Source organism: Lethenteron reissneri, chromosome 9 (genome assembly GCF_015708825.2).
Source record: "Lethenteron reissneri isolate LAM-NWPU_2019-01 chromosome 9, ASM1570882v1, whole genome shotgun sequence".
NCBI lineage: Eukaryota > Metazoa > Chordata > Hyperoartia > Petromyzontiformes > Petromyzontidae > Lethenteron > Lethenteron reissneri.
The window spans coordinates 11,230,445-11,301,260 of NC_083787.1; the positions used below are offsets into that span (position 1 = coordinate 11,230,445).

General features: G+C 50.0%; 4 protein-coding genes and 1 long non-coding RNA gene across 6 annotated transcripts; 1 reads left to right on the forward strand and 4 right to left on the reverse strand.

Moving 5' to 3' along the window:
• Positions 1-4,845: 4,845 nt before the first annotated feature.
• On the reverse strand, positions 4,846-9,109 carry LOC133340366 (uncharacterized). The gene is made up of 5 exons (XM_061548509.1): positions 9,018-9,109; positions 8,078-8,231; positions 7,237-7,404; positions 6,058-6,210; positions 4,846-5,605 (listed from the first exon to the last, which is right to left on the reverse strand). Exons 1-5 carry the CDS (start codon positions 9,107-9,109, stop codon positions 5,486-5,488), a joined length of 687 nt encoding a protein of 228 aa, XP_061404493.1. The 3' UTR covers positions 4,846-5,485.
• A 5,228-nt stretch (positions 9,110-14,337) lies between these two features.
• On the forward strand, positions 14,338-22,602 carry LOC133340341 (protein-glutamine gamma-glutamyltransferase K-like). 2 transcript variants are annotated; one of them, XM_061548485.1, is made up of 5 exons: positions 14,338-14,577; positions 19,227-19,410; positions 19,766-19,911; positions 20,427-20,563; positions 21,163-22,602. In XM_061548485.1, the coding sequence occupies exons 3-5, from the start codon at positions 19,864-19,866 to the stop codon at positions 21,296-21,298; spliced, it is 321 nt and encodes a 106-aa protein (XP_061404469.1). In that variant the 5' UTR covers positions 14,338-14,577; positions 19,227-19,410; positions 19,766-19,863; the 3' UTR covers positions 21,299-22,602. The 2 variants fall into 2 exon arrangements, with proteins under 2 accessions (XP_061404469.1, XP_061404470.1); XM_061548486.1 differs by lacking the exon at positions 14,338-14,577 and adding an exon at positions 18,183-18,208.
• Positions 22,603-34,688: 12,086 nt separating this feature from the next.
• Positions 34,689-38,440, reverse strand: LOC133340342 (uncharacterized). Its single transcript, XR_009754888.1, has 3 exons — positions 37,621-38,440; positions 36,385-36,537; positions 34,689-35,932 (listed from the first exon to the last, which is right to left on the reverse strand). It is a non-coding gene; the product is annotated as an uncharacterized LOC133340342 (long non-coding RNA).
• Positions 38,441-43,814: 5,374 nt separating this feature from the next.
• On the reverse strand, positions 43,815-45,989 carry LOC133340367 (spindle assembly abnormal protein 6 homolog). The gene is made up of 3 exons (XM_061548511.1): positions 45,945-45,989; positions 44,962-45,246; positions 43,815-44,544 (listed from the first exon to the last, which is right to left on the reverse strand). Exons 1-3 carry the CDS (start codon positions 45,987-45,989, stop codon positions 44,248-44,250), a joined length of 627 nt encoding a protein of 208 aa, XP_061404495.1. The 3' UTR covers positions 43,815-44,247.
• Positions 45,990-62,550: 16,561 nt separating this feature from the next.
• LOC133340238 (uncharacterized) lies at positions 62,551-67,606 on the reverse strand. Its single transcript, XM_061548270.1, has 2 exons — positions 66,542-67,606; positions 62,551-62,735 (listed from the first exon to the last, which is right to left on the reverse strand). Exons 1-2 carry the CDS (start codon positions 67,400-67,402, stop codon positions 62,721-62,723), a joined length of 876 nt encoding a protein of 291 aa, XP_061404254.1. The 5' UTR covers positions 67,403-67,606; the 3' UTR covers positions 62,551-62,720.
• Between the last annotated feature and the right edge of the window lie 3,210 nt (positions 67,607-70,816).

The window sequence follows — 70,816 nt, forward strand, 5'->3', positions numbered from 1 at the left end:
TGGGAGCTGGTGAGGAGGAAGCAGCGTCGCCCTCGCTGCTCGGGGCGGCGAGATCGTAGGTGGGGGCACCCGCCGATCGACTCCGTAGTGGTGGCATCACAGTAGCTTCCCGACTGTACACAATGAAAAAATATTAAAATAGACTTTTGTAATTTTTTTTTTGGGGGGGGGGGGCCGCAATAATGGATATATTTTGCACGGCAAGTCAGCGGTGACGTCACATCTGTGATGTCACCCACATGCGAAAACGTTACACAGTGTGACTGCTGACGTCATGCATCCCCGTCCCCCAACCCTCCGCGTAGGCCGTGTATTAATCCAAGACAAGAATCCAAGTCTCGGGCGATGCTGGGTAGTAAAGCTTGTACTGGTAGGAACCTCCTTGTTACACCAGCCCACAAGGGATGATTGTGTCCGTCCGTCCAAAAATGGTAGGGGTGGGGCTGGGTGGAGAGGGGAGGGTGGGGAGGGGCTGGGTGGAACTGGGTGGGGGTTGGGCCAAATTTACGGAATACACCACGCCGCCGTTGACCCTGGCCATTGACTGAGCAACCCAACGTTCTTACCAGCTCCCTCCACAGGAATGTGTTTATTAAACCGCAACGCCCTGTTAGGAAGAAGAGGAGGTGCTGGTGAGGGTGGGTTGTGATATCTACAAATATTTTAGTTTGTATGCTGACAACTAATATTTCGAAAATTGGTCAGTCTTAATATATTTATTATTGTGTCTAAGTTCTTGTCTGTGTGTGAGTCCATGTGCGTGTCTGCCCCCATGTGTGTGTGTCTCAGTCGATGTGTGTGCGAGTCGATGTGTGTGTGCATGAGTTGATATGTCTGTGTGCAAGTCGATGTGTGTGTGTTAAATCTCGATTTGAAGTTTGTGACTGCAGGGATCTTTGGTTATTTCGGTAAAGTCACGTAGGTATAAAATAAATAAAATCATGACGTTTCGGGCGCAAGACAAGCGTCCGTCATCAGGTGGGACAACCACAGCAAGAAACAATTGCTGAAGTGGGCAAAAGGGCTGTCGTGACAAGAGGCTGGTGCTCTGGTCCCGTTCGCTCAAGAAGGTCTTCATCATTGAGCTCACAGTACCCTGGGAGGACTCAGTAGATGAGGCTTATGAGCGAAAACATCTGCGCTATGCCGATCTAGCTGCCGAAGCACGGCATCATGGCTGGAACACAGAAGTCCGACCAGTGGAGGTGGGCTGCAGAGGTTTTGTGGCAACATCTACAACCAGACTGCTTAGAGACCTGGGAATTAAGGGCCAGAGCCAGCGTTCGGCAATCAGAGCTGTATCGGAGGCGGCAGAAGGCAGCAGTCAGTGGTTCTGGATGAAGAGGAAAGACCCCAGCTGGGCCCCAAAGTGAGAGGGCCAGGAGGTATGCAGTCAACAATGCTTGACTCAGGGAGGAGGACGCCCCTGCCATGCATTGTCCCATGGGATGTTGGCTATCAACAACAAGGCAACTCCTATGACTAATTGGGAATGGGACGCAAGCGTAGGATTGATCACCCTGTCGCTGGCCGCCTTTGGGGAGGGTGTATAGTATGAAAGGCCGAAACACCCTAGGAACCAAAGGGTCACTACTGACGATGCGCTCCCCAAATTTCACCAGGCTCACTGTTCATGAACTCTTGGAAGTGCTTGCACAAAGGATAGTAACATCTCATCCTGTGTTCTTTGGAATCAGGTAAGAGAGTGGGGAGGAGCCAGGGAGGAGAGATAGAGAGGGGGTGTGGGGTAGGGGAAGTGGAGCGCTGCTAGAGGGATTAGGAGCAAGGAAAAAAATGCCAGGGTTGGGAGGGGAAGTGGGCGGGGCTCGGAGTGGGAGGATTAGAAAACTGGAGATGCGGATATGAAGGCAGGCCAAAAGCAGTTATGGTTTTACCTGGTTAATAACATCCTTCCAATGATTGCTCAATCTGTATCCATCTTCCTGGTTGAAGTTATGTCTATGTTTATATATCTGGATGGCTTCATGAACAACCCTTTGATAGTTGCCCGAGGGTTTGCAGAGCACCTTGGTCTCGGAAAAAACAATATCATGAGAGCCCACAGCGTTATAGCAATGGTCAGCCACGGCGGAGGTATTAGTTGGTGTTTCAGATCTGCCTTGTGCTCGCGAACATGGTCCGAGACATGACGTTTCGTTTCCCCATCACCACAGGTACAACTTAGTTTGTAGACTCCAGGATATTGCATGTCAGGAATGACATCCTTCACAGAATTTTGTGTACTGTCCTGAATCGGACCTGGATCTTGTGTTTTTTAAGATTTTGGAAATCGTTTTGGTAACGCCTGCTATGTATGGTAACGTGATAGTTTTGATCGGCGTCTCAGGGGGTTGTTTCTCCATGGTTGGAGAAACAGCTTTGCAGAAAATGCGGTCCGAATATCCATTCATCTTAAGGACCTGGTGTACGTGTTCCAGTTCACTGGCTAGGTGGTGTTGGTCAGAAATGCAGTGGGCCCTATGGTGTAGTGTTTTGATGAGGGAATTCTAATGTGCCAGATGGTGGTGGAAATCAGGTTTCAGATAGGAATCACACAGATTTCACTCGTCGGGACAAGGGGGCTCTCTAGTCGGGGGCAACGATCGATTGGTCAATGCAGGGGTGGCCAAACTCGCGCACGCAATGGCGACAGCTGGCACGCAGAGTGGCACGTCGGTTATCGTCGGGTGTGTACAAGGGGTGTACGTTCGGGTTCTGGTTGACACGGGCGCCTCGGCTACTATCATATCGGAGGTTGTTTTCGAAACGTTGCCTTTTTCAAATCGTCGTGCGGCGCCGGTGGTTGACGTGTGCGTGGTGGCGTACGGGAGAAGTATGGGTGTTGTAGGTCAAATAGATGCTCACATTTCATTGGGGGAGATTGAGATACCAGGGCCAGTATTAATTTAGAAAACATTAGCGGTTCCCTGCCTTTTGGGCACGGATTTCTTTTAGTAGGATGCCCCTACTGATTTTCACCGAACAGGTTTGTGTTCAGATGCCGTCAGGGCGGCGGTTTTTTTTGTATTCCCCACATAGACGCGAAATACAGGGGTTGTCGGTCCAGGCTCTGGTTAAGGAAACTTTGGAGAGTCCGCCCAGTACTCAAGATTTGGTCTCGCTGCGTTACCGTAGACGGTTGGACCTGTCTGACCTGGAGGCAGGTGTCCTCCTTACCCCATCTAAGGCGGGGTATCCCGGGGGCTTAGATTGGTGGGTGCGTTGACGCTGTTGCGAGGCGGTTAGGAGCCGTTCTTACAAGTCCTTAATGTTGGGGTGGAACCGGTGGTGGTTCAGGCGGGAACGGTGTTAGCCCATGCGACGTTGACGCAGGCAACAGTACAGGCCTTACCTGCACGGTAGGGAATTCGTGGTCCACACGGACCACGCGGCCCTTCAATACTCCTTGCGTGTGGATCGACCTTCGGGCCAACTGTCACGTTGGTTGGAGATATTACAGGAATTTTAATTTTAGGTGATTTAACGAAAAGGGTTGCGGCATAGTAATGCGGACACATTATCCCGAATGCCGACGGGGGAGGGCTGTGCTTGTTCAACGGGCGCAGGACGATGTAAGCCACTGGGCGCAAAGCCATCCGGGGTAGTGACGTCAGTGGAGAGCGCAGCAGCCATTGGTAACTTTGCGCCGGTAGATGGAACGCTGGGCCTCACGCTTGCCGAATGGGGTCGGTTGCAAACGGATGACGCGTCCTTGTTGCGACTCCGGGGGCGTGCGGAGCAGAAACGAACGAACCCTAGCTCGGCGATGTCCTCAAAGATTGTGCTGAGGGACGGGATGCTTATGAGATGGAATGAGGGGTTTCAACACTACGGCCTGGTAGTTCTTACGGTTTTACGGGGTGCGTTGACTCGAGAGGTACACGAAACCAAATTATTACATCTCGGCGTTCGGAAGCCGTTATTGACGTTGCAAAGGGGGGGTGTTGTAATGACAGTGCGGGGCGATAGCAGACGGTGGGGCTCCCCGGGACCATAGTTACTAATGGAAGGGTTACCGGGACCATGGTTGCTAATGAGTTCATGAGCATTCACGCGACGGGAGCCAATGGTAGGGAAGGACGAGTTAATAAGCATTCCTTAGATGGGAACCAATTGGATTAAGGCATAGGGTGTGGTCGGGCCCGGTGAGGATAAGTAGCAGTGTGAGTGAAGGTTCAGGGCACTGCTTGGTGTGGGGAACTGCGTCGTCGTGATCTGGGTCCAGGCCATCTTCATCGTCCGCGAGTTGTCTGACAAGAAGAGGTTATGTTATCTCAGAATCGTGTCGTGTGAAACACCCATGTGTATATAGTCACTCGCAGTTGCACATTGAGTTATTGGTTGATATTTATTTGATAATAAACAAACAGAAGAGAGACGCCGTCTCTGCGAGCTATATTACATGTGTCAGTCGATATGTGTGTACGTCGATGTGTATGTGTGTGTGATGAGTCCATATGTGTGCGAGTCGATGTGTGTGTACGTTTACGTGTGTGTGAGTGTGTGTGTGTGGGGAGCGGTAGCGTAGTGGTTAGCGCGCTGCGCTGTGAACCCGGCGACCCGAGTTCGATTTCCGCTGACGGCCAACACCGGTGACGGTTATCAGAACCGGTCCTTGGCCTCCCCTAGGTCGACTCAGCCTAAAATGAGTACCTGGTGCGGTGTGTAAACATCGCCACTAGGGAGACAAAGGCGGCCAGGCGTGGTGTTGGCCACCCAACCCCTCGTGTGCCATGCCTGCCTTCATAGGTGCTCGCTAACAGCACTTGCCCCTACAGTCTTTTAAGGCGACACGGGGGATATTTGTCTATTTGTGTGGGGAGCGGTAGTGTAGCAGTTAGCTCGCTCGCTGCGCTATGAATCTGGCGACCCGCGTTCGATTCCCGCTCACGGCCAACACCAGTGACGATTATCTGAACCAGTCCTGGGCCTCCCCTAGGTCGACTCAGCCTGAAATGAGTACCTGGTGTGGTGCATAAACATCGCCACTGGGGAGACAAAGGTGGTCGGGCGTGGTGATGGCCACCCACCCCCTCGTGTGCCGTTCCGGCCTTTATAGGTGCTCGCTAACAGCACTTGCCCCTACAGTCTGTTAAGGCTATACGGGGGATCTTTGTCTTTGTGTGTATCTAAAGTCGATGTCTGTGTGTGTGAGTCCATGTGTATGTGTGTGTAGGGCAGTGTGTGTGTGAGTCGATGTGTGTGTGTCAGTCTGTGTGTCAGTCGATGTGTGTGCGGGGGTCCATGTGTGTGTATAGTCCACGTGTGTGTGTCTTAGTCGATATGTGTGTGTATAAGTCCGTATAAAATTGTGTGTGTAAGTCCATGTGTGTGTGTGAGTCGGTGTGTGTGTGTAAGTCCAATGTGTGTGTGTGTGCATCGATGTGTGTGTGTGTAAGTCCATGTGTGTTTAGGTCCATGCATGTGTGTGAGTCGATGTGTATTTGTAAGTCGATATGTGTGTGTGTCAGTCGATATGTGTGTGTTAGTCAATGTGAGAGGCGCGGAGGGTGTTGGAGGCCTTGGGGGGCAGGTCTTGGGAGGCTTCTTGAACGCCGGGCTCCAGTGAGCAGATTGAGATGTCCTCTTCCTCAACCGTAGGAAGCTGTGGACAAACCGACCCATTATACACTACACACAACTAAGTACATATACCAGCTCAACTGGGATTACACACAACAATCAGCACCCCCTACTGGCAGACAAATGCCAATTTCACGCCAGGTGCTGAGTCACCTTGTGCCCACAGGGACATCTGTAATTGAGGGGTTCCCTTCAAACGTGTTGAGATGAGATGTGATGTAAAGCACTCTGAGATGCCCCGGTGTACAGAAAGGTGCTAAATCATTCTTATCGTTATTATTGTTTACAGCAATAATGGAATTGTGTCTATAGATAGATAATCTGTATTTGTAAACGGGGACTATGACGACTTAACGAGATGGTTAGACCAGCTCATTATCATCATACACTGAATCGTGTGTATGAATATATTATTTACGTTTAACGCAAATTATATACTTGTGTGTGTGCGACGCACGAGTGCTGTGCGCTCACCTCCACCTCGCTCTGCAGACGCTGCTGCTCTGAGTGTGCGCTCTGGCTGTTGTCGCGGTAGGGCGCCAACTCGGCGTGCAGCTCCACCACCACACGTTCATACCACTGAATCTCTGCCTGCAGAGATTCCAGCTGCCAATTCCTGTCAATGAGCTGTGTGGGCCATGGGCAAACGGCGGCAAAGAAACAGAAAAGCATTTTAACGATTGCGTGCGGTTATTGCATAACATACAGATGCAACAACAGACACATAGAATCGGAATCTTTATTTATAATTGAGCAATGTAATGAGCTATGAAGTTCTTTTACACAGATGAAGAAAAGCATGGCTGAACTTCCATAGTGCTTGGATGGACTACCACCATCCATACAACCCAAGAGAACACCTATAAAAGCCTACATATATGAATTAACCCAAAAGCTGCATTACAATCTCAGATTAAGATGGCTTTCCAACCAAAAACAGGGAGTGAGATGCACGTAGCAGAGGGAAGCAGATGGTCTCGTAGTAGTAGTAGGTACTTCTACTAGAGGTGGGATGGTGGATCGTAACGTGGTACAGTCCCAAAACAGAGGATGCTCAGTAACCCAGTGCGTATCCATACTGTACAATCAGTATGAAAAAGAAGTGTATACAGGCAGTCATCAACTTACGGATATCCGACTGACGAACCTGTTTCCATGAAATGTGTTAATTTTCGGTTACCATTGACTTAAAATGCAAACTCGCATTTGCAAACTGAACCGTGGAACTATTTTGTTCATTGCAGCGATCCTCCATGAGATGTCATGAGTCAGCCTCTTGCTGGAAGTGAAAGTGGGTGTGCACACACAAGTGTGTGTATGTGAAATTGAGTGCGTGGGGAGCGGCACTTTAGCAGTTTGCGCGCTGCGCTACGAACCCAGCGACCCGAGTTAAATTCTCACTCATGGCCAACACTAGTGACAATTTTCTGAATAGTTCCTAGGCCTCCCCTAGGTCGATTCAGCCTCAAATGAGCACCTAGATGGTGTGTAAACATCACCACTTGGGATACACAGGCAGATGGGTATGGTGCTGGTCACACATCCTCTCGCATGCCGTGCCGGCCTTCATAGGTGCTCGCTAACAGCACTTGCCCCAATAGTCTATTAAGGCTATACGGGGGATCTTTGTGACGCCGAATGCTGTGCGCTCACCTTCGCCTCGCTCTGCTGGTGCAGCACTTGCAGATCCTGGAGCTGTACGTGCAAGCTCTGCAAGTTTTCGTGGGATGGCGCCAGCGCAGCATGCAGCTCCGCCACCACGCGCTGGTAGCCCAGAATCCCCGCCTGCAGGGATCCCAGCTGATTGTTGTTCTCAATGAGCTGTGTGGGCCACGGCCATAAAGCAGCAGAGGGATACGGCAAAGCATTTTAATGACTGCGTGCAGTTACTATAGAACATTCAGATACAACGCAGACATACAGAACCAGTATCTTTATTTTAAATATAGGAATCTGAACAGCTATGAAACTCTCTTTCACATATGTCCATACACCACACCACCCATGACCAAATGACCCAAAATACACCCAATATTATATTTTAGAAGAAAAGCACGGTTTAACTTTGATGGTGCTTGGATGGGCGACCACCATCCATACAACCCAAAATAACACCTATAAAAGCTCATATATATTAATGAATTAACCCAAAAGGTGCATTAAAAGGTAAAATTAAGGGATGGGATCGAGATGCACGTAGCAACAGGGAGATTGTCTAGTCGTAGTAGGTACTTCTACTAGAGGTGGGATGATGGATTGCAATGTGGTACAGTCCCTAAACGGAGGATGTTCAGTAACCCAGCGCGCATCTATACATCAGTGTGAAAAATAAGTGTATATAGGCAGTCCTCGGCTTACGAACACTGGACTTACGAACATTCGTACTTAAGAACCTGCTTCCATGAAATATATATCTTTTTTAAGATTGACTTTAAACGCGAACTCATGTGCACACAAATAGAGGTGTGGGACTGCAGCTTAAGCCTCTGGTTACCTGGTGCTGCAGCCCGTCGATCTGGCCGCGCATGAAATTCATCTCAGCATCCGCGTGATGAACTGTGCACTGCAGCCGCACCACTTCCTGTGCCGTCGTGGCCTCCTCTGCCCTGGAGACTCCCAGCTCGGCCTTGATGAACTCCATCTTGCCCCTGTACAACACCACAAGGAGGCAGCACGGCGTCAAGCACGGGCACTCCCACGCTCACTAACTTGCTCGCTCACTCGCACTGAGAATCCAACACCGAACCGTGGAAGATCTCACACTGCACTATCCTATATATCTAATCTAATTGTATATTCATAGAGCGACTTAATTCAAAGCGTTTGACATATTTTAAAAAAAGTGACAGAATTTAATCATTTAGATGGTAGGGGCATACAAGGGTTAAAGAATGAGAGACCGTGAAATAGGGTACTTCGGGATCACGAATGGGTCGGGGAGGTAAAGGAAAGAGCGGGGCAAGGGGAGTGAAGAGGAAGAGAATGAGCATTCGAGAAGCGGTAAGCTGAAGGCCACGGTGCATATGTGCAGATCACTAAATCTCAGTAAAAGAAATTGCATGGCCATGGTACGACTGGTGCTACAAGGAGAGCAGCCTGGGAACTTTTTCAAACGTGGATTGTATTACAAATTGTTCCTTGATTTTCTACTTTCCCGTATGTCCATCACTCAACCTCAGTTACCCTGTGTTCTGCTCTTCGGAAGCACACGCTCGCACATGCGTGATCTGAACACCTTGGACGTTGCACGTATTTGTCCTTCTCGTGCCATGATTCCTTGATGTGACTCTACCGCCATTCCACCACCACTCACCTCTGCCACCTCGCTACGGACCGCCATTCCATCACTCCCACACCCACCGAGCACCCTCCTAAACACGCCCCCCCATGTCTCCAATCTCACCGTCGCTGCCACCGGTGCCTGCGCTACGCACCTGGTGTTGTCGAGCTCTTCCTGGGCACGGCGCTTCTCATTCTGCAGCATCCGCTCGCTCTCCACCTTGTGCTCGCCTAGCCGTGCCTGCATCGCCACCAGATCTGCCTGAGACAGCTCCGCACGCTCATGCTGTTGCTTCAGAGAATTGGCTGTCGAAAGGGACACAAAACCACGGCGATGAAGACAGTATAGCCACCAGCGGCAGCAGGTGGAGAAAGAGCAGCAAGCATCAGGAGGAAGAGTAACAGCAGCGGGAGTAGTAGCAGAGACTCAGGGCTAAGAGGGATTAGGTACCTCAAACTTATTCACCAGCTTGCATTCAAACAGGGTCCAAAATAATAATACATGCACAGGAAGGACTTAGTGAGAGAGCATTTAGTAAACCCAGTGCAGTCCTACTATGTTAGACAATGGAAGTGGTCCACGTGTGAAATGTTTCTAGGACTTAGACTCGTTTAAACTCGTGAAAATAAGTTATTGGTGCATAGTGGTCTACAAAAATGAGTGTTCAATGGGTCCGTGGATTTAGAAAGATTGGGAGCACAGGCCCCGACCCACCGGTCTCCTCGAAGCAAGTGTTGGTCTCCTGCAGCCGTTGCTGCAACTCCAGCGCTTGATCCCGCAGGGTGTCCACCTTAGTTTGCTGCACCTCTTGGTTGGCATAGAGGTCACGCACGGTCACACTCAGCTCCGCGGCCTCGGCGCCCAGCCGCTCGGCTTCAGTGCCACGCTCTCGTGCCACTTCCTGTGCCACCACCAGGTCGGCCTCAGAGCGCCGCAGCAGCTCGTCACGCTCCTTCAGCTCCTGTGGGCGGAGGACGGGCAGTATCTATATTACACATAATTACATGTAATTTTAATACATTCATAATTCTTTTCATCGCTCACCCAAAATATTGAGAAAATTAAGTGGGCTTGGGCAGGACACATTGCTCAAGGGGATGACGGATGGTCAGCCTGGGAATGGAGCGATGGAATCTGATTGTGTGCAGGTACTAAGTGGATTGTTATCATTGCAAGATCGTGAGAGGTGGTGGTGGCTTAAGGGAGACCTTCATCCAGCAATGGATGAACCTTGGCCAATTATGAAAAGAGCTCTAAGTGATTATGTGGCTTATCAAGTATTTTCCAGGACACCAATCAATGGCCCCGAATGACAAGGGAGCTAGAGTGTGGGTAGGGGGGGGGGTAGGGGGTGGCTGTAGCGAGAGTGGAGGCCTCACCTTCTGCAGGACCGCGATGTGCACGACGTGAGCGTCGTACTCTGAGTCGGCGTGCGTGTGCGATGCACGATATTCGGCCATCTCCATGCGTGCCAGATTCAGAGTCTCCTCGTGCTCATTTCTCAGCTGCTCCTGAAGCCGCTCAGTCCTAAGCGTGAACTCTGCCAGCTCCGATGACGCGGCTTTGGCGTCGTGCACGGAACGCTCCTCGGCCTCCCGCTCACCCCGCCGCGCTGCCTCCAACTCCGCCTGCAGGCTGTCGATGGCCTGTGAGTGCGCCCGTAGCTGCTCACGGACAGATGGGCACAGTGGCACAGGCACGTGTATGCATAGGTGGGCAGCCCCTTATCACAGACACGTGCAGCGTGCAGATGAGGACAGGTAGAGACATACTGACACACGCAGTATGTAGTTGTACAGAGAAATAGAGACAGAGACACAGGCAGGAGACACACGAAAAGAAACAGAGAAATGACAAACATACAGAGACATATACACGTAATGACACAAGCAAGTCACATGTAAAAAATTGGACACATGTACGGAAAGTCACAGTGCATATGGAGAGACATGTACATAGCCACAGGCATTACATGTACAGGGAGACAACGTATACATGCAGAGACACGGGGATCGAGTACAGAGACGCACATGTGCCCATATAGGTGGCACTCACGCAGATGGGTACACACACATGCAATGGATGCTTTTCAAAATGAAAAGAGAAGAAGTTTAGATTATATTGTGAACAATACGACCACGGGTAAACACCCATGGCTGTAATGAACATACCCAAATCACGTTTAAAGAGAATATAAAATATTTCGAATACTAAAAGAAATTCCAAAAATATAACCATGATATATCAACCATTGGTAAGCATGCATACAACATGGAAACGCTCTTCATCATAAGATTATGAAGAAATTCCGAGCACCCAAATGATCGTCTTCAAATGGAGTCTATATTCAGAACAACTCAATGCCATGTCGGTCATGGGGATGTGTTTTACTATACTTCCCCATGCTGGTCAGCCCCATACAGGTGTATTAATCAGTAAAATATACTACATGCACATTCTGTGGGGAGATGCTATGATACAAAAATGGTGTTTGATCTGCTTTTTTTCCATTTTCAACAGTATTAGGATTCAAATTTAGCCAAATTAAGTACAGAACCAAAATATTATTCGTTGGGTTTATTTGTGCACTCATTGGTGGCCAGGCTGAGACCACCAACTCATTACGCTTGGGAACCCGGTTAAATCACTGCGGTTGGGTGGCTGTAATCTGGATTTGATCCTGGCATCTCAGCAGTGCTGGCACAGCATCTCTGACCCCTGGGGCACCCAGCCACCTCCCAGAATGCACTTATTTAATGGCCCATTTCCTTGACGTTTAGATCGCACTCTGAATAAAAACTCAACACATTCATCAAAAACGAAATGGTGACGTTTCAGGCAATGGCCCTTTTTTAGAGCAGAGAACTCAAAGCAATATTCATTGCAGTCTTATTGACGAATATGTTGAGGTTTTGTTATCCCTGCTTGTGCACCACGCAGGTTCACAACGAGAACACGTTTAATTTTAGCCGCGCTCCGTGCAACAAGGGGACGGGGGAGGGGTTGGCGGCGGCCACGGTACCTCCTCAGCACGGTGGTTCTCTAGTTGGTGCAGCATCTCGTGAAGGCTCTTATCCTTCTGGCTCAGTGCACGACGCAGGGTGTTGAAATGCGCTCGTGCCCTGCCCAGGTTGGCCCGCAGGTTCGACACCTCCTGAGACAGCTGGAGCATTTCGTTCTCCGGCATTGGCAACTGCGACTGGAGCAAGGGCACATGGCATGGGCACGTTAGCTCCTCCCTGTAAATCCTGCCTTCATTCGCATCGTGACGGACGCCATTTGACTTCGGATGGTGGAGACAACACCATGGCACATGGCAAGTGAAGTAGACAGATACGCTGATACCCACACACCCACGCAAGACAACACTATTCCCCACACAGCCTAAACACCGTGGTAGAACGTGCAGCAGCGTTGGTCTCAGAAACGCACCCACCGCCATCTCTGTTTACATTCGCTCAGCCAGTGAGAGTGACTAACGCTCTGGGGCAACCAGCAACTAACCCCCACGATTCAATTATGACGATGTATGGTCACGAGTACATTAAAAAAATTTGTTCTAATTTTGTCAATGTTGTTACAATATTTGTTATTCAGTTTAATCACAGTACGCTTTGAGCCACGCAGTGCTCGCCAGTTTTTAAAAGACACCCTGGTCCGCCGACGTGTTTGCTCTTCCTTGGTCTCTCTTTGCCTTGTTTTCATATTTTTAGTGAGCATCTTAACCCCAAAATGTCTGGAAAGAGGCCTGCAAATGTTAGTGCTGGAAATGAGACCAACAGGTCAAGGAAAAGTATCACTTAGAATGGTAACATGCAAGTGATAAGGCCGGTCGAGGTGGGTGAGCATCAGGCGAGTACATTACATAATACTTATTGATAATAAAAAATGTATATTTGTTTTGATATAATGTTTACCATCTGTTTTATTACTGTAATTAAATTGCGCTGATACTGACACCCCAATGAAGCCCTCGTTTATTGTTCATAAGAGACAACGCTGTAGGGAAGGCATCCCCATATGTACAATGGTATAACCCTTCAAGCGCTGATTCGATGAATGCCTTTATTATGATGAATGCTCACTTCTCCACCTACGCATCTTGAGCGCTAAGCGAGGACTGCCTGTATTAATTCCATACAGATTTCCAGCGGTGGCCTCCACTCCAGCCTAGCTTTGTCTCCCCTCTCTTGCCAAGTACAACTCTGCCATCAAAACATTCTGTGAAATGAATATGGGATTGTTATAATTGTACTCTCCATTTTGCTTCGTTCTACTGCACAGTTTCAAGTAATTTTTTAGTCATAATTACTTTTAAAATTTTATAATCCTAAGAGAATTTCAATATAATATTCTGAACATCTGCAGTTTTAGTTGGACGTTGAATATTTTCAAGTGAATTTTATGCTAAATTTCAGCTTTCCAACAACTTTTTTAATACATACTTTCTCCTACAACATCAGAGTGTAGCGCCACATTAAATGCGCACTACAATGACGATAGTTTAAAGTGATTTAAAGCATGTTTTATTTTCAAAATGGAAATATGGTTTGGGGGGGGGGCAGAGCTATGTGACGTCATATTTGAGGGGGTCTGACTTTTGGTGACGCCGTGTGACGAGGGGGGGGGGGTTAAAAATCGCCTAAAATTGCGTGACGTCATTTATGGACGGCCCCTAAGTCAAGATTAGTAATGTAATTACCAGCGAAACGTCGTACTCAAATTCTAAATGTTGTGGATTCACTCTTCAAACACACCGGTGGGCTGAAGAAGTAACTAATTGGCGTTTTGTTAACGTGACACATTTTTTACTGATTGGCCGTGTCGGGTGGTGGAGGGTTGCGACACATTTATAATAACACGATCTCACCCAAAAACCGATATGAATGACGTAACAGACATTACAGTGGTGACGTCATTGGCTCCACCCTATGTGGGCGGAGCCAACCCTATATGGGCGGAGCCAACCCTATATGGGCGGAGCCTACGGCTCGTCCTTATCGCGTCACCAAATGCCACGTGACCCCCAGGCACAGCTGCTGGACAACGGCAGTTGGTCCGAGATGCTGTCACCATGGCAACGCAAACAAGGACCACCTTGCCCAGAGAAAGCTCCTTCCGACTAAAATCCTTGATGAAACTCTCAATCTGTGATATTAAACTATGAACCTCCTTACCTACGTATCAAGCGTTCAATTTTAAAGTTTAACTTAAATAACAGAAAAAAAATCGATATTTTTTTTCTCGATGTGATCACGGTATTTATTTCGTATAACTCCGATGCCGCTGAAAGGCAACAGGTGGCGCCACTCACCTCCACTGTTGACGAATTCGGAGTCTCCAGCGTCGCTTGCAACTGCTGCGCTCTCTTGAAGAACCTCATAGTTCCTGTTGGGGGCGCAAGAGATAGAAGCAGCCGCTCAGCTCGCTCGCCCTGTCGGAGTGACGTCAAAGCCGGAGGTGACGTCATTGGCCCCGCCTACTGTGGGCGGAGCCAAAGCCCGTGAACCCCGCCCCCTCAGACACCCAATGGGGGCAGAGGAAGCTCCCTGCGACTTGAGACTCGGAGCCTCCTCGCCACGTGTCGAGAGTTCAATGTCGCAGTGAAATTCACTGACGAGGCGACTGTCTCTGGTCTTGGTGTGCTCCTTTGACTGTCGGTGTTTTGCCGTCTTGCCCAAGCTTGGATATGGTGTTGACAAATCTACAGGAAGGTATGTGCTGCACAGTTTGTTTTTTAACGACATTTATTTATGTCTTGATTACATTTTATCAATCCTTACTCTAGTATCCTTTATTGCATTTTGTTGTTGTTGATGCAACTGGCTGACCCGCCCCTTCTGGACGTGTGTGAATGAGAACGCCAAACTCATGAGATCCCTCTGGGATAAATACGCGCACGCGTGCAGATAGATGTAGCAGATACGAATAATTGACGATTATTCCAGATGTATGAAGTATTTTATTCAATGTTTTGTCACAAATCAAACGTGGAGCATAAGCAACAAATATAACACTCCTGAGACGGGCACCTCCCTTACTGACCTCCTCACCCCTCGTCCTCCTCACCCATCTGCTCGTTATCTTCACTCCTCACTTCGTCCTCCTCACCTCGTCCTCACCCCTCACCTCGTTCTCCTCACCTCATCCTCCCACCCTCTTCGTAGCAGACACGTATAATCTGTTTTTACCTATATAAATGTCATTTTGTGTCTCTGTCTGTCTGTGAGTGTTGACGCGCTTGCGAGGGATTTGGCTCTCAAACGGTGGGGTTCGCGTAAACCAGGCATGTCCAAAGTCCGGCCCGCGGTCAGATTTCATACGGCCCGCAGCTTCGGTCTTATAATGTGCAATTTATAATGTGTAATTTATAATGTGTAATTTATAATGTGTAATTTATGGCTCGCTAGCTCTGTCAGAATAAATAGATTCCTCTTTTCACCACACGGTGGCAGCACCATTCTAATGCTATCTGGCTCTTGAATAACTTCTACGGTGACGTAATACATCACAACGATGTGAGGTGGCTGTTCCTTGATCAATCTGAAATTTAGTGTTTTGAACGGGAACATCTGTCACTATTAACAGTGAAAAGCCTAAAGCACACTAATGCACTTGGACTTATGGCACTTGTTTTATTAAACTCTTGAATAAGATTTGGTTATAACTGTTGATGTTATGTACCTGTAGATGTGACACAAACTCTTTCTGAAAGATCTTGTAAAAGACAAGGGCAAAATTCACTTGTTTTAAAGTTTAATGATAACAGACCACTTTGCATTACTTATAACTCCTGTTTAAAATGTTCATGAGGCTAAGATATTTAACTCAAGGTATGCTATACAGTTTGTTCAATGTTATCTGACTGAATGAAAGGCAGAATTGCGTTTTTAGAGTTGTCCACGTCTGCCTGAGTGGCTTATATTTGGTTGCATTGTCATTTGAAAAATTAAGGTAATTGTGACAATGAATTTTTTTTATAATAGTGTGTGTTTTCATGTAACTTTTGTGGTAAAAAAAATGTCAGAAGGAACTATTGGCCCCCGGGCATCTTCACTTTATGAAATTTGGCCCTCTTTGCAAAAAGTTTGGACACCCCTGGCGTAAACAAAAATTAACCAGGTACCACGCCGGAAGCCCCGTGCTTGGCATAGGCGATTCCTTTTTCACGCCCGTCACCTTAAAATTAGTTAAATTCGCGTCTTTTGCCGATTTTTCTTTATTTTTAGAGAAAGTTTCGCGATTATTTATTGATTTCGCTTCGCCGCGCGCGGGCTGACAACGCAGCCAGCGGCACTTGCGCACAACGCGCACGAGGTGACCCCCCAGCAGCAATCCGCACGCGCCGTCGCCAAAGGTCAGGCGCACACTTTTGTATTATGTGCATTTAAACAAGACGTAAGTCGCACACATTAGTACTATAAGCATTTGTGTAATTACACTTGGCACTGCTCACATGGGTTGCCCCTAGCAACGCACACGATCGGCACGAATTTTAATTCGCCTCAAACATGCAGCAAAAACACACGGAACACGTAAATTATTCACAGTGAGATGTCCTCTTCACCCCACACCACCCCAATGATACCCCAATGCGTCCTGAAACTACTATAGAGCCCCTACATATTCTTCTAGCGCTTACATGCCATTATTTTAGCGCGGCCAGGTGGAGCGGCCAGCCCCCAGCCTGCCAAGGTCGCACCTCGGCCGGCTGGGAAATCTAGGCGAGGCTGGGGGCTCTGCACGGGACTAGGCCTCACTACGGCACTCTGTCTGCTTACTACTTTGTGCTATAGATTCGATATATACTGCTATAAAGTCAGCATGTACTACTGTAGTGCTAGCAGGTAACCACCACAGTCACTATACACTGCTGTAATCATAGCAGGTACCACCACAGTCAGTATACACAGCTGTAATCATAGCAGGTACCACCACAGTCACTATACATATCTGTAATAATAGCAGGTACCACCACTGTCACTATACACTGCTGTAATCATAGCAGGTACCACCACAGTCACTATACACTGCTGTAATCATAGCAGGTACCACCACAGTCACTATACACTGCTGTAATCATAGCAGGTACCACCACAGTCAGTATACACAGCTGTAATCATAGCAGGTACCACCACAGTCACTATACACAGCTGTAATAATAGCAGGTACCACCACTGTCACTATACACTGCTGTAATCATAGCAGGTACCACCACAGTCACTATACACTGCTGTAATCATAGCAGGTACCACCACAGTCACTATGTACTGCTGTAATCATAGCAGGTACCACCACAGTCACTTTGCACTGCTGTAATCATAGCAGGTACCACCACAGTCACTATACACTGCTGTAATCATAGCAGGTACCACCACAGTCACTTTGCACTGCTGTAATCATAGCAGGTACCACCACAGTCACTATACACAGCTGTAATCATAGCAGGTACCACCACTGTCGCTTGCCCTGCTGTAATCATAGCAGGTTACACCACAGTATCCACTGCTGTAGTTAAAGCAGCTACCACCACAGTATGCTCTGCTGTAATCATAGCAGGTACCACCGCATTAAGTATGCACTGCTGTTGTGAAACAATGTACCACCACAGTATGCACTGCTGTTATCATAGTAGGTACCTTGTGGATTGACAGATGCACAGATTAATATGATAGCGCATGAATGAATGAGTGTACAGCTGGACAGCAAATGAATGAACAATATTTTCTATCGCCATTGAAAAAAAACTAACACTGTAATCAATCACCCGATACACCTGCTGAACCAACGTATCCTACAGGAGCATATGAGTGTGTTTCATACATTACCTGGGTGTTTGTTTCTTATGTATGATCGGTATGCGTTCTACGCACGATCCATATGTGATATTAAACAAGATATTTGCCAGCTTTCCGAATGATCTGCACGTGTTTCTCGCATGATGTCTGTTTCACACCTGTTCTGTGTGGGTGGCCGGGACAATCCTCGGCCGCCTTTGTCTCTCGAGTTGCGATGTGTACACATTGCACCGGATACTCATTTAAAGCCGACCTCTAGAGATCCAGGACCGGTTCAGATTATCGCCACTGGTGATGGTGGCCGTAAGCGGGAATCGGTACATTGGATTCATCATAACGCAGCTTTCTAAACCCACACGCTCACAAACAGGACTGCAACTCATCCACCTCGCGCATCTGTGCCAGAAACTTCCAATCGTGGAGCAACGCATGAATGAAGAGACCCGACTTGCCATCGGGATATGATGGCTGGCAGGCGGTTGTTGCTATCCCGCAGGAAGCGGGCGCATGTAACGCTCACCTGAGCGTCGCGAGGCGTGCCCCGCAGGTGGTATCACATGGGATGATGCATGTGCGTCCACGTCATGGCCCTTTCACGAGTCCGCTGCTGTATGGGGACCTCCCCACCACCACGACCTAGTGGATCGTTGACCATACTTCACCACGCTGGTCGGTGCGGGTTGGTTGCAGGTGTGGGAAGCGGGGCACTATGCAAGGGTTCATGTTGCTGTACTGCCCCTTTGCTGACCACGTGGCAATTTCCAGATTCATTCAGCAAGTGCGCAATCGCCGAGCCATGCGACAGCGCCCCCGGTTTGCCACGTGCAGCTCTCGTAGACGATGACAACAAACACGCACCCTGCTCTACGAAGCCTGACAGTGGTCATGATGATGGCGGTGGTCGTGGTTCGTGTGGTACCCATCAGATTAACAAAAACTTAACATTTTTTTATTTTACCCGGTAAAGCTCAATGAGCTATATAGGTGTTTCTCAGAAGCTACCTGGCAATCATAAATTATAGCTCAACGAAGTGGCTTATCACGTGGATATGTATTGCAGCCTCGATATCACAGCCAAATACAAACCCTCTGCGGGTAACCATGAGCCCGGGCAGCAGGGGGGAAGTGGGCAGATGGTCAGGGGCCAAGGAGCAAGGGGAGGATGGAGAAGGGCAGCGGGGAGTGGGTCAGTGGCGCGGAATGTTCTTGTGATGCAAATGTTGACTGATATTTATTGAATACAACTAGAACAATTTACAAGTGTGCAATCATCGATATGATGTTGATTATAATGTTTAGCGATAATTATATTAAGATTAGGATATGCAGGAGATAGTGATGGTAATGCTAATGTCTTTACGCATGGTGATGGTAGGGAACTATTAATCTGGTGATGGCTGGGGAAGTTGAAGATGGTGATGAGAGTGCTCCTGCTAAGTAGTGGTACTTTAGATGATGATTACGATGCTGCGACTATTGCTGTAGCTGCTGAAATAATAATGATGCTGCATCTGCTGCTGACAATGATGATGCCCCTCTCCACCCACCTTCGTCCACCCCCACAGGTTCCGAGGAGGAGCGCCGCGTGGTGGTGTAAGCACTCAGCCTGCTGAAGCGCGGGAGTGCAGAGAGGCGAACCCACGAGGTGGAGACAGGAGGGCCAGGGTCCTCCTGGGGGAACAAAGCGAGCGGCGTCCTGGCGGGGTCGAGAGGGCAGGAGACGCAGCGGATATTGGCAGGGCTCTGGATGTACGCTCCATTGTAAACTCCGATGAGCACCTGATTGTATCCCCCGACGGGGACCCTATTGGGGCCCCAATGGGCAGGGACCCAGGTGGGGACCCACTACCCCCCGAGGTGACAGTGCCAGTTCTTGAGGAGACTGCACTGGGCTGGGAATTATCGGCCGAGGTGCGCGTGGCGAAAACAAGCACGTGACACCGCGTGAGTGTGCGGGCCACGAGGCCACTTACACGGGCGTCAACCTGGGCAGGTTTGAGGAGGAGGAGGCCCATCCTGGAGCTGGGACCGCACGAGGGTGAGACGGAAGGATGGAGATGGGGAGGCTCTACGAGGGAATGTTTGTCTTTGTTGTCCGGCACAGAGCGGCGCGTGCTGGTGTGCGAGCCCCCGAGCGCGTACCTGCACCTGGCCGTGGACCACTTCGCACTCGTGCTGGTGGCGTGTGCGCCGGTGCTCGACATGGCGCCGAGATTGCACGTGACCCGTGTGCGCTCCCCACGCTTGCACGTGAGTGGCACATTACAACAGCATCAACAATAACAACAGCAGCAACAACTATACGTCTCAAAATTTATTTTGGGTATCATAAATCCTCCTCCACCCGACACAGTGGTGCGATGGTAGGTGATGGTGTGTTTATAATGGCATGATGATGGTATAATGTTAGATGATGCTGTGATGTTAGATGTATGTTGAACTTATTTCGCAATGTACGTAGACACCAGTGCTTAACGGAGGTGTGTTTGCAATGGCATGATGGTTTAATGATGGTGTGATGATGATGGCATGATAATGGTGTGGTGGTAATTGATGGTGTGATGATGAAAATGCGAAGTTACATGAAAGTGTGATCATGATGATGGTGGTAATGTGATGTTCGAAGCTGTTTTTGTGTGATGGTGTGATAATAGTACGATATTCGATGATAGTGTCAAGATGATGATAGTGGTTTCATGCTAGAAGCTGTGCTTGTGATTGCCTGATAATGGTGCAGTGGTAGATGGTGTGATATCCCCCCACAGGTGATGGAGGGGACCCACGTGGGTCGCGATCTCTTCTCCGAGCTCTGCTTCACGAACCCCGTGGCACGCCCCCTGCACCGCGTGCGCGTCCGCGTGGAGGGAGCCGGCGTGCACACGCCGAGCAACATACTCGTCGGGTATGGTGCCGTCGTCACAAGTTCACGATCATAACAAGATCAAATAGAAATAGACGATGTTTCGGGCAACTACCCTTGTTCATAACACACGTGTTATCGATTGAACCAAACACATTTGCTATGAAGACGGATCATCGCCCGAAACGTCCGTTATTATATAATTTTCTTTTTAAGTCCAGGATGTTATTGACGATTGAGAGTTAAAATTTTTGCGTGCATATGCACCACTGCTAATGCAATCTCACAATACTGTTCATGTGTTTAGTGACAATTATACCTGATGCTCACACTTTTGCTGATGATGATGATGACACGTGCCTGTATGTGTCTCTCGCTTCACGATAGTGTAGCGGTGAGTGTAATTTGTTATGCACCCGCGACCCAGTTCTGGGCCTCCCCTAGGTCGATTCAGCCTCAAATGACTCTGAGGCGGTGTATGCAAGCTTCAGCACTGGGGGTACAATAGGCGGTCAGACGTGCTGCCCACACCACCCGCTCGTGTGCCTGTCCCGGCCTTAACAGTTGCTCGCAGTACTTGCCCCAACAGTTTGCTGTAGACTATACAGGGGACCTTTGTCTTTGTGTCTGTCTCGGCGCAGCAACGTGGAGGGGCACGGCTGCACGCGCGTGCCCGTGGTTCCCAAGCGCCGCGGGGAGCTCACGCTGATCGCGAGCCTCGACTGCACGGAGCTGCCGCAGGTGCACGGGGGAGCCACCTTCCAGTGCGAGCCCTGAGACTTCAGCATCACCACCATCATCAACATCATGAGTCAACCACCATCATCAGCATCGAGAGTGGTACCACCATGATCGTGATCGAGTGAACTATCATGAACGTGTTCATCATCATCATTATCATCAAGGTTGCACTCATGACACACAAAGTGCTTGCCACAAATATATCACAAATTCCTTGCTGATCTCGTCAAGGAGCGTACACCATCACGAGAACGCCGCTCATCCTCGCAGTGGCTTTTGGATAGCCATCAAACAAAGACGGTCACTGCATCGCGCACTTTCAGATCCGCTTGTGTGGCCGTCTGGAGCACTCTTTATTCCGATATCAGGAAGCCGCTGAAGCTCTTCACTGTTAAATGTAGATTGAACACTCATTTAGAAATGCGTTTTGTGTTTAGTTTGTTGTCCTTCCCCGCACCTCCGACTCGCGCAGTTGGCTGCGCACGTTGCGAAAGAAGTTCAACGTACATTTCAACCACCAGGATCGTGTTCATCATCATAAGATGATCGTTATCAGAATCATCAAATTGAATGGGGACCAAAAATCGTGACGGGGTGTGGGGGGTGGAGAATAATCATTACAGAGCCGATGTTATGCACAGACTTCAGGCGCGATAGACAAGAACGCTACCGCCGTGATGTCACTGGAATGCGGTTACTCATGAAGAAGGGGAATGACATTTGTTGATGTCGCCAGTGGCGTTTATTTAACCACGCGCATCGCCATCGCTTCCTTCTTCCAGTTCCTGCAGTTGTTGGAGACGACACCGCACCTTCGAGGTCTTTTGATGGTAACAGTCTGGCTCAAGGTCTTCCAATTGATCCTATTATATATAGATTTATATTTTGGCTTATTACAAAGTGCTTTACAACAATTATAACATAAGATGATGGGTTAATAAAGGGGCTGTTGTAGTTATGGTAGGACAGGTGTGAGTGGTTAAGAAGGGGTAGCTACAGGAGTTAATATAGGGGTTGGGGTAGTGATAGGGGTTGGGTTAGTTATAGGTGTTGGGGTAATTTATTATTTTATATTAATGGTATCGTTCAGTTACGTTCACTTTGGCATGTAAGCTGAAGGATTTTGCTTCTTCTTCAGTCATTTTCAAATTAAATTTCCTAACAAGGTAATTGTTCCAATGCGACTATGAAGACCTCGTACTTGCCAGCATGATACCGAATTTAATAATAATACAGTAATGTATTGTATTAATATCGATTTAAGTTTACTCATTCTGAAGTAGGCCATCCAGTCAAAACGTCGAGACATTATCAGGGACGGAATAAAGTGATGTATTTACCCCTTTTAATTTAGTCTAGTGTATGAGCAATTTGTTTTTGACACATGAACCTGAAATACAGTTCTAAAAAGTATAAAGAGTAGCACCTAACTCAAGTCACGTACGTAACTTTACCGAAATAACCAACGGGTATGGATTACTGTTGTCACGAAAGCTTCAAATTAAGATTAGTAGCACCTAAGTCTACCTCTTATCATGACGTACTACATTAATAGTAGTACTTCTTCTCCCTAGCGTTCTTCCCGCTGTGGCACAGGGTCCGCTTTTCGACATTGTCTTCTCCATTTGGCTCGGTCCAGGGCATCTTCGGGGGATGCGTTGACCGTCTTAATGTCTTCCTTTATTCGATCCATCAATCGCTTCTTCGGACGTCCGCGTGGACGGCGTCCCTCTGGCTCAATACGCATGGCAGTCTTGGCCACTGATGACTCTTCACTTCGCATCACATGGCCATACCACCGAAGCCTTGCCTCAAGCATCTTGTCCGCAATGGGGGCCACACCAAGTCGCTTCCGAACGTCTTCGTTCATGACACGATCCCATCGAGTCAGTCCAAGCCTCCATCTGAACATCCTCATCTCCATGGTATGGAGGGCTTGTTCGTGTACAGTTGTGGCTGGCCAGCACTCGGATCCATAGAGTGCCACCGGTCGGACGATGGTCTTGTAAATTTTTCCCTTCAGCCTATCCGGCATTTTCCGATCACAGAGGACTCCGGTGACTTGCTTCCACTTCATCCATGCCGCATTGACTCGTGACCTCACATCAGTCGTGATGCTTCCATCTGAGCTGATGGTGGTGCCCAGGTACTTAAAGTCCGTCACTTTCTTCAGATCTTCTCCGTCAATGCTGATGGTGCCGTCGGTTTGGGGGCCACACTCCATATACTCTGTCTTTTTGATGTTGAACCTCATTCCATTTTCGTCCAAACGTTCCTTCCACAGGCGCGTTTGTCTTTCCACATCTCCTCTCTCTTCATCTGAGAGTAGGACGTCATCCGCATATAGAATTGACCATGGCAGGGGCGTGTGCAGGTCAGCAGTGATCGTGTCCATGCACAGGATAAACAGGAGTGGTGACAGGGCCGATCTTTGGTGCACTCCAACGCTGATGGGAAATGGCGGTGATATGCCCACTGCGCACCTGACTGCACTGGTGACGTTCTTGTATAGGAGTTGCACCCAATGCACGTAGGTTTCAGGGACTCTATGGGATCGAAGCGAGTGCCAGATGAGGTCGTGGGGGACCCTGTCAGATGCCTTTTCAAGGTCTAGGAACGACACGTGCACAGCTTTGTTCTTCTCTTTGTGCCTCTCCAGCAGGAGCATAGCCGCAAATATGGCGTCCGTAGTGCCACATCCTTTGACGAAGCCGCATTGGTTGGGTGATGGGGTGATGATGTTTCTAATCCTCGTGTCCAAAACTCGCTCAAAGATCTTCATCGCATGACACAGGAGCCGGATTGGCCTGTAATTCGAGCATTCTGCCACGTCCCCTTTACCCTTCCAAATTGGAACCGTCGTGCTGGTCGACCAGGCTTCTGGGACCTCACCGGTGCTCGTGATGGTGCTGAAGAGCTGGGTAAGGAGGGCAGCACCCTGCCTGCCAAGGATCTTCCAGGCCTCAGCAGGGATATCGTCCGGGCCAGTCGCTTTCTCATTCTTCATTCTATTGATAGCTTGTTCCACTTCGATGATGGTGATAAGCAAAACGGGACCGAGGACGTGTTCAGCACTAATAATTGGTGGGTGGGGAAATTCCTGGTTGCAGATTCCAGAGAAGTAGTCGCTCCAGCGTTGAAGGATGGCGGGCGGGTCTCTGAGAGCGCTGTAATTCTCATCCTTTATGCATTTAACCTGACCATTATCCTGAGTCGAACGATGGCGCGCCTCTGCCAGTCGATAGATCTTATTGGCACCTTCTGGGGTGTCCAGTTCGACATACAGTTGGTCGTATTGAGCTAATTTCACCGCTGCTACTACTCGCTTCGCTGCCGATTTGCAGTTTCTGTAGTGTTGGTTATCCAGATATGCTAGCGTTTGGCACCACTTCTTGAAAGCTAGCTTCTTCTCTTTCACTGCTAGCTGCACTTCTTCGTTCCACCACAATATTTGCTTGTCAATGAAGCGTTTTCCCGGCTTCGTTAGCCCCAGTGCTTCCGTTGCTGCTGTGCACAGTTGGCCGGCGAGATCTTCCCAAATCGCATTCGCTGGTCGGTTGGTGTTCACGTCAATCTGATTGAGGGCGACTCTCAGCTGATCCTTGCATTCCTTCATCCGCCACCACTTAATTCGCTGCTGTCCCGTTGTTGGTGGGCGATGTCGCTGGCCAAAGTCCATTTTCATGTCTATGACCAGGATGCGATGTTGTGGGGCGATGTTGTCCGATGGTATGACTTTAGTGTTTGTCACCGTTTTCAGCTTATCCCGCTTTACAAGCCAGTAATCAATTTGAGTTGATCTCCCACCACTGGCGTACGTAATGAGATGGGACAGTCTCTTCTTGAAGAAGTTGTTGGCGAGGACAAGATCATGGGCTTCCGCAAAGTCCAGGGCTCGGTTTCCCTCATCGTTCCGGGTACCATATCCTTGGCCATCATGGTTTCGAGGGTATCCATCCCGGGCGTTTCCAACGTGTCCATTTAGGTCTCCACCAATTATTAACTGCTCTTCTCCGTTTATCGATTTCATGTGTCCATCAAATTGTTCCCAAAATTCCTCCTTGGTGTCTGCTGGGCAGCCAGACTGCGGCGCATAACAAGATACCACCCAGAGGCGTAGGTCGTTTGAGTCGATTTCGATGGACATGAGGCGGTCGGAAACACGGTGGACGGCCACAACGTTGTCTCGTAGATTTTGGCTGACTGCGATTCCAACGCCGTTCTTGGTGTTTCTTTCACCGTTGTAGAACAGTTTGTATCCTTCTCCAATCTCCCTGGCCTTTGCTCCACTCCACTTCGTTTCTTGGATGCATACGATGTCGATACGACGGGCCTTTAGGGCAGCTGACAATTCTCGACTTCTCTCTGTCAATGTTTCGATGTTGAGTGTTCCCAGCCGTAGTCGGACTAACTTCTTTAGCCTGCCCCGTCCATGAGCAGGTAGCCCTCGTCCATTTCTCGCGTCGTTTGGGCGAGGGCGGCGTGCGTTTCCCCCGGGGGGCGCCCTAGCTTGTTCCAAGTTGATTTGACGTTGCCATAGATGCGACACAGAAATACTTTGGCCGGTGGGTCGCTCCATCTGACGCCAAAATAGTAGTACTGTAGACCCTAATAAAAACCAAGAGGCCATTGAGATGGGGGCTTTTTAAATGTAAAGCTAATTTTTAATAAGTACAACTTAAAGCTTTCGTGACTGCAGGAATTCATATTCTTTGGGTCTTTCCGTAAAGTCGTGTAGATAGAAATAACAATAAAATAATAAAAATGAAAATAAAGTTACTAAAAAATAATAAAAATGTCACGACGTTTCGATCGCAACACAAGCAATCGTCATCGGGAGGAAAAAAAACGTCAACGTGATATTTTTTTTATTCACTTTATTTTTATTATTGCATTATTATTTTTCTATCTACGTGACTTTACCGAAAGACCCAAAGGATAGGGGTAGTGATAGGGGTAGTGATAGCGGTTGGGGTAATGATAGGGGTAGTGATAGGGGTTGGGGTAATGATAGAGGTAGTGATAGGGGTTGGGGTAGTGATAGGGGTAGAGACAGGGGCGATTTCTTCATTAGAGCGATTGGGCGAGGCACCACCAATGTCATTCAACCACAGAGTCACGCTAGCCGTCACTGCAGCCTCTGGATATAGTCCAATCAGCGTCATGTCACGTTCTGTGGAGTACCGCCTCTTTTTGGGCGATTTCACTCCGGCTGAGAATCGCCCCGAGTGGCCCCATAGACTTACATTCAAAGATGTTTTTTTTTTAGAACGGGGGCGCTGCAATGCATTCTCTATGGCTTCCGGGAGGGCTCGCCCTAACGTGCTTACGTCATCATACGTAAGCACGTTTCATCCAACAATATAATTTGTGGCCACCTAGTGGAATCTTTAATAAAATAAACTTGAGTGGTTTGTTTTAATAGTGAGTATAGAAACAAACAAGATGTATTGTAAGAGTCACTTTATTTTTCATTAATATTAATGAAGTGAAGTTGCCTTTACATGCTTAAGCTGTTAATTTATCCATTGCATGGGTGGACCTTATCCTTATCAATCATCCAGACATTTGCCCCCCCTGAGAGATTTTGCAGGAGCCGCCACTGGGTAGAGATAGGGGTTGGGGTAGTTATAGGGGTAATGATAGGGGTAGATATAGAGGTTGGGGTAATGATAGGGGTAGTGATAGGCGTTGGGGTAATGATAGGGGTAGTGATAGGGGTTGGGGTAGTCATAGGGGTTGGGGTAGTGATAGGGGTAGAGATAGGGGTAGGGTTAGTGATAGCGGTTGGGGTAATGATAGGGGTAGTGATAGGGGTAGTGATAGGGGTTGGGGTAGTGATAGGATTTGGGGTAATGATAGGGGTAGTGATAATTTCATACTTATTATTTGGTTTGTGTTTATTCAAGATTTGTGACTTAGCCTGTTATTACCACTATTTCATAGGGTTTTACTAATCTTCGTTCCACTGCCTATATTGTGGGTTCTCTGGCTGTTTGTTCTTGAGTTATTATTTTTTTCTGATATCACGGGGCTAGGGAATTTGTTTTGGCTTAAGAGCGACCCTGACTGCCATAATTATTCTTTGATGCTTCGGTCAGGTCGCGTAGAAACTTATTAAAGGTAAATAATATCAGTATTGAATTAACAATTGAGGACTCGCGACCCCCTGGTGCAGACTGTAGTTTGGTTTTCAATTGGAGTGAGGATGAGGATAGATAATGTTGGCTTAATCTTCGTGGCTAAGTTGGTAACTTTGTTTAACTAATATGGCTCAAAACCCGTCTGTTTGCTTTCCCTGTTGGCAATATTAGAACTTTTAACCGTTACAATTTTTTTTATTATATATGTCTCGTGGCGTCTACTGCCTGTATTGTGTGGGGGCCTTTTGAAGTGTAGGTGACTGTTTTAACCCCATTTGCGATTTCCCCCCATCTCTCTCTGCGGGTAAACGGGGAGGGGTTTATGACCATTTATGATTCATCTCCTGCCCTCTGGCTTTTTGTTGCGAGCGTGTCTGAGCAGTTGCTCGCGGAGGTGGGGAAATGGGTGTTTGCGCTTCCGAGTGACTATGTGAACCAAAAAAAATTGTTGGCCGAATTATTCGTAATATTATTTTTTGGAAAAAGGGGCATATACACAACAGTGCTGTGAAAAAGATTGCTGCAGCCAATCACAGTTGGTTTTGAGGGATCACGTTGGGGGGGGGTGGGATGGCTGGTGATGGGAGGAGACAAGGGGCGCTATGTGACCGTCCGTGTACGAGGGTCAGGATCGCCACCTCTGACATTCACAACCTGGGACACATCTTGGGAAGAAGGATCTATCAAAACCCGATGAGGGGAGAACTACATGGAAAAGCATTGTCTTGAGCAATGCGACCTCCAATAAAACTAGGACAGATGGACATTTGAATTTGCATAAGGGGACAAACAGGGGTTGGAGTCATGTTCTTCATATGGCTGACATTGATGTAGAGCAAAAACTATATTGCATTGAGGTAGTTGAGCCAGATAATTGCATAAGGAGTAGAAGAGTGGTGCATCGCTGTGATGATGCCTCCTTCGAATTTGTGAATCGGACATTGAATTGTCATATGTTCCATAGTCTGTTCAGGCTTTGAGTTGGGGATAGGGCTACAGATTCGCTGCAGAAATATTTTTCAGAGCGTCAGTGTTTGGTACTACATGTAGGGCAGTTCCACATATTAGGCAAACATCACAATTTTAGCATCATCCTAATTTTATATATTTATATGGGATATTATTATGATAGTAATTTTTGCTTTATAAATTAATTCGATCTAAATCTCTTGGTTGAAATACTTTTTCCAAGGTGAAGTAACTGTTCGATTATGGGAATGAGTATCCACATCTGCCTGAGATCTTGGAATTGCTCTCCAGCGCCGCCGCTCACATCAGGGGACGCAGGAACGACGATGGTTCCTGGTTCCACTGTGGCCAACTAGTTTATTCATGGACATCTCCTCCTCCTCGCCGTCCTAAATTGCCACAACCATCACCACCTCCACAACCTTGTCCTTGTCGCCCCCTACGCAAGCTGTGCAAACTCCTTGGAGGGCTGGCATTTCCGAAGGAACACAGAACTCTGCCTCACATGTGGTTTCTAGAAGCTCCGCAACAGCCACACTGTGGACTTAGCCCTTAGCATGGGAAATGTGAGCCGTTCGCGTGTCCCAGACATTCAAAAGCATTGAGACGAGGCGATACTATTAAATACAAACTTTTATTATGTAAACGCAACGCCCTGTAAGGAAGAAGGGGAGGTGCTGGTGGGGGTGGGTGGTGATAATCTATCTACATATATATAAAAAAGGGAAATTTGTGAATACGTGTGTCTGTTCGAAATGTTTAGCATACTTCCCAATATGCAAAACTTGAAATTTGGCACGTGGGTAGTGTGGGGGCCGTTGGCCCCCGGGGTCTCCCCCTCCTCCATCTCCGGGCTTGTTTGCGTTACTGCACCGCCCTGCCCTTCACCGAGAAAAGAGAACTCTCCCCGGGGTCCCCGCCAGCATCTCCGGGCTCATTTGCATTACCGCACCGCCCTGCGCAGCACTCACACGCTGCGAGCGCACGTACGCCCAGCACCGCGCGCGTTCACACTTCTCGTCGAAACCACACGAGGCTACGATTAGTTGTTAATTATTTATTATCCGATACCTGTGATTTGCTGTTAAATCAGTGTTGATCGACAAGGCTGACCTATGCTAACGCCCAAGGGTCTATTCCCGGTTTACCTAATTCGATACGCTCTAAGCGGATTTGGATACTCTTTCACATCTTTACTCACGGTTGGATGCGCTCGGCGTTCCGTTGGTCTCCTCGCCGCTCACCTCGACGCTTCGCACGGACGTTCGGGTGGCCGAGCTGGTAGCCGTCTCGAGCGCTGACTTTTTGGAGTAAGAGCACGTTTACCTCTCTGCGTCCCCTTTTTATCCCCCATCTACATCAAAGAATGCCGACCCGAGCGCCTTCTCGGCCAATCAGGTCGTCATGCTCATTCAGCCCCATTCCCGATTGCTCTAACAATGAGCCCGTCCACGCCCGCGGCGCCTTTTGTTATGCCAATCAGCCGCGGCTTCCGTAACAAAGGTTCGGTGTGGACGGCTTCGCGCCGGTGGTTCCCGAGCACATCGTACCCGCTAATCAGCCGCACTCCAAGGTTTCCCTAACAATGGGTTTGCTGGCTTGACTGCGGCGCTGGCGGCGGTCCATGGCGCCTTTGTTCTGCCAATCAGCCGCCCCCCACCTCCCCCCTGGCTTCTCCCTTCTTTCATGGCTGCGCGCCCCTGTCTGCCTTGTCGATATGTGTGTGTGGGGGGTGCGTTTCAACCATGGTGGCGGGACAGCCCCGTCGTGACCATGTAATTTCCACTCGAGTCACGACACCGCGGTGTGCGTTAGCGTCGGAGGAGACCGTCTAATTCCCTGGCCGCAGGAAACCGTGAAGATTATCCCTATACGAGGGCTTCCGGGTTAAAACCTGTCAGCCAGGGGATCTCTTCTCGCGCTCTATGTGTGGGGGGAATGCGTGAGTGTGTGTTTAGGTGGGAGGTGGTGAGGAGGAAGCAGCGTCGCCCTCGCTGCTCGGGGCGGCGAGATCGTAGGTGGGGGCACCCGCCGATCGACTCCGTAGTGGTGGCATCACAGTAGCTTCCCGACTGTACACAATGAAAAAATATTAAAATAGACTTTTGTAATTTTTTTTTTGGGGGGGGGGGGGCCGCAATAATGGATATATTTTGCACGGCAAGTCAGCGGTGACGTCACATCTGTGATGTCACCCACATGCGAAAACGTTACACAGTGTGACTGCTGACGTCATGCATCCCCGTCCCCCAACCCTCCGCGTAGGCCGTGTATTAATCCAAGACAAGAATCCAAGTCTCGGGCGATGCTGGGTAGTAAAGCTTGTACTGGTAGGAACCTCCTTGTTACACCAGCCCACAAGGGATTATTGTGTCCGTCCGTCCAAAAATGGTAGGGGTGGGGCTGGGTGGAGAGGGGAGGGTGGGGAGGGGCTGGGTGGAACTGGGTGGGGGGTGGGCCAAATTTACGGAATACACCACGCCGCCGTTGACCCTGGCCATTGACTGAGCAACCCAACGTTCTTACCAGCTCCCTCCACAGGAATGTGTTTATTAAACCGCAACGCCCTGTTAGGAAGAAGAGGAGGTGCTGGTGAGGGTGGGTTGTGATAATACCTTGGAAATCTACAAATATTTTAGTTTGTATGCTGACAACTAATATTTCGAAAATTGGTCAGTCTTAATATATTTATTATTGTGTCTAAGTTCTTGTCTGCGTGTGAGTCCATGTGCGTGTCTGCCACCATGTGTGTGTGTCTCAGTCGATGTGTGTGCGAGTCGATGTGTGTGTGCATGAGTTGATATGTCTGTGTGCCAGTCGATGTGTGTGTGTTAAATCTCGATTTTAAGTTTGTGACTGCAGGGATCTTTGGTTATTTCGGTAAAGTCACGTAGGTATAAAATAAATAAAATCATGACGTTTCGGGCGCAAGACAAGCGTCCGTCATCAGGTGGGACAACCACAGCAAGAAACAATTGCTGAAGTGGGCAAAAGGGCTGTCGTGACAAGAGGCTGGTGCTCTGGTCCCGTTCGCTCAAGAAGGTCTTCATCATTGAGCTCACAGTACCCTGGGAGGACTCAGTAGATGAGGCTTATGAGCGAAAACATCTGCGCTATGCCGATCTAGCTGCCGAAGCACGGCATCATGGCTGGAACACAGAAGTCCGACCAGTGGAGGTGGGCTGCAGAGATTTTGTGGCAACATCTACAACCAGACTGCTTAGAGACCTGGGAATTAAGGGCCAGAGCCAGCGTTCGGCAATCAGAGCTGTATCGGAGGCGGCAGAAGGCAGCAGTCAGTGGCTCTGGATGAAGAGGAAAGACCCCAGCTGGGCCCCAAAGTGAGAGGGCCAGGAGGTATGCAGTCAACAATGCTTGACTCAGGGAGGAGGACGCCCCTGCCATGCATAGTCCCATGGGATGTTGGCTATCAACAACAAGGCAACTCCTATGACTAATTGGGAATGGGACGCAAGCGTAGGATTGATCACCCTGTCGCTGGCCGCCTTTGGGGAGGGTGTATAGTATGAAAGGCCGAAACACCCTAGGAACCAAAGGGTCACTACTGACGATGCGCTCCCCAATTTCACCAGGCTCACTGTTCATGAACTCTTGGAAGTGCTTGCACAAAGGATAGTAACATCTCATCCTGTGTTCTTTGGAATCAGGTAAGAGAGTGGGGAGGAGCCAGGGAGGAGAGATAGAGAGGGGGTGTGGGGTAGGGGAAGTGGAGCGCTGCTAGAGGGATTAGGAGCAAGGAAAAAAATGCCAGGGTTGGGAGGGGAAGTGGGCGGGGCTCGGAGTGGGAGGATTAGAAAACTGGAGATGCGGATATGAAGGCAGGCCAAAAGCAGTTATGGTTTTACCTGGTTAATAACATCCTTCCAATGATTGCTCAATCTGTATCCATCTTCCTGGTTGAAGTTATGTCTATGTTTATATATCTGGATGGCTTCATGAACAAACCTTTGATAGTTGCCCGAGGGTTTGCAGAGCACCTTGGTCTCGGAAAAAACAATATCATGAGAGCCCACAGCGTTATAGCAATGGTCAGCCACGGCGGAGGTATTAGTTGGTGTTTCAGATCTGCCTTGTGCTCGCGAACATGGTCCGAGACATGACGTTTCGTTTCCCCATCACCACAGGTACAACTTAGTTTGTAGACTCCAGGATATTGCATGTCAGGAATGACATCCTTCACAGATGGGATTAGATCACGAATTTTGTGTACTGTCCTGAATCGGACCTGGATCTTGTGTTTTTTAAGATTTTGGAAATCGTTTTGGTAACGCCTGCTATGTATGGTAACGTGATAGTTTTGATCGGCGTCTCAGGGGGTTGTTTCTCCATGGTTGGAGAAACAGCTTTGCATAAAATGCGGTCCGAATATCCATTCATCTTAAGGACCTGGTGTACGTGTTCCAGTTCACTGGCTAGGTGGTGTTGGTCAGAAATGCAGTGGGCCCTATGGTGTAGTGTTTTGATGAGGGAATTCTAATGTGCCAGATGGTGGTGGAAATCAGGTTTCAGATAGGAATCACACAGATTTCACTCGTCGGGACAAGGGGGCTCTCTAGTCGGGGGCAACGATCGATTGGTCAATGCAGGGGTGGCCAAACTCGCGCACGCAATGGCGACAGCTGGCACGCAGAGTGGCACGTCGGTTATCGTCGGGCGTGTACAAGGGGTGTACGTTCGGGTTCTGGTTGACACGGGCGCCTCGGCTACTATCATATCGAAGGTTGTTTTCGAAACGTTGCCTTTTTCAAATCGTCGTGCGGCGCCGGTGGTTGACGTGTGCGTGGTGGCGTACGGGAGAAGTATGGGTGTTTTAGGTCAAATAGATGCTCACATTTCATTGGGGGAGATTGAGATACCAGGGCCAGTATTAATTTAGAAAACATTAGCGGTTCCCTGCCTTTTGGGCACGGATTTCTTTTAGTAGGATGCCCCTACTGATTTTCACCGAACAGGTTTGTGTTCAGATGCCGTCAGGGCGGCGGTTTTTTTTGTATTCCCCACATAGACGCGAAATACAGGGGTTGTCGGTCGAAGCTCTGGTTAAGGAAACTTTGGAGAGTCCGCCCAGTACTCAAGATTTGGTCTCGCTGCGTTACCGTAGACGGTTGGACCTGTCTGACCTGGAGGCAGGTGTCCTCCTTACCCCGTCTAAGGCGGTATCCCGGGGGCTTAGATTGGTGGGTGCGTTGACGCTGTTGCGAGGCGGTCAGGAGCCGTTCTTACAAGTCCTTAATGTTGGGGTGGAGCCGGTGGTGGTTCAGGCGGGAACGGTGTTAGCCCATGCGACGTTGACGCAGGCAACAGTACAGGCCTTACCTGCACGGTAGGGAATTCGTGGTCCACACGGACCACGCGGCCCTTCAATACTCCTTGCGTGTGGATCGACCTTCGGGCCAACTGTCACGTTGGTTGGAGATATTACAGGAATTTTAATTTTAGGTGATTTAACGAAAAGGGTTGCGGCATAGTAATGCGGACACATTATCCCGAATGCCGACGGGGGAGGGCTGTGCTTGTTCAACGGGCGCAGGACGATGTAAGCCACTGGGCGCAAAGCCATCCGGGGTAGTGACGTCAGTGGAGAGCGCAGCAGCCATTGGTAACTTTGCGCCGGTAGATGGAACGCTGGGCCTCACGCTTGCCGAATGGGGTCGGTTGCAAACGGATGACGCGTCCTTGTTGCGACTCCGGGGGCGTGCGGAGCAGAAACGAACGAACCCTAGCTCGGCGATGTCCTCAAAGATTGTGCTGAGGGACGGGATGCTTATGAGATGGAATGAGGGGTTTCAACACTACGGCCTGGTAGTTCTTACGGTTTTACGGGGTGCGTTGACTCGAGAGGTACGCGAAACCAAATTATTACATCTCGGCGTTCGGAAGCCGTTATTGACGTTGCAAAGGGGGGGTGTTGTAATGACAGTGCGGGGCGATAGCAGACGGTGGGGCTCCCCGGGACCATAGTTACTAATGGAAGGGTTACCGGGACCATGGTTGCTAATGAGTTCATGAGCATTCACGCGACGGGAGCCAATGGTAGGGAAGGACGAGTTAATAAGCATTCCTTAGATGGGAACCAATTGGATTAAGGCATAGGGTGTGGTCGGGCCCGGTGAGGATAAGTAGCAGTGTGAGTGAAGGTTCAGGGCACTGCTTGGTGTGGGGAACTGCGTCGTCGTGATCTGGGTCCAGGCCATCTTCATCGTCCGCGAGTTGTCTGACAAGAAGAGGTTATGTTATCCCAGAATCGTGTCGTGTGAAACACCCATGTGTATATAGTCACTCGCAGTTGCACATTGAGTTATTGGTTGATATTTATTTGATAATAAACAAACAGAAGAGAGACGCCGTCTCTGCGAGCTATATTACATGTGTCAGTCGATATGTGTGTACGTCGATGTGTATGTGTGTGTGATGAGTCCATATGTGTGCGAGTCGATGTGTGTGTACGTTTACGTGTGTGTGAGTGTGTGGGGAGCGGTAGCGTAGTGGTTAGCGCGCTGCGCTGTGAACCCGGCGACCCGAGTTCGATTCCCGCTGACGGCCAACACCGGTGACGGTTATCAGAACCGGTCCTTGGCCTCCCCTAGGTCGACTCAGCCTAAAATGAGTACCTGGTGCGGTGTGTAAACATCGCCACTAGGGAGACAAAGGCGGCCAGGCGTGGTGTTGGCCACCCAACCCCTCGTTTGCCATGCCTGCCTTCATAGGTGCTCGCTAACAGCACTTGCCCCTACAGTCTTTTAAGGCGACACGGGGGATATTTGTCTATTTGTGTGGGGAGCGGTAGTGTAGCAGTTAGCTCGCTGCGCTATGAATCTGGCGACCCGCGTTCGATTCCCGCTCACGGCCAACACCAGTGACGATTATCTGAACCAGTCCTGGGCCTCCCCTAGGTCGACTCAGCCTGAAATGAGTACCTGGTGTGGTGCATAAACATCGCCACTGGGGAGACAAAGGTGGTCGGGCGTGGTGATGGCCACCCACCCCCTCGTGTGCCGTTCCGGCCTTTATAGGTGCTCGCTAACAGCACTTGCCCCTGTCTGTTAAGGCTATACGGGGGATCTTTGTCTTTGTGTGTATCTAAAGTTGATGTCTGTGTGTGTGAGTCCATGTGTATGTGTGGGTAGGGCAGTGTGTGTGTGAGTCGATGTGTGTGTGTCAGTCTGTGTGTCAGTCGATGTGTGTGCGGGGGTCCATGTGTGTGTATAGTCCACGTGTGTGTGTCTTAGTCGATATGTGTGTGTATAAGTCCGTATAAAATTGTGTGTGTAAGTCCATGTGTGTGTGTGAGTCGGTGTGTGTGTGTGTGCATCGATGTGTGTGTGTGTAAGTCCATGTGTGTTTAGGTCCATGCATGTGTGTGAGTCGATGTGTATTTGTAAGTCGATATGTGTGTGTGTCAGTCGATATGTGTGTGTTAGTCAATGTGAGAGGCGCGGAGGGTGTTGGAGGCCTTGGGGGGCAGGTCTTGGGAGGCTTCTTGAACGCCGGGCTCCAGTGAGCAGATTGAGATGTCCTCTTCCTCAACCGTAGGAAGCTGTGGACAAACCGACCCATTATACACTACACACAACTAAGTACATATACCAGCTCAACTGGGATTACACACAACAATCAGCACCCCCTACTGGCAGACAAATGCCAATTTCACGCCAGGTGCTGAGTCACCTTGTGCCCAGAGGGACATCTGTAATTGAGGGGTTCCCTTCAAACGTGTTGAGATGAGATGTGATGTAAAGCACTCTGAGATGCCCCGGTGTACAGAAAGGTGCTAAATCATTCTTATCGTTATTATTGTTTACAGCAATAATGGAATTGTGTCTATAGATAGATAATCTGTATTTGTAAACGGGGACTATGACGACTTAACGAGATGGTTAGACCAGCTCATTATCATCATACACTGAATCGTGTGTATGAATATATTATTTACGTTTAACGCAAATTATATACTTGTGTGTGTGCGACGCACGAGTGCTGTGCGCTCACCTCCACCTCGCTCTGCAGACGCTGCTGCTCTGAGTGTGCGCTCTGGCTGTTGTCGCGGTAGGGCGCCAACTCGGCGTGCAGCTCCACCACCACACGTTCATACCACTGAATCTCTGCCTGCAGAGATTCCAGCTGCCAATTCCTGTCAATGAGCTGTGTGGGCCATGGGCAAACGGCGGCAAAGAAACAGAAAAGCATTTTAACGATTGCGTGCGTTTATTGTATAACATACAGATGCAACAACAGACACATAGAATCGGAATCTTTATTTATAATTGAGCAATGTAATGAGCTATGAAGTTCTTTTACACAGATGCCCATACACCACCTATGACCAAATTACCAGAATGCACCCAATCACCTCAGATCTTGGAAGAAAAGCATGGCTGAACTTCCATAGTGCTTGGATGGACTACCACCATCCATACAACCCAAGAGAACACCTATAAAAGCCTACATATATGAATTAACCCAAAAGCTGCATTACAATCTCAGATTAAGATGGCTTTCCAACCAAAAACAGGGAGTGAGATGCACGTAGCAGAGGGAAGCAGATGGTCTCGTAGTAGTAGTAGGTACTTCTACTAGAGGTGGGATGGTGGATCGTAACGTGGTACAGTCCCAAAACAGAGGATGCTCAGTAACCCAGTGCGCATCCATACTGTACAATCAGTATGAAAAAGAAGTGTATACAGGCAGTCATCAACTTACGGATATCCGACTGACGAACCTGTTTCCATGAAATGTATTAATTTTCGGTTACCATTGACTTAAAATGCAAACTCGCATTTGCAAACTGAACCGTGGAACTATTTTGTTCATTGCAGCGATCCTCCATGAGATGTCATGAGTCAGCCTCGTGCTGGAAGTGAAAGTGGGTGTGCACACACAAGTGTGTGTATGTGAAATTGAGTGCGTGGGGAGCGGCACTTTAGCAGTTTGCGCGCTGCGCTACGAACCCAGCGACCCGAGTTAAATTCTCACTCATGGCCAACACTAGTGACAATTTTCTGAATAGTTCCTAGGCCTCCCCTAGGTCGATTCAGCCTCAAATGAGCACCTAGATGGTGTGTAAACATCACCACTTGGGATACACAGGCAGATGGGTATGGTGCTGGTCACACATCCTCTCGCATGCCGTGCCGGCCTTCATAGGTGCTCGCTAACAGCACTTGCCCCAATAGTCTATTAAGGCTATACGGGGGATCTTTGTGACGCCGAATGCTGTGCGCTCACCTTCGCCTCGCTCTGCTGGTGCAGCACTTGCAGATCCTGGAGCTGTACGTGCAAGCTCTGCAAGTTTTCGTGGGATGGCGCCAGCGCAGCATGCAGCTCCGCCACCACGCGCTGGTAGCCCAGAATCCCCGCCTGCAGGGATCCCAGCTGATTGTTGTTCTCAATGAGCTGTGTGGGCCACGGCCATAAAGCAGCAGAGGGATACGGCAAAGCATTTTAATGACTGCGTGCAGTTACTATAGAACATTCAGATACAACGCAGACATACAGAACCAGTATCTTTATTTTAAATATAGGAATCTGAACAGCTATGAAACTCTCTTTCACATATGTCCATACACCACACCACCCATGACCAAATGACCCAAAATACACCCAATATATTTTAGAAGAAAAGCACGGTTTAACTTTGATGGTGCTTGTGTAATAAAAGGACTCAGACACTTCTTGCTGACTCCGTGTCCTTTATTTGGGGTTCGCGTTCTCCTTCCCACACGGCACTCCTCCTGAGACTCTCTCCCTGGCAGCCCCACATCTGCCTTCGCTCCCGTAGCCTTCCACGCTCCTGCAGCTCCGCTGCAGGCTCTTGGTACAGCCCTCTGGCTGCTCCCCCAGCAGCTCCATCTCTGCTCCCTGTTCCTCCGTGCGTGGCGATCTCGCCACCTCCCAATGTCAGCCCTTCGTGGCCTCTATGGCTATCTCGCCATTTCCTACCTCAATCCTCCACTCTCTCTTCCACCCCGCTGGCTGGCGCCGTCATGAGCCCCTCAGCCACCAGGCTGAGGCACGGCGACCACCCAACGTGTTCACCACCCTTCACTCCCCCGACTGACCCAGATAGCTTCCTGTCTCCCCGCTATAACTTATCCCCCACGTCACCCTGACTCCTCCCTCTCGGATCGTCATATCCGCCCCGCCCATTTACGCCCGCATTACACTACCCTCCCCCGTAGAGAAAATCCCAGCCGTCCTCGGCTGAAACAGAACAAAATAATGCGGGCGAAGGCATCACAATCAGGAGTCCCCCAGACACAACGGAGATTATAACAACAACAACACAAGCAACGAAAGGGGAGGTATCAGGAACTGGAACAGAACACCGGCCTGTCCTCCGCGCAACAACAACAAGAATAAGAATGGCACAATGAACAACAACGGCAACTGACACGCAAGAACGGCCAACGCGCACAACCCAGAATGTGATGTTTTAGTGCGTGTCCATGTTGCAGTTCCATCCGCTCGGCTCAAGTCCAACGTCAAAGAGCAAGTGGTAGAGCAGAATGACGAACGGCGCTCAATTGCTCCTTCAAGTCCTCATCCAGCTAGCACACCAGGTAACACCCAGTGCGACGGGAGCTGAAGAATCTGTGACGAGAAGGAGAATCCAATCCCCTGAGGCACAGCACAACAACGCACATCCGCATGTCGTACACGACAGCCACCCGGCCTCAGGGTAGTGGAGATGATGTAAATCCAGCCCGCTTAAAAAAACTCCCCATAAATACCCAAAATAACGCAATGGATGCCCCATTATTTACATTTTAACAACAATATTATTTACACGTCAACAACAACAACAAAATTTTCTGCTCTTACCCACCAGCAGTCCTCCCTTGAGGACCAGCACAGACATCGCACGTACACAGCATGTACCCACGGTCACTCTCAGCAACCCAACAAAACGCCTAATCGCACACCCTCGCGTGGAGAGAGCCACGCTCCCCAGCGGTAATGTTTAACTCGCCCTAACCCCCACCGTGGTCGTCAACCCACAGCAACATCCACTGACCATACTCTCAGCTAGTGCAATTTCGGGGATGAGCAGCAACTCGGCCATGCTCCTCCCTTACTATCCCATCAGAGATGGACACACACCAGCCTCGTATAGTCCGATGCTTTATAGCCCAGGGAAGGTTCATCCCCCAGCAATGCCAGACCCCCTGTACTCCCCCCACGGGGCAATGTTCTCTTATAGAGACAATAACACCCTAACCCAGATCCCGTGAGCCCCCGGCACACCAGGTTCAGTCTGCCACCGCACAACTGAACCATGACTCCCCGAGCCATATGAGCACATGGCCCATTAGTTTAAGACATACCACGGAGGTTTCGCCTCCGGGCTGTCAGGTCAGCCATCAGCCATAGGCCGATGTGACCACAACTCGTGCATCACCCAATCAACAATGGCAGGCATAACAGATGGAATATTTGCCCCACCTCGGTTTATCCCGCGCGCTCAAAATGGCGTCCCCCTTCGCCCAGCGCGTTCGCGCAATCTCTCGCGCGCACTCAAAATGGCGGCCCTTTCCGCAAAGCGCATCGTCGCCATACCCCGCGTGCGCGCAAAATGGCGGCCCAACGTGCGAACACGTGGCCAGTTTTCTCCATTCGTGCACCCCAGCTTCCCTTAGCTGGGGGTCACAAGACGCATCTCCCGTCACATTATAACAACCCCACCAACGATAGACGCACAGCCCCAGCTTGCTGCGCACAGCTGTCATATCGTGGAATTTTTAACCAATATTTTACCAACCACATTGGTTACACAACCCAACTCGCAAAGCAACTCGTGGCTGCATGCGATCAACCGAATACGCGACGCCACTTGGCGCCAATTTACGATCCCATTAGCATTAACATCTAAACCACCCACAACGGCGTCATCGCGCACCCTCATTCTCAAAAAGCTCAATTACCCCTATAATATACACGCAATCTCGTGTGCACAACACCCATACAACCAAATTTTTGGGTCCCCCTCTATAATATACACGCAATCTCGTGTGCACAACACCCATACAACCAAATTTTATGGTCCCCCTCTATAATATACACGCAATCTCGTGTGCACAACAACCATACAACCAAATTTTTGGGTCCCCCTCGAATTTGTTACCAATTTCCAACAGGTACGCACAATATAATAACAATCCCAATTCCAATAATCAACCACTGCATCGCACCCCATAACCATACAGAACAGTATAACAGCACATGCAATCAGCATATCGCGATCACACGCGTACATTTAAGCACAATAGCAAGCAGATCTGCAGGCAACCAACACACCATTAATCCTGTCGTAACTTTGCAGCAACAACACAATTATTCTCTCTCTTGCAACAATCGCATCGCACACAGCACCTCGCAGCACAATACACCAAAAAAAAATATTTTTTTTTTTTTCCAATTAAGCCCATCGCACAAGGTAACCCACAAATAATACAGCGCAAGATACCCGACGCTCCCAAGTTAATAATTAACTTCACCATTAAGATAACAACTCCACGCAGCAGCGCACACACACAATTTGACACTCAGCAAATACAGCAGACTCTCCGTCCATTCTCAACACACGCACACACTTATATTGACCCCAAGCAACAAGCAGATAGCGCGTTCATCGTTATTACACACACATACACACAGTCCGAACCGCGCTCTGCACAATCGAGTCATAAGAGAAAACCAAAATAGCCCCCCCCCGGCCCTCGAAAGATGAGTGAGGTGTGTGTTAAGGCCGGGTGCGTATCGTTATGACTCGCCCGGGGCTGCAGCAAGAAGAGGACGGCAGGGTGGCAACTTGAGACGCCTCGCAGAACTCGTTCGGCGACTTGACGGCTCCGTTGTCACGCACCCGAGCCAGGACGGGAAGCTCCCGCCCCAGCAGCTGCAGCATCGGCGTCTTCTCCTCGCAGCACCCCCTCGAAAAACAGCAGCTCACAGCAGGCTGCTCACCCCGCGGCACCTCCAGATGGCAGCGCAAGGCTGCCTCTCCGCCGCGATGTTGAAGATGGCGGCGTCCTCCCGCCGCGGTGAAGACAAGATGGCGGCTTCCCGCCGTTTCTCCCCTGCCACGCCCAAGATGGCGTCTTCGTGCCACGTGGCAATGGCGCTGGCAGCGCAGGAAAGGCAGAGGCCTGCGGATCACCACCGGGCCTCCCCGACGTCGTCCTCGGCGTGGTGAACTCACACAGTTGCGCCAGCACGATTTTCAAGGTCCCCATCTGCATCGCTATCTGTCTCCATCGTAAGTTGGCGTCCTTCGGCACAGACAGGTCCACCGACGCGGCGACACCTTGCTCACCCGGACCCGTACTCGTTCCAGAACGGATCTCCTCTTCCATCGCAGGCAGGTCCACTGTCTGAGGAAGGTCGTCGTCGTCGGATGATGTAGCAGGAATATTTTTTTTTCTTCTTTCTCTCAGTTGTTTTGAGATGCCGTTTCACTTCTGACTCCAGTGTAATAAAAGGACTCAGACACTTCTTGCTGACTCCGTGTCCTTTATTTGGGGTTCGCGTTCTCCTTCCCACACGGCACTCCTCCTGAGACTCTCTCCCTGGCAGCCCCACATCTGCCTTCGCTCCCGTAGCCTTCCACGCTCCTGCAGCTCCGCTGCAGGCTCTTGGTACAGCCCTCTGGCTGCTCCCCCAGCAGCTCCATCTCTGCTCCCTGTTCCTCCGTGCGTGGCGATCTCGCCACCTCCCAATGTCAGCCCTTCGTGGCCTCTATGGCTATCTCGCCATTTCCTACCTCAATCCTCCACTCTCTCTTCCACCCCGCTGGCTGGCGCCGTCATGAGCCCCTCAGCCACCAGGCTGAGGCACGGCGACCACCCAACGTGTTCACCACCCTTCACTCCCCCGACTGACCCAGATAGCTTCCTGTCTCCCCGCTATAACTTATCCCCCACGTCACCCTGACTCCTCCCTCTCGGATCGTCATATCCGCCCCGCCCATTTACGCCCGCATTACACTTGGATGGGCGACCACCATCCATACAACCCAAAATAACACCTATAAAAGCTCATATATATTAATGAATTAACCCAAAAGGTGCATTAAAAGGTAAAATTAAGGGATGGGATCGAGATGCACGTAGCAACAGGGAGATTGTCTAGTCGTAGTAGGTACTTCTACTAGAGGTGGGATGATGGATTGCAATGTGGTACAGTCCCTAAACGGAGGATGTTCAGTAACCCAGCGCGCATCTATACATCAGTGTGAAAAATAAGTGTATATAGGCAGTCCTCGGCTTACGAACACTGGACTTACGAACATTCGTACTTAAGAACCTGCTTCCATGAAATATATATCTTTTTTAAGATTGACTTTAAACGCGAACTCATGTGCACACAAATAGAGGTGTGGGACTGCAGCTTAAGCCTCTGGTTACCTGGTGCTGCAGCCCGTCGATCTGGCCGCGCATGAAATTCATCTCAGCATCCGCGTGATGAACTGTGTACTGCAGCCGCACCACTTCCTGTGCCGTCGTGGCCTCCTGTGCCCTGGAGACTCCCAGCTCGGCCTTGATGAACTCCATCTTGCCCCTGTACAACACCACAAGGAGGCAGCACGGCGTCAAGCACGGGCACTCCCACGCTCACTAACTCGCTCGCTCACTCGCACTGAGAATCCAACACCGAACCATGGAAGATCTCACACTGCACTATCCTATATATCTAATCTAATTGTATATTTATAGAGCGACTTAATTCAAAGCGTTTGACATATTTTAAAAAAAGTGACAGAATTTAATCATTTAGATGGTAGGGGCATACAAGGGTTAAAGAATGAGAGACCGTGACATAGGGTACTTCGGGATCACGAATGGGTCGGGGAGGTAAAGGAAAGAGCGGGGCAAGGGGAGTGAAGAGGAAGAGAATGAGCATTCGAGAAGCGGTAAGCTGAAGGCCACGGTGCATATGTGCAGATCACTAAATCTCAGTAAAAGAAATTGCATGGCCATGGTACGACTGGTGCTACAAGGAGAGCAGCCTGGGAACTTTTTCAAACGTGGATTGTATTACAAATTGTTCCTTGATTTTCTACTTTCCCGTATGTCCATCACTCAACCTCAGTTACCCTGTGTTCTGCTCTTCGGAAGCACACGCTCGCACATGCGTGATCTGAACACCTTGGACGTTGCACGTATTTGTCCTTCTCGTGCCATGATTCCTTGATGTGACTCTACCGCCATTCCACCACCACTCACCTCTGCCACCTCGCTACGGACCGCCATTCCATCACTCCCACACCCACCGAGCACCCTCCTAAACACGCCCCCCCATGTCTCCAATCTCACCGTCGCTGCCACCGGTGCCTGCGCTACGCACCTGGTGTTGGCGAGCTCTTCCTGGGCACGGTGCTTCTCATTCTGCAGCATCCGCTCGCTCTCCACCTTGTGCTCGCCTAGCCGTGCCTGCATCGCCACCAGATCTGCCTGAGACAGCTCCGCACGCTCATGCTGTTGCTTCAGAGAATTGGCTGTCGAAAGGGACACAAAACCACGGCGATGAAGACAGTATAGCCACCAGCGGCAGCAGGTGGAGAAAGAGCAGCAAGCATCAGGAGGAAGAGTAACAGCAGCGGGAGTAGTAGCAGAGACTCAGGGCTAAGAGGGATTAGGTACCTCAAACTTATTCACCAGCTTGCATTCAAACAGGGTCCAAAATAATAATACATGCACAGGAAGGACTTAGTGAGAGAGCATTTAGTAAACCCAGTGCAGTCCTACTATGTTAGACAATGGAAGTGGTCCACGTGTGAAATGTTTCTAGGACTTAGACTCGTTTAAACTCGTGAAAATAAGTTATTGGTGCATAGTGGTCTACAAAAATGAGTGTTCAATGGGTCCGTGGATTTAGAAAGATTGGGAGCACAGGCCCCGACCCACCGGTCTCCTCGAAGCAAGTGTTGGTCTCCTGCAGCCGTTGCTGCAACTCCAGCGCTTGATCCCGCAGGGTGTCCACCTTAGTTTGCTGCACCTCTTGGTTGGCATAGAGGTCACGCACGGTCACACTCAGCTCCGCGGCCTCGGCGCCCAGCCGCTCGGCTTCAGTGCCACGCTCTCGTGCCACTTCCTGTGCCACCACCAGGTCGGCCTCAGAGCGCCGCAGCAGCTCGTCACGCTCCTTCAGCTCCTGTGGGCGGAGGACGGGCAGTATCTATATTACACATAATTACATGTAATTTTAATACATTCATAATTCTTTTCATCGCTCACCCAAAATATTGAGAAAATTAAGTGGGCTTGGGCAGGACACATTGCTCAAGGGGATGACGGATGGTCAGCCTGGGAATGGAGCGATGGAATCTGATTGTGTGCAGGTACTAAGTGGATTGTTATCATTGCAAGATCGTGAGAGGTGGTGGTGGCTTAAGGGAGACCTTCATCCAGCAATGGATGAACCTTGGCCAATTATGAAAAGAGCTCTAAGTGATTATGTGGCTTATCAAGTATTTTCCAGGACACCAATCAATGGCCCCGAATGACAAGGGAGCTAGAGTGTGGGTAGGGGGGGGGTAGGGGGTGGCTGTAGCGAGAGTGGAGGCCTCACCTTCTGCAGGACCGCGATGTGCACGACGTGAGCGTCGTACTCTGAGTCGGCGTGCGTGTGCGATGCACGATATTCGGCCAGCTCCATGCGTGCCAGATTCAGAGTCTCCTCGTGCTCATGTCTCAGCTGCTCCTGAAGCCGCTCAGTCCTAAGCGTGAACTCTGCCAGCTCCGATGACGCGGCTTTGGCGTCGTGCACGGAACGCTCCTCGGCCTCCCGCTCACCCCGCCGCGCTGCCTCCAACTCCGCCTGCAGGCTGTCGATGGCCTGTGAGTGCGCCCGTAGCTGCTCATGGACAGATGGGCACAGTGGCACAGGCACGTGTATGCATAGGTGGGCAGCCCCTTATCACAGACACGTGCAGCGTGCAGATGAGGACAGGTAGAGACATACTGACACACGCAGTATGTAGTTGTACAGAGAAATAGAGACAGAGACACAGGCAGGAGACACACGAAAAGAAACAGAGAAATGACAAACATACAGAGACATATACACGTAATGACACAAGCAAGTCACATGTAAAAAATTGGACACATGTACGGAAAGTCACAGTGCATATGGAGAGACATGTACATAGCCACAGGCATTACATGTACAGGGAGACAACGTACACATGCAGAGACACAGAGATCGAGTACAGAGACGCACATGTGCCCATATAGGTGGCACTCACGCAGATGGGTACGCACACATGCAATGGATGCTTTTCAAAATGAAAAAAGAAGAAGTTTAGATTATATTGTGAACAATACGACCACGGGTAAATACCCATGGTCGTAATCAACATACCACAATGAGGTTTAAAGAGAATATAAAATATATTCGAATAATAAAAGAAATTCCAAAAATATAAGCATGATATATCAACCATTTGTAAGCATGCATACAACATGGAAATGCTCTTCATCGTAAGATTATGAATAAATTCCGAGCACCCAAATGATCATCTTCAAATGGAGTCAATATTCAGAACAACTCACAATGCCATGTCGGTCATGGGGATGTGTTTTACTATACTTCCCCATGCTGGTCAGCCCCATACAGGTGTATTAATCAGTAAAATATACTACATGCACATTCTGTGGGGAGATGCTATGATACAAAAATGGTGTTTGATCTGCTTTTTTTCATTTTCAACAGTATTAGGATTCAAATTTAGCCAAATTAAGTACAGAACCAAAATATTATTCGTTGGGTTTATTTGTGCACTCATTGGTGGTCAGGCTGAGACCACCAACTCATTACGCTTGGGAACCCGGTTAAATCACTGCGGTTGGGTGGCTGTAATCTGGATTTGATCCTGGCATCTCAGCAGTGCTGGCACAGCATCTCTGACCCCTGGGGCACCCAGCCACCTCCCAGAATGCACTTATTTAATGGCCCATTTCCTTGACGTTTAGATCGCACTCTGAATAAAAACTCAACACATTCATCAAAAACGAAATGGTGACGTTTCAGGCAATGGCCCTTTTTTAGAGCAGAGAACTCAAAGCAATATTCATTGCAGTCTTATTGACGAATATGTTGAGGTTTTGTTATCCCTGCTTGTGCACCACGCAGGTTCACAACGAGAACACGTTTAATTTTAGCCGCGCTCCGTGCAACAAGGGGACGGGGGAGGGGTTGGCGGCGGCCACGGTACCTCCTCAGCACGGTGGTTCTCTAGTTGGTGCAGCATCTCGTGAAGGCTCTTATCCTTCTGGCTCAGTGCACGACGCAGGGTGTTAAAATGCGCTCGTGCCCTGCCCAGGTTGGCCCGCAGGTTCGACACCTCCTGAGACAGCTGGAGCATTTCGTTCTCCGGCATTGGCAACTGCGACTGGAGCAAGGGCACATGGCATGGGCACGTTAGCTCCTCCCTGTAAATCCTGCCTTCATTCGCATCGTGACGGACGCCATTTGACTTCGGATGGTGGAGACAACACCATGGCACATGGCAAGTGAAGTAGACAGATACGCTGATACCCACACACCCACGCAAGACAACACTATTCCCCACACAGCCATAAACACCGTGGTAGAACGTGCAGCAGCGTTGGTCTCAGAAACGCACCCACCGCCATCTCTGTTTACATTCGCTCAGCCAGTGAGAGTGACTAACGCTCTGGGGCAACCAGCAACTAACCCCCACGATTCAATTATGACGATGTATGGTCACGAGTACATAAAAACATTTTTTTATAATTTTGTCAATGTTGTTACAATATTTGTTATTCAGTTTAATCACAGTACGCTTTGAGCCACGCAGCGCTCGCCAGTTTTTAAAAGACACCCTGGTCCGCCGACGTGTTTGCTCTTCCTTGGTCTCTCTTTGCCTTGTTTTCATATTTTTAGTGAGCATCTTAACCCCAAAATGTCTGGAAAGAGGCCTGCAAATGTTAGTGCTGGAAATGAGACCAACAGGTCAAGGAAAAGTATCACTTAGAATGGTAACATGCAAGTGATAAGGCCGGTCGAGGTGGGTGAGCATCAGGCGAGTACATTACATAATACTTATTGATAATAAAAAATGTATATTTGTTTTGATATAATGTTTACCATCTGTTTTATTACTGTAATTAAATTGCGCTGATACTGACACCCCAATGAAGCCCTCGTTTATTGTGCATACGAGACAACGCTGTAGGGAAGGCATCCCCATATGTACAATGGTATAACCCTTCAAGCGCTGATTCGATGAATGCCTTTATTATGATGAATGCTCACTTCTCCACCTACGCATCTTGAGCGCTAAGCGAGGACTGCCTGTATTAATTCCATACAGATTTCCAGCGGTGGCCTCCACTCCAGCCTAGCTTTGTCTCCCCTCTCTTGCCAAGTACAACTCTGCCATCAAAACATTCTGTGAAATGAATATGGGATTGTTATAATTGTACTCTCCATTTTGCTTCGTTCTACTGCACAGTTTCAAGTAATTTTTTTGTCATAATTACTTTTAAAATTTTATAATCCTAAGAGAATTTCAATATAATATTCTGAACATCTGCAGTTTTAGTTGGACGTTGAATATTTTCAAGTGAATTTTATGCTAAATTTCAGCTTTCCAACAACTTTTTTAATACATACTTTCTCCGACAACATCAGAGTGTAGCGCCACATTAAATGCGCACTACAATGACGATAGTTTAAAGTGATTTAAAGCATGTTTTATTTTCAAAATGGAAATATGGTTTGGGGGGGGGGGCAGAGCTATGTGACGTCATATTTGAGGGGGTCTGACTTTTGGTGACGCCGTGTGACGAGGGGGGGGGGTTAAAAATCGCCCAAAATTGCGTGACGTCATTTATGGACGGCCCCTAAGTCAAGATTAGTAATGTAATTACCAGCGAAACGTCGTACTCAAATTCTAAATGTTGTGGATTCACTCTTCAAACACACCGGTGGGCTGAAGTAACTAATTGGCGTTTTGTTAACGTGACACATTTTTTTACTGATTGGCCGTGTCGGGTGGTGGAGGGTTGCGACACATTTATAATAACGCGATCTCACCCAAAAACCGATATGAATGACGTAACATACATTACAGTGGTGACGTCATTGGCTCCACCCTATGTGGGCGGAGCCAACCCTATATGGGCGGAGCCTACGGCTCGTCCTTATCGCGTCACCAAATGCCACGTGACCCCCAGGCACAGCTGCTGGACAACGGCAGTTGGTCCGAGATGCTGTCACCATGGCAACGCAAACAAGGACCACCTTGCCCAGAGAAAGCTCCTTCCGACTAAAATCCTTGATGAAACTCTCAATCTGTGATATTAAACTATGAACCTCCTTACCTACGTATCAAGCGTTCAATTTCAAAGTGAAACTTAAATAACAGAAAAAATCGATATTTTTTTTTCTCGATGTGATCACGGTATTTATTTCGTATAACTCCGATGCCGCTGAAAGGCAAGAGGTGGCGCCACTCACCTCCACTGTTGACGAATTCGGAGTCTCCAGCGTCGCTTGCAACTGCTGCGCTCTCTTGAAGAACCTCATAGTTCCTGTTGGGGGCGCAAGAGATAGAAGCAGCCGCTCAGCTCGCTCGCCCTGTCGGAGTGACGTCAAAGCCGGAGGTGACGTCATTGGCCCCGCCTACTGTGGGCGGAGCCAGAGTCCGTGAACCCCGCCCCCTCAGACACCCAATGGGGGCAGAGGAAGCTCCCTGCGACTTGAGACTCGGAGCCTCCTCGCCACGTGTCGAGAGTTCAATGTCGCAGTGAAATTCACTCACGAGGCGACTGTCTCTGATCTTGGTGTGCTCCTTTGTCGGTGTTTTGCCGTCTTGCCCAAGCTTGGATATGATGTTGACAAATCTACAGGAAGGTATGTGCTGCACAGTTTGTTTTTGCACTACATATTTATTTGTGACTTGATTACATTTTTTCAATCCTGACTCTAGTATCCTTTATTACATTTTGTTGTTGATGCAACCGGCTGACCCGCCCCTTCTGGACGTGTGTGAAAGAGAACGTCAAGCTCATGAGATCCCTCTGGGATAAATACGCGCACGCGTGTAGGTAGATGTAGCAGACACGAATAATTGACGATAATTCCAGATGTATGAAGTATTTTATTCAATGTTTGTCACAAATCAAACATCGAGCATAAGCGACAAATATAACACTCCTGAGACGGGCACCTCCCTTACTGACCTCGCCTCGTCACCCCTCGTCCTCCTCACCCATCTGCTCGTTATCTTCACTCCTCACTTCGTCCTCCTCACCTCGTCCTCACCCCTCACCTCGTTCTCCTCACCTCATCCTCCCACCCTCTTCGTAGCAGACACGTATAATCTGTTTTTTACCTATATAAATGTCATTTTGTGTCTCTGTCTGTGAGTGTTGACGCGCTTGCGAGGGATTTGGCTCTCAAACGGTGGGGTTCGCGTAAACCAGGCATGTCCAAAGTCCGGCCCGCGGTCAGATTTCATACGGCCCGCAGCTTCGGTCTTATAATGTGCAATTTATAATGTGTAATTTATAATGTGTAATTTATGGCTCGCTAGCTCTGTCAGAATAAATAAATTCCTCTTTTCACCACACGGTGGCAGCACCATTCTAATGCTATCTGGCTCTTGAATAACTTCTACGGTGACGTAATACATCACAACGATGTGAGGTGGCTGTTCCTTGATCAATCTGAAATTTAGTGTTTTGAACGGGAACATCTGTCACTATTAACAGTGAAAAGCCTAAAGCACACTAATGCACTTGGACTTATGGCACTTGTTTTATTAAACTCTTGAATAAGATTTGGTTATAACTGTTGATGTTATCTACCTGTAGATGTGACACAAACTCTTTCTGAAAGATCTTGTAAAAGACAAGGGCAAAATTCACTTGTTTTAAAGTTTAATGATAACAGACCACTTTGCATTACTTATAACTCCTGTTTAAAATGTTCATGAGGCTAAGATATTTAACTCAAGGTATGCTATACAGTTTGTTCAATGTTATCTGACTGAATGAAAGGCAGAATTGCGTTTTTAGAGTTGTTCACGTCTGCCTGAGTGGCTTATATTTGGTTACATTGTCATTTGAAAAATTAAGGTAATTGTGACAATGATTTTCTTTTTATAACAGTGTGTGTTTTCATGTAACTTTTGTGGCAAAAAAATGTCAGAAGGAACTATTGGCCCCCGGGCATCTTCACTTTATGAAATTTGGCCCTCTTTGCAAAAAGTTTGGACACCCCTGGCGTAAACAAAAATTAACCAGGTACCACGCCGGAAGCCCCGTGCTTGGCATAGGCGATTCCCTTTTCACGCCCGTCAACTTAAAATTAGTTAAATTCGCGTCTTTTGCCGATTTTTCTTTATTTCAAGAGAAAGTTTCGCGATTATTTATTGATTTCGCTTCGCCGCGCGCGGGCTGACAACGCAGCCAGCGGCACTTGCGCACAACGCGCACGAGGTGACCCCCCAGCAGCAATCCGCACGCGCCGTCGCCAAAGGTCAGGCGCACACTTTTGTATTATGTGCATTTAAACAAGACGTAAGTCGCACACATTAGTACTATAAGCATTTGTGTAATTACACTTGGCACTGCTCACATGGGTTGCCCCTAGCAACGCACACGATCGGCACGAATTTTAATTCGCCTCAAACATGCAGCAAAAACACACGGAACACGTAAATTATTCACAGTGCGATGTCCTCTTCACCCCACACCACCCCAATGATACCCCAATGCGTCCTGAAACTACTATAGAGCCCCTACATATTCTTCTAGCGCTTACATGCCATTATTTCAGCGCGGCCAGGGGGAGCGGCCAGCCCCCAGCCTGCCAAGGTCACACCTCGGCCGGCTGGGAAATCTAGGCGAGGCTGGGGGCTCTGCACGGGACTAGGCCTCACTACGGCACTCTGTCTGCTTACTACTTTGTGCTATAGATTCGATCTATACTGCTATACAGTCAGCATGTACTACTGTAGTGCTAGCAGGTAACCACAGTCACTATACACTGCTGTAGTGAAACCAGGTACCACCACAGTCAGTATACACTGCTGTAATCATACCAGGTACCACTACAGTCAGTATACACCGCTGTAATAATATCAGGTACCACCACAGTATACACAGCTGCAGTGAAAGCAGGTACCACCAAAGTCGGTATGCACTGCTTTATTCATACCAGGTACCACCACTGTCGCTTGCCCAGCTGTAATCATAGCAGGTTACACCACAGTATGCACCGCTGTAGTTAAAGCAGGTACTGCCACTGTATGCACTGCTGTAATCATACCAGCTACCACCACAGTCAGTATCACTGCTGTAATCATAGCAGGTACCACCGCATTCAGTATGAACTGCTGTTGTGAAACAATGTACCACCACAGTATGCACTGCTGTTATAGTAGGTACCTTGTGGATTGACAGATGCACAGATGAATATGATAGCGCATGAATGAATGAGTGTACAGGTGGACAGCAAATGAATGAACAAGATTCTTTATCGCCATTGAAAAAAAACTAACATTGTAATCAATCACCCTATACGCCTGCTGAACCAACGTATCCTACAACAGCATATGAGTGTGTTTCATACATTACCTGGGTGTTTGTTTCTTATGTATGATCGGTATGCGTTCTACGCACGATCCATATGTGATATCAAACAAGATATTTGCCGGCTTTCCGAATGATCTGCACGTGTTTCACGCGTGATGTCTATGTTTCACACATGTTCTGTGTGGGTGGCCGGGACCATCCTCGGCCGCCTTTGTCACTCGAGTTGCGATGTGTTCACATTGCACCAGATACTCATTTAAAGCCGACCTCTGGAGATCCAGGACCGGTTCAGATTATCGCCACTGATGATGGTGGCCGTAAGCGGGAATCGGGTCATTGGATTCATCATAGCGCAGCTTTATAAACCCACACGCTCACAGACAGGACTGCAATTCATCCACCTCGCGCATCTGTGCCAGGAACTTCCAATCATGGAGCGACGCGCAAATGAAGAGACCCGACTTCCCATCGGGACATGATGGCTGGCAGGCGGTTGAAGCTATCCCGCAGGAAGCGAGCGCAGGTAACGCTCACCTGAGTGTCGCGAGGCATGCCCTGGAGGTGGTATCACGTGGGACGATGCATGTGCGTCCACGTCATAGCCCTTTCACGAGTCCGCTGTTGTATGGGGACCTCCCCACCGCCACGACCTAGTGGATCGTTGACCATACTTCACCACGCTGGGCGGTGCGGGTTGGTTGCAGGCGTGGGAAGCGGGGCACTATGCAAGGGTTCATGTTGCTGTACTGCCCCTTTGCTGACCACGTGGCACTTGCCAGGTTCATTCAGCGAGTGCGCAATCGCCGAGCCATGCGACAGCGCCCCCGGTTTGCCACGTGCAGCTTTCGTAGACGATGACAACAAACACACACCCTGCTCTACGAAGCCTGACAGTGGTCATGATGATGGCGGTGGTGGTTCGTGTGGTACCTCCCCATCAGATATACAAAAACTTTTTTTTTTATTTTACCCGGTAAAGCTCAATAAGCTATATAGGTGTGTCTCAGGAGCGACCTGGCAATCACAAATGATAGCTCAACGAAGTAGCTTATCACGTGGATATGTATTGCAGCCTCGATATCACAGCCAAATACAACCCCTCTGAGGGTAACCATGAGTCCGGGCAGCAGGGGGGAAGTGGACAGATGGTCAGGGGCCAAGGAGCAAGGGGAGGATGGAGAAGGGCAGCGGGGAGTGGGTCAGTGGCGCGGAATGTTCTAGTGATGCAAATGTTGACTGATTTTTATTGAATACAACTAAAACAATTTACAAGTGTGCAATCATCGATATGATGTTGATTATAATGTTTAACGATAATTATATTGAGATTAGGATATGCAGGAGATAGTGATGATAATGCTAATGTCTTTACGCATGGTGATGGTAGGGAACTATCAATCTGGTGATGGCTGGGGAAGTTGAAGATAGTGATGATAGTGCTCCTGCTAAGCGGTGGTACTTCAGATGATGATTACGATGCTGTGACTATTGCTGTAGCTGCTGAAATAATAATGATGCTGCATCTGCTGCTGACAATGATGATGCCCCTCCCTACCCACCCTCGTCCACCCCCGCAGGTTCCGAGGAGGAGCGCCGTGTGGTGGTGTAAGCTCTCAGCCTGCTGAAGCGCGGGAATGCAGAGAGGTGACCCCACGAGGTGGAGACAGGAGGGACAGGGTCCCCCCGGGGGGACAACGCGAGCGGCATAGGGGGTCCTGGCGGGGTCGAGAGGGCAGAAGACGCAGCGGATATCGGCAGGGCTCTGGATGTACGCTCCATTCTAAACTCCAATGGGCACCTAATTGTATCCCCCGGTGGGGACCCTATTGGGGCCCCAACGGGCAGGGACCCGGGTGGGGACCCACCACCCCCCAAGGTGACTCTGACAGTGCAGGTTCTCGAGGAGACTGCGCTGGGCTGGGAGTTAACAGCCGAGGTGCGCGTGGCGAGAAGCACGCGACCCCGCGTGAGCGTGTGGGCCACGAGGCCACGTACACGGGCACCAACCTGGGTGGGTTCGAGGAGGAGGAGGTCCATCCTGGAGCTGGGACTGCACGAAGGTGAGACGGAAGGAGGGAGATGGGGAGGGAGAGAATGAGGGCAATTATATGAGTATAATAGTTACGTGCACTTGTGTGCATGCGTGTATATAAGCAGTAGTGCAGTGGTTAGCACTCTGCTACGAACCCGGGGACCCAAGTTCTATTCCCGCTCACGGCCAATACCAGTGAGATTTTCTGAACCGGTCCTGGGCCTCTTCCCCTAGGTCGACGCAGCCTCAAATGACTGCCGGGTGCGGTGTGTAAACATCGCCACTGGAGGGACAAAGGCAGTCAGGCGTGGTACTGGCCACCCACCACCTTCGTGTACTGTCCCGGCCTTCATAGATGTTTGCTAACAGCACTTGCCCCAACAGTCTGTTTGAAGGCTCTACGAGGAGACGTTTGTCTTTGTTGTCCGGCGCAGAGCGGCGCGTGCTGGTACACAGAGCGGCGCGTGCTGGTGCGCGTGCCCACGAACGAGTACCTGCACCTAGCCGTGGACCACTTCGCGCTCGTGCTGGTGGTGTGTGCACGCGTGCTCGACACGGGCGCCGAGATCTCGCGCGTGACCCGTGACCCGCGTGCGCTCCCCACGCTTGCACGTGCACGTGAGTGGCACACTACAGCAGCATCAACAATAACAACAACAACAGCAGCAACAACTATACTTCTCAAAATTTATTTTGGGTATCATAAATTCTCCTCCACCCGACACAGTGGTGCGATGGTAGGTGGTGGTGTGTTTATGATGGCATGATGATGGTATAATGTTAGATGATGTTGTGATGTAAGATGTATGTTGAACTTATTTTGCAATGTATGTAGACACCAGTGCTTTACGGAGGTGTTTTTGCGATGGCATGATGGTTTAAAGATGGTGTGATGATGATGATGGCATGATAATGGTGTGGTGATAATTTATGTTGTGATGATGATAATGATGATGCGATGTTAAATTAAAGTGTGATCATGATGATGGTGGTGATGTGTACAGTAAATTTGGCTGTGACGGTCCCACCTGAAGACGGAGACTGAAGACGGAGACTTGTGTTGCCTCCGAAACGTCGTGATTTAATTGAGTTATTTTCATTAATTATTATATTATTATTTTTACCTACGTGACTTTACCGAAAAAACCTGAGAGTAGGTGATGTGATGGTCGAAGCTGTGTTTGTGATGGTGTGATAATAGTGCGATGTTCGATGATAGTAGCAAGATGATGATAGTGGTTTCATGCTAGAAGCTGTGCTTGTGATTGCCTGATAATGGTGCAGTGGGAGATGGTATGATATCCCCCACAGGTGATGGAGGGGACCCACGTGGGTCGCGATCTCATCTCCGAGCTCTGCTTCACAAACCCCGTGGCACGCCCCCTGCACCGCGTGCGCGTCCGCGTGGAGGGAGCCGGCGTGCACGCGCCGGGCACCATCCTCGTCGGGTATGGTGCCGTCGTCACAAGTTCACGATCATAACAAGATCAAATAGAAATAGACGATGTTTCGGGCAACTACCCTTGTTCATAGCACACGTGTTATCGATTGAACCAAACACATGTGCTATGACAACGGATCATCGCCTGAAACGTCCGTTATTATATAATTTCCCTTTTAAAACCAGGATGTTATTGACGATGGAGAGTTTTAACTTTTTGCGTGCGTATGCACCACTGCTAATGCAATCTCACAATACTGTCCATGTGTTTAGTGACAATTATACCTGATGCTGACGCTGCTGATGATGATGATGATGACACGTGCCCGCATGTGTTTTTCGCTTCACAATAGTGTAGTGGTGAGCGTTATTTGTTATGCACCCGCGACCCAGTTCTGGGCCTCCCCTAGGTCGATTCAGCCTAAAATTACTATCTGGGGCGGTGTGTGCAAACGTCAGCACTGGGGGTACAATAGGCGGTCAGACGTGGTGCTGCCCACACCACCCGCTCGTGTGCCTGTCCCGGCCTTAACAGGTGCTCACAGTGCTTGCCCCAACAGTTTGCTGTAGGCTATACAGGGGACATTTGTCTTTGTGTGTCTGTCTCGGCGCAGCGACGTGGAGGGGCACGGCCGCATGCGCGTGCCCGTGGTTCCCAAACGCCCCGGGGAGCTCGCGTTGATCGCGAGCCTCGACTGCACGGAGCTGCCGCAGGTGCACGGGGGAGCCACCTTTCAGTGCGAGCCCTGAGACTTCAGCATCACCACCATCATCAACATCATGAGTCAACCACCATCATCAGCATCAAGACTGGTACCACCATGATCGTGATCGAGTGAACTATCATGAGCGTGTTCATCATCAAAGTCGCACTCATTACACACAAAGTGCTTGCCACAAATATACCACAAATTCCTTGCTGATCTCGTCAGGGAGCATAAACCATCACGAGAACTCTGGTCATCCTCGCGGTGGCTTTTGGATAGCCATCAAACAAAGACGGTCACTGCATCGTGCACTTTCAGATTCGCTTGTGTGGCCGTCTGGAGCACTCTTTCTTCCGATATTAGGAAGCCCCTGAAGCTATGCACTGTTAAATGTAGATTGAACACTAATTTATTTAGAAATGCGTTTCGTGTTTAGTTTGTTGTCCTTCCCCGCACCTCCGACTAGCGCGGTTGGCTACGCACGGTGCGAAAGAAGTTCAACGTACATGTCAATCACCACGATCGTGTTCATCATCATAAGATGATCATTATCAGAATCATCAAATCGAATGGGGACCAAAAATCGTGACGGGGTGTGGGTGGTGGAGAATAATCATTCCAGAGCCGATGTCATGGACAGACTTCAGGCGCAATAGACAAGAACGCTACCGCCGTGACGTCACTGGACTGCGGGTACTCGTGAAGAAGGGGAATGACGTCGATGATGTCACCTGTAGAAGTTGGACTCATTCAGATACAGTATTCGTGATTAACAATCCCAGATCTTCGTGGCCAGTGGCGTTTACTTAGCCACGCGCATCGCCATCGCTTGCTTCCTTCTTCCAGTTCCCGCAGTTGTTGGAGACGACACTACACCTCTGAGGTCTTTCGATGGTAACAGTCTGGCTCAAGGTCTTCTTATTGATCCTATTTTATATAGATTTATATAGCGGCTTATTCCAAAGTGCTTTACAACAATTATAACATAAGATGATGGGTTATTAAAGGGGCTGGTGTAGTTATGGTGATCGGACATGTGTGAGTGGTTAAGGAGGGGTAGCTATTGGGGTGGATATAGGGGTTGGGGTAGTGATAGGGGTTGGGGTAGTGATAGGGGTAGAGATAGGGGTTGGGGTAATGATAGGGGTAGTGATAGGGGTTGGGGTAGTGATAGGGGGGTGGGGGCTGGAAGTAGCAGCAGGATGGACTCGGGCACGGGTCATCATCCAACATAACAAGAATATCTTTTTTTTTTATTCGGAAAACAAACCCCTCCTCAATATTTCAAGAGCTGCAATGCACGTCAATACGAGAGGGTGGGTCCTAAATAAATGAACAACGTTACAAAGCTGTCCCTAAAGAGGCACATGCGGCTCCAGAGCCGCAGGTTGCCAAGCCCTGGTGTCGGGAGAAGAGACGGGTTGTAGGGGACGAGCGGAAGCAGGTCAGTGAGGATGATTGCTTCATGATCGCCCAACTTCTGGGTGCCACTCCAATGCCCGGCTTGGTAAATTGCCCTCGTCTTCCACTCGTGTCCCGCCCATCTCAACCTCCTCATGATCCTTCCCACAACACTTTCCTGCCATGTGCTATTCCCAACCTTCAAGTTGCTTACCCTATTTTCCTCCATTCTATGCACGTGTCCCATCCACTACAGCATCAATGCCCCTTCACAGTTACCACTTGTAATAGAGATGACGGCACATTATATATCGCTAAGCATTGAAGCGACAATAATTGAAGCTGTAAACAATTAATGTAATTATTTTCTCTAACGCTGGCCACACCCATTACGATGAATCACGAACAACTCCAAGCAGCAGAAACAACATTATGTTCCATGCAATTATAATCGATTATCTTCATTATAGGCGAGCGGTGGCAGAGCGGTTCATGTGCTGCACTACTAAACGTGCCGAGCTAAGCAGGCGGTCGCGGTGACAAAAACTCCCGTGTAGCCTTGAACAGATTGTTAGTGCAAGTCCTGTTAGTGTGCACCTTTGAACGCCCACACAGCACGAGAGGTTGTGTGGCCGCCTTTGTCTCCCCAGTGCTGGTATTTCCACATCACAATGGGTACTCCTTTAAGGCTGAGATAACCTGAGCGCAGTGCCATTGCTGTTCCAGTAATTTACCTCCGTTCAGTTTGTCGCACCTTCTCCATGCGCTAATGCCCCCTCGCCGCTCAATTGCTGTGCACGAAGAGTCCGCACTAGAGAGGGGCGAGAGACCAAGTGCGGGCACCTTGGGAGATTTTTTGTTGTTGCTGTTGAAGGCGAACAATATGGCAATCTCTTCCTCTTGACGAGCTCGACACAATGCGCTAATCAAAGTTTCAAAGTTTAGTTTCTTCTGCGCATGCGTCCTCGCTGCGCTTGTACAACATCACAACAGAATAACCCGCGCCAGGTGGGTTGTGACATTTGTGCGCGGTGGGATGGAGTCGCAATTATACGTATTTTTTTACTTATGATTTTTACTTCCGTTTATTCGGCACCCCGAGGTCCTGCCATAAGGTTCATTTGACCGCATTAACAAGTCGCTTGCATAAAAATTGCACTTGTGAGCAGCACATCACGATGAGCCCCACACTGCTGGTGTGGCAGAGACCCCATGCTCGCAGGGACAGGGGGCAGGGTATATTGCTTGCCCCCTCAGATATTAGTCTTCATGGGCGCCCATGGCTACCTGGCATGGACCCCTCTATTGGTTATTTGCCACGTGCTCGATGAGAGCGGTGAAATCTCGTCTCACTGACACGCCGCGTGGCTGGTCGACCGGACGTCGTAACAAGAGTCTAACCGTGCCGCCACTCCCCACCAACTCCCGGCCGCCGCTTGAACCACACTCAGCGCATTCAACAAACTCCAAGTGGCACTCTTTATAAAAAAGACTGGTGGCTGTGAAAAAGACTGCTGCAACCAATCGCAGTTGGTTTTGAGGGATCACGTTGGGGGGGGGGGGGGGGGATGGCTGTTGCTGGGTGATGGGAGGAGACAAGGGGCGCTATGTGACTGTCCGTGTACGAGGGTCAGGATCGCCACCTCTGACGTACACAACCTGGGAAGATCATGGGAAGAGGAATCTCTCAAAACCCGAAGAGGGGAGAACCACATGGAAAAGCATTGTCTTGAGCAATGCGACCTCAATAAAACTAGGACAGGAGGACAGGTGGACATTTGAATTTGCACAAGGGGACCAACGGGTTGGAGTCATGGTCTTCGTTTGGCTGACATTGATGTAGAGCAAAAACTATATTGCATTGAGGTGGTTGAGCCAGATAATTACGTCAGGAGTAGAGGGGTGGTGCATCGCTGTGATGATGCCTCCTTTGAATTTGTGAATCGGACATTGAATTGTCATGCTCCATAGTCTGTTCAGGCTTTGAGTTAGGGATAGGGCTACAGATTCGCTCCAGAAATATTTTTCAGAGCGTCAGTGTTTGGCACTACATGTAGGGCAGTTCAACATATTAGGCAAACATCACACTTTCAGCATCATCCTAATTTTATATATTTATATGGGATATCATTATGAAGGTAATTATTGCTTTATAAATTAATTCGATCTAAATCTCTTGGTTGAAATACTTTGTCCAAGGTGAAGTAACTGTTCGATTATGGGAATGAGTATCCACGTTTGCCTGAGATCGTGGAACCGCTCTCCAGCGCCGCCGCTCACATCAGGGGACGTAGGAACGATGATGGTTCCTGGTTCCACTGTGGCCAAATAGTTTATTCATGGACATCTCCTCCTCCTCGCCGTCCTAAATTGCAACCACCATCACCACCTCCACAACCTTGTGCTTGTCGCCCCCTACTCAAGCTGTGCAAACCCCTTGGAGGGCTGGCATTTCCCAAGGAACACACAACTCTGCCTCACATGTGGTTTCTAGAAGCTACGCAACAGCCACACTGTGGACTTAGCCCTTAGCGTGGGAAATGTGTGTGTCCTAGACACTCAAAAGCATTGAGACGAGGCGATAATACTAAATATAAACCTTTATTATTAAAACGCAACGCCTGTAAGGAAGAAGGGGAGGTGCTGGTGGGGGTGGGTGGTGATAATCTATATGTAACGGGCGTATGTGACGCAGGAGAAGTTGATGGAGGCAACACGTATTTATTACAATAAAATTTTATACAGCAGAGTAACAACTCTAACACTCGAAGAGGTTTCGGCCTCTTCACCCGGTCTATTAGAGGAAGTGTTCCCCAGCTAACGCTCCCCGTTAACTCCTTACTCCCTCTATCCCAGACCCTTCCTCAATGTAGGCTAGTTAACCTGGCCCAGCTTCGGCGCAGGTTCCAACCCTCAATCACATGAGTCCGGCCCTTACAAGGACATCAGACCTCGCTGCTCTGAGGTCGCCCACTGGCTTGCCCTGCTCGGCCCTTACAAGAACAGCGAGTCAGGGTAGTTCCAGGTCTAGCTAGCTGGCCTTCAGTCTTCACTGGCTCTTCATCTTGATCTGTACCCAACGACTGCCTCGAGCTCTCTCGCTCTCCGTCTTATATACCAACATGCCCTCGAGGGGTGGGGCTGTGTGGGATCCCAGCCTCCCCCCCCCCCACACAGCCCCCCAGGGTGGTAACCGTTTGCGGACGTGGATGTAGACACCCCAGTGTAACTGCCCGTTTCTCCCCGTTACGTAACACCTCTACATATATATTAAAGGGAAATTTGTGAATACGTGTGTCTGTTCGAAATGTTTAGCATACTTCCCAACATGCAAAACTTGAAATTTGGCATGTGGGTAGCTTCCCAACTCTACACAATGCAAAAGAAATTCGATTTTTGTATTTTTTTTTGCGGGGGCGGTGGGCGAAATAATGGATATATTTTGCACGGCAAGTCAGCGGTAACGTCACATTTGTGATGTCACCCACACGCGGAAGGGTTGCACAGTGTGCCTGCTGACGTCACGCATCCCCGCCCCCCAACCCTCCGCGTAGGCCGTGTATTAATCCAAGACAAGAATCCAAGTGTCGGGCGAAGCCGGGTAGTAAAGCTTGTACTGGTAGGAAACTCCTGGTTACACCAGCCCACAAGGGATTATTGTGTCCGTCCGTCGTGCATCAAAAAATGGGAGGGGTGGGGCTGGGTGGAGAGGGGCTGGTCACCCCGTGGTGCCCTTATAAAACTCAACGTTTAACCTACTCACGCCGGCTTGTGCCCGCCCTCAGTTGGCCATATTTGCGGAATACATCACGCCGCCATTGACCCTGGCCATTGACCGAGCAACCCAACGTTCCTACCAGCTCCACAGGAATGTGTTTATTAAACCGCGACGCCCTGTAAGGAAGAAGGGGAGGTGCTGGTGGGGGTGGGTTGTGATAATATCACCCTGGAAATCTAAAAATATTTTTGTTTGTGTGCTGAAAACTAATCTTTCAAAATTTACTTGGTCAGTATTAATATATTTATTATTGTGTCTAAGTTCTTGTCTGCGTGTGAGTCCATGTGTGTGTGTCTCAGTCGATGTGTGTGCGAGTCGATGTGTGTGTGCATGAGTTGATATGTCTGTGTCAGTCGATGTGTGTGTTAAATCTCGATTTGAAGTTTTCGTGACTGCAGGGATCCATACTCTTCGGTTCTTTCGGTAAAGTCACGTAGGTGTAGTACGTATATGGAGGCTTGACGACAGGATCGGAGGCACACTTATTTATTACACCAACACAGTTAATTACAGGTCACTGGGCTACAGGGATTTCTCGACAGCTAACCCCTCTAACTTATACCAATTCCTCCACTACGGGACTAGGGGAGGCTATCTGTCCCAGCTTGGTTAAGCTGGGATCCCGGCTCCCTGAGTCACCAGACCAGCTTCGTCTGGGCTCTCGGGGCCACGCCACCGGCTTGCCCTGGTCGGCCCTTATAAGGACAGCGAGCCAGGGGAGCTCTGGGGCCTACACTAGCTGGTCTTCCGTCTTCTCTGGTTATAGCTGAGTCCCGACTCCCGAGCCTTTCGGCTCATCACCTTTTATAGGACTTGCCCCCAAGGGGGGGGGCCCGTGGGGGATACACATGCGGACGTCGGTGCGAGCGCCACCCTTGTGTACGGCCGTAACCCCGCCCCTTGTGTTTGTTGGCCATCCGTGGCCATGCATAATCACACCTCAACATTCGTAGACATGCGCAATTACACCTCTACATCACCCCCCCCTGTACAGCTCGCAGCCGTCCCCGGCTGCAAAAAAATAAAATCAGAATAAAGGTGCATCCCTCACAAAAACCCCGTGTGTGCCTCGCGTAATTTTTAACAAGAACAAGAACAACGAGAGGAAGAGAGAGAGAGAGAAAAAAAATATAACCCGACGCACCCCCCCCCCGGATAACACCCCAAAACCAACATATATATACACTCCGGACGTCACCTTTCCCATCGTCCGCAAGGCCCCCCAACGGCCGACCTCACAAAAGTCTGCGCGTTTTGGCGCGCGTTCTCGCGGCGGGTCCGTCACAAGGGCCCGTCCCGGCACGCTCAGTGACGGTTGTTGACGGTCCGGGTGCAAGAGGGTCAGGCTCCGCTGCCGAGTGACCCCCGACCCCTCCGGGAGGGGTTGGTGGGCGTGGGCCCGTCACTCCTGTTTCACCTGGGGGCGGAACAGTTGGCGTCAGGTTAGGCGAGTGCAGCGACGACGGGGAGTCGGCGACACCCTCACACGTTTGGCCATGCGTGTGTGTGTGTGAACCCCGGGGCGGCGTGACGAATGGTTTTAACCTTGAGGGGTGCACATACCACCGGCGCCTCCCCCATTTGACGCGAACACATTGCGGCCGCAAAACCTGCACGACCTCCACTGGCCCCCGCCACGGCCGTACCAATTTCGACGAGGTTGCCAGCGGCACCTGAGGACAGTGCAACCACGCCCTGTCCCCTGGTACCCATTTGACCACCTGCACCCGCCCCAACCGAAGCCTCTCGTTCGCCTTCTGGCGGAGTTCAGAATTTTGCACGGCCGCTTCCCGCGCCTCAGACAATTGAGCGATGTTAAATTTAACGTGTTCGGACAACTTAGACTTCGCCTGGAGCGCCGAGAGCTTCAGCTGGGTCGCCACAGGAGGGTTAACTTCGCGCCCATACATTAAAAAGAAAGGGGAAAATCCGGTGGCCGCATGGGGAGCCATTCTGTAGGCCTGCAACACACCGGCTATGCGGAGGTCCCAATCCGTCTGGGATACCGACACCTGCTGGGACAGCATGGACGTGATGGTCCGATGCAGCCGTTCCACCATCCCGTCAGTTTGTGGGTGATACGGAGAGGTCCGAACCTTCTCCGTACCCAAGAGGTCGCACACCTCACGTAGGAGTTTACCAGAAAAATTCCTACCCTGGTCAGTAAGCAGCCGTTCCGGAGCACCCTTGTCGAGGACATAGCCCTGGACAAAGGCCTCCGCGATGGCTGCTGCCGATTGGTTCGCCAGGGGCCAGGCCATAGGCCATCTCGTGAAGTATTCAACCCCCGTTAGTAAATACCTATTGCCCCTGGGTGTAGCGGGAAATGGGCCAAGTATGTCCAGAGCGACGAGCTCGTTAACCCTGGAAACTTTTATGGACTGCAGCGGAGGGTTGGACCCCCTAGCAGGTGGCTTCCTCTGCGCGCATTGCGTGCACGACCCCAAGAGGTCCCCCACGTCCTTTTCCATGCCCGGCCAGAAGAAATCTAGCTGGAGCGTGGCAAAGGTCTTATGAACCCCCAAGTGCAGAAGCCGCTCATGAACAGCCCATACCACCTTACCCCTTAAAGCAGCAGGCACCACGAGCCGCTGGCGCCGGGTTTTACCATTCCAGTGCATTAAAAGTCCCTGGAACAACCCCCACGAGTCAACGTTTTCCACCCCCTGGCCAATCCCCCCGGCGCGACGGCGCAGAGCGAGGAGGGAGGTGTCCTCCATTTGGAGGCGACCCCATTCCGCGACTGACAACCCCAGCAACGAATCCCTCCCTTCTTGCTCGATAGGACCCGAAACCGAAGGTGCATCGGCAGCGGCCACGAGGACTGAGTCGGTGGTGACGTTCGGAGACCTACAACGCCCCGAACCCAAGAGGCACGCGCACTCCGAAGTGGGTGGCAATCGCGACAGGGCGTCAGCGTTCGTGTGGCGGAGACCCTTACGATATGTGGTGACAAAGTCATAGTCTTGGAGAATCTCCAACCATCGAGACAACTGGCCCGATGGTTGTTGAACCCGCAGGGCGTATTGTAGGGCCGCATGATCTGTACGGACGGTGAACCGCCGACCGTACAGATACGGGCGGTACTGCTGAATGAAATAAACAATCGCCAATAATTCCCGACGGGTAACGCAGTACCGCTGTTCGGCTGGAGACAGTACCCGACTACCGTAAGCCACCACATGCTCTACGCCCCCAATGAGCTGGGACAGCACGCCCCCGATGCCCGTGTTACTTGCATCTGTATCGAGCAAGAAGGGTTGTGAAAAATCCGGGTAATTCAACGGCGGCGCCCCCACCAAAGCATTCCGGAGGGCGCGAAAAGAAGCCTCCTCCTCCGGCCCCCAATGAAACCTGACTCCCTTGGACGTCAAGGCATGCAAAGGTTTCGCAATCGTAGCGAAGTCAGCCACAAATCGCCGATAATACGACCGCGAACCCAATGAAACTCCTGACCTCTCCCACAGAGGTGGGAGTCGGCCAGGAGCTGACGCATTCCGTTTTGGCGGGATCAGTGGATATCCCCGAGCGCCCAACAATGTGACCCAAATATCGCACCGATTCGCGGAGTAAATGGCACTTCTGTGGTTTAAATTTCAAATTGGCAGCCCGCATTTTGAGAAAAACAGCACGCAACCTCTGGAGGTGTTCCTCGAAGGATTTGCTAAAGACGATGACATCGTCTAAGTAAATCAAACACGAATCCCATTGCAACCCTGCCAAGACCAATTCCATTAACCGCTGAAAAGTTGCCGGCGCAGAATGTAAACCCATCGGCAAGCGGTTAAATTGGAAGAGACCCTGCGGTGTCCGAAAAGCAGTCTTAGGTTTTGATTCGTCATCCAGAGGAAGCTGCCAGAATCCAGATAGCAAATCGAGGGTGGAAAAGAATCGCGCCCCCGCCAAGGCATCGAGCGACTCATCCATTCGAGGAAGCGGGTACGCATCTGCCACAGAGATTTTGTTCAGACGCCGAAAGTCGACACAAAACCGCAGTGAGCCGTCGTGTTTTTTCACCAAAACGATCGGCGCGCCCCACGGGCTATTGGAAGGGGAAATGATATCGGCGGCTAGCATGTCATCAACAGCCGATTTGACATGATCCTTTTCGGCGGGACTCAACCGAAAGGGATTTTGGCGGATTGGCGCGCTGTCACCCGTGTCAATATGGTGTCGCAGCAATTTAGTACAACCAATATCAAATTTGTGTTGACTAAAAACGTCAGCAAATTCGCTCAGAAGAACTCGCAGCTGCGCGCGCTGCGAGTCGGACAGGTCCACTGAACCCGCGCAAAGCGCATCCAGCCAACCGTCATCACAGTCCGAATGCGGTCGCGACGGAGGATCGGTGGATACCTGACCCACGAGTGGTTCCTCATAGGGTACCGGCGTTGCGTGTGCAAGCACGGTCCCTTGAGGAACCACGGCCGTTCGCGATCCCACATTAAGGACTGCAATGAAGGGGTCCCCATCCCCTCTCACCATGGTCTGAGCCGCGAGCAAATCTGGTCCATTTACCCCGGCCCGAGATGGTCCCAACAAGACCCCCCGATCCGCAACCCCTTCATTAAACGGCCGACGCAATCTAAGAGGGACGAGCATCTGAGCCCCCGGAGGCACGCGCACAGTTTTTGTGACGAGCGCCTGCACGGTGGCAAACGCCCGACGCTCCGTGGTGGGGGAAGACAGAAATGTAACGCGTCGGCCCGATGGGAGCTCAATGCACCCTTGGTCAATAAGGATGCGGATGGGCATTTTGGCCAGAAAATCCGTCCCCAACAGGCACGGAACCGCGAGTGAGGAGGATACCAAAACAGGCCCGGATAATTTAATGTCCCCAATGCAGATAGTGGCGCGGATTTGGCCAATAATGCCCAGAGAGCCCCCGTTAGCGGCATAGCACGGCACGTCAACAGGGAGCAAGGGACGACTTTGAACGGGAAGGATGTTATAAATTAAATCAGATATAATGGTCGCCGATGCCCCTGTGTCAATTAAAATCCGCACCTCTACCCCATCAATGTGACCGACCACGACCGATGATCCCGCCGACGCAGCAACGACACGATGGGCGAGCTCCGACCACTGACCCGGTTGGAGCGCCCGCCGCATTACCGAACGATCGCGCGCGACGGATGGGGAATTTGGAGCCCTGTTTAGTTGGGCGCGTGAGTGTGTGTCAGATGTGTGCGTGGGCCAAACGTGTGAGGTGCCGCGACTCGCCGTATTTCTCTGCTGGAGCTTGGGAGGAGACGGCGTGGCGTCCTGACGAGGTGTCGCCCCGCGCTGACGGGGAGCCCGGCATCCTGACGCAACGTGGCCTTGCAGGCCACAGTTGTAGCAGCGTGTGAGCGCCCCCGATGTCCTGGGCTGCTCCTGGCGGCTCGGTCCATTCCGAGCCTGTGGTACTGCCGCTCTCCATTCCCCTCGCCGCTCCACCCCGCAGACCTCCTCCGATGGGAGGGCGGTAGCCGCCATGGCATGGCTGGCCGCCCCCTTTGCCGCCTTTCGACGAAGGGACCGCAAGCCCCCGTGGATGTGGCGCGCGACCAGCAGGGACGACATCTCTGAGTCGTCTTGAGCCAGGACGTTGACGTCCAGCTCATCAGCGAGTAGCAGCAGCTTCTCAGCCACCATGGCATCCACTCCTTCCTCGTCCATCCTTGGGAAAGCAGCCTTCGCTAGAGCCAGGAGAGCAGTCCGGAAGGCCAGAGGTGATTCGTTGGTGCCCCGACGCCGATCGTGGAAAAGCTGCCTGCAGTCCGAAGGCGGCCCATAGACGGCTGACAGCAGCTGCAACGCCAGGTGTAGGGTGGCGCGCTTTTCCCTCGGCGCCGAGGTGAGGGTAGCCAGGGCGTCGTTGTCCAGCATCGCTGGCAGCGCGCGTAGAGCCTCGGCGTCCGTCCAGTTCGCCATCTCCTGATGAGCGATGAACCGTCTCTTGAAGCCGCCCCAGTCTCCGTCTGCGCCTACGAATTCTTTCAGAGGTGGCAGACGCTGCTGCAAGGCGACGTCCGTGGCTGTAGATCGCTCTCCGTCGCTCCCCGCCGATGATACAGTGTGGGCGGGCTGTGCACATGGCATCGCCGGTCGCTCCGATGTCGACGCGCCGGCCGGTGTTGATGATGTCACGGCTTGTGCTTGGCGCTCAGCAGTCACGTGACGCGGGCCGGCCCCGCCGTCCGCTCGCACTGTAGAGATGGCGGGAAATTTAACCGCCAGCCGCGTCGGGGTGGCGGGAAACGTTGCCGCGCGCCGGCTGCTGTCGTCGACCCGCGCTGCCCCTCCAGCCCCCAGCCGCGTGATCTCCTCCAACGCAGCGGCGGCGGCGTAAAGCAGTTCCGCCAGGCGGGAGTGGGCCAGCCGGAGTCCTTCAGCCGACGCATCCCCCCCCTCTTGTCGTAGCGGCACGGGCGTACTTGGCCCCGGCTGCTCCGATCCGACCCCGGCCATCTCTGGTGTTGAATCGGCCGCGGCGTCTTCCATCTCCGACTCCTTGGTACGTGTCGTCCCTCGTGTGTCCATCGTTTGGACGTTTTACTTCTGACACCAGATGTAGTACGTATATGGAGGCTTGACGACAGGATCGGAGGCACACTTATTTATTACACCAACACAGTTAATTACAGGTCACTGGGCTACAGGGATTTCTCGACAGCTAACCCCTCTAACTTATACCAATTCCTCCACTACGGGACTAGGGGAGGCTATCTGACCCAGCTTGGTTAAGCTGGGATCCCGGCTCCCTGAGTCACCAGACCAGCTTCGTCTGGGCTCTCGGGGCCACGCCACCGGCTTGCCCTGGTCGGCCCTTATAAGGACAGCGAGCCAGGGGAGCTCTGGGGCCTACACTAGCTGGTCTTCCGTCTTCTCTGGTTATAGCTGAGTCCCGACTCCCGAGCCTTTCGGCTCATCACCTTTTATAGGACTTGCCCCCAAGGGGGGGGGCCCGTGGGGGATACACATGCGGACGTCGGTGCGAGCGCCACCCTTGTGTACGGCCGTAACCCCGCCCCTTGTGTTTGTTGGCCATCCGTGGCCATGCATAATCACACCTCAACATTCGTAGACATGCGCAATTACACCTCTACATCGGTATAAAATAAAAGAAATTAAATCATGACATTTCGTGCGCAACACAAGCGTCCGTCATCAGGTGGGACAACTACAGCAACGAACAATTGCTGAAGTGGGCAAAAGGGCTGCTGTGACAAGAGGCTATATAGGTAAGAGAGTGGGGAGGAGCCAGGGAGGAGAGATAGAGAGGGGGGTGTGGGGTAGGGATAGTGGCACTTCACTTCCCCTAAAAGTCCTCAATGTTGGGGTGGAGCCGGTGGTGATTCAGGCGGGAACGGTGTTAGCCCATGCGACGTTGACGGGGAGAGATTCCCTCAGGGCCACAGGGGGAGGCCGTGATAGGCGGATTGGTGCAGACAGGGGGAGAGGATGAAGCATGGATAGAAAAGCTGTGTTGGGAAAACCCTAAGTTGTCCATGGAGCAGCGGGCTGAGTTGCGATCCCTCCTACGGGAATATTCGGAGGTGTTCAGTAAGAGGAAGTTTGATATTGGGCGCACTTCCCTTCTGCAACACCATATTAACACGGGAACGGCTGCTCCTATTCGACAGAATTTGTATAGGTTAAGCCCGGGGGAAAAGGAAAGCGTGCAACTGGTGGTGGAGGAAATGCTGGCGGCAGATATTATTTCCCCCTCGACCAGCCCTTGGGCCGCTCCCGTGGTGTTGGTAAAAAAGGCTGATGGCATGGTGCGGTTCTGCGTAGACTTCCGCAAGTTGAATAAAGTGTCAGTCGCAGATGCGTACCCACTCCCCCGAATGGACGACTCGTTGGATGCGCTATCGGGGGCCAGATTTTTTTCCACCTTAGACCTTTTGTTGGGATTTTGACAACTTCCCCTGGATGAGTCATCCAAACCAAAAACGGCATTTAGAACACCTCAAGGATTGTACCATTTCAACTGCCTTCCCATGGGCTTACACTTAGCCCCGGCCACCTTCCAGAGGTTGATTGAACTAGTCCTAGTGGGGTTGCAATGGGACTCACGTCTCATTTACCTTGACGATATTATTGTGTTTGGCCGCACTTTCGAGGAACATTTGCAACGGTTGCATTCCGTGTTGTTGAGGATACGGTCGGCATACCTTAAGTTGAAACCTGCGAAATGCCACCTGTTGCAAACCCCTGTGCGATATATGGGTCACATCGTGGGCGATTCCGGAATAGCAACGGATCCCGACAAGACGGCGTGTGAGATCCCTCTGGGATAAATACGCGCACGCGTGCAGATAGATGTAGCAGACACGAATAATTGACGATTATTCCAGATGTATGAAGTATTTTGTTCAATGTTTGTCACAAATCAAACATCGAGCATAAGCGACAAATATAACACTCCTGAGACGGGCACCTCCCTTACTGACCTCGCCTCGTCACCCCTCGTCCTCCTCACCCATCTGCTCGTTATCTTCACTCCTCACTTCGTCCTCCTCACCTCGTCCTCACCCCTCACCTCGTTCTCCTCACCTCATCCTCCCACCCTCTTCGTAGCAGACACGTATAATCTGTTTTTTACCTATATAAATGTCATTTTGTGTCTCTGTCTGTCTGTGAGTGTTGACGCGCTTGCGAGGGATTTGGCTCTCAAACGGTGGGGTTCGCGTAAACCAGGCATGTCCAAAGTCCGGCCCGCGGTCAGATTTCATACGGCCCGCAGCTTCGGTCTTATAATGTGCAATTTATAATGTGTAATTTATAATGTGTAATTTATAATGTGTAATTTATGGCTCGCTAGCTCTGTCAGAATAAATAAATTCCTCTTTTCACCACACGGTGGCAGCACCATTCTAATGCTATCTGGCTCTTGAATAACTTCTACGGTGACGTAATACATCACAACGATGTGAGGTGGCTGTTCCTTGATCAATCTGAAATTTAGTGTTTTGAACGGGAACATCTGTCACTATTAACAGTGAAAAGCCTAAAGCACACTAATGCACTTGGACTTATGGCACTTGTTTTATTAAACTCTTGAATAAGATTTGGTTATAACTGTTGATGTTATCTACCTGTAGATGTGACACAAACTCTTTCTGAAAGATCTTGTAAAAGACAAGGGCAAAATTCACTTGTTTTAAAGTTTAATGATAACAGACCACTTTGCATTACTTATAACTCCTGTTTAAAATGTTCATGAGGCTAAGATATTTAACTCAAGGTATGCTATACAGTTTGTTCAATGTTATCTGACTGAATGAAAGGCAGAATTGCGTTTTTAGAGTTGTTCACGTCTGCCTGAGTGGCTTATATTTGGTTGCATTGTCATTTGAAAAATTAAGGTAATTGTGACAATGAATTTTTTTTATAACAGTGTGTGTTTTCATGTAACTTTTGTGGTAAAAAAATGTCAGAAGGAACTATTGGCCCCCGGGCATCTTCACTTTATGAAATTTGGCCCTCTTTGCAAAAAGTTTGGACACC

What these genes read in the sequence shown, in the direction of transcription:
- LOC133340238 (XM_061548270.1), bottom strand. Translation starts at nt 67,402, where the DNA reads ATGCCATGTGCACAGCCCGCCCACACTGTATCATCGGCGGGGAGCGAC.
- LOC133340341 (XM_061548485.1), top strand. Translation starts at nt 19,864, where the DNA reads ATGGCGCCGAGATTGCACGTGACCCGTGTGCGCTCCCCACGCTTGCAC. An exon ending in TGCGCTCCCCACGCTTGCAC is followed by an intron (nt 19,912 to 20,426) that starts GTGAGTGGCACA and finishes ATCCCCCCACAG; the next exon opens with GTGATGGAGGGGACCCACGT. An exon ending in CCGAGCAACATACTCGTCGG is followed by an intron (nt 20,564 to 21,162) that starts GTATGGTGCCGT and finishes GTCTCGGCGCAG; the next exon opens with CAACGTGGAGGGGCACGGCT.
- LOC133340366 (XM_061548509.1), bottom strand. Translation starts at nt 9,109, where the DNA reads ATGCAGGCACGGCTAGGCGAGCACAAGGTGGAGAGCGAGCGGATGCTG. An exon ending in ACCAGCAGAGCGAGGCGAAG is followed by an intron (nt 6,211 to 7,236) that starts GTGAGCGCACAG and finishes TGGCCCACACAG; the next exon opens with CTCATTGACAGGAATTGGCA. An exon ending in GTCTGCAGAGCGAGGTGGAG is followed by an intron (nt 5,606 to 6,057) that starts GTGAGCGCACAG and finishes GTTTGTCCACAG; the next exon opens with CTTCCTACGGTTGAGGAAGA.
- LOC133340367 (XM_061548511.1), bottom strand. Translation starts at nt 45,989, where the DNA reads ATGGGGAAGTATAGTAAAACACATCCCCATGACCGACATGGCATT. An exon ending in CCCATGACCGACATGGCATT is followed by an intron (nt 45,247 to 45,944) that starts GTGAGTTGTTCT and finishes GTCCATGAGCAG; the next exon opens with CTACGGGCGCACTCACAGGC. An exon ending in ACATCGCGGTCCTGCAGAAG is followed by an intron (nt 44,545 to 44,961) that starts GTGAGGCCTCCA and finishes CTCCGCCCACAG; the next exon opens with GAGCTGAAGGAGCGTGACGA.